Here is a 72,089-nt window from a genome sequence, read left to right as displayed (position 1 = left end):
TCTGCAACCCAAATCAAAATTAAACTTTAAGTTTGTTTGATTTCAAATTTAAATCATCTACGCAATATAAATATGCTGAAAATAAAGAGTAAGGGAAAGAGAGAGTGAGACATAGGATTTTACGTGGTTCGGCTTCAACACAACCTACATCCTCGCCTTTGGCAAAACCACCAAAGGATTCACTAAACATGTTCCTTTACCGAGCGGAACAATACCTTTACACACTCCTTCAGAAGGCTAGAACAACACCTTTCTAAGCGATAATCCCTCGCCTAGCCAACGATCTAGCAAACCTGGAATCATCACAATCTACAAGAATATAATATAAATTCTGTGTACAAAAAATACTCTCAAAATTTAGAGCAGGTTGTACAAATTGAGATATAAATTGTACTTCAAAAAACCAAAGCAAAATAGAATATATGAAACTCTAAAGTTTTTAGAAGTCACCAATGGTTCGTTTAAAAGAGAAATGGAATTGCAACTCAGAACCAAGCTTTGATATTTTCAATTTACCAAAATTGTAGAATTCCTCTCCAGCAAAAGATGTGAGCAAAGAAGAACTTCGGGAGAATTTCAGCACAAGATGAATTTCAAATTTTGTCTAATTTCTCTTTTTTCTTGTGTTTTCTCTATTATATTTTTTCATTACCCAAAGAGGTATTTATTGGCAATTTAAAAGATTAAAGTCCACATCAAATTAGGTCAACTTTGAAAAAACATTAAATTGTTAACTAAATTTTGAAATTCAAAATTTTGAAAAATTAACATCCACATCAAATTAGGTAAACTTTGAAAAAACATTAAATTGTTGACTAAATTTTTGAAATTCAAAATTTTAAAAGATCAACATCCACATCAAATTAGGTAAACTTTGAAAAAACACTAAAATTTTTAACTAAATTTTGAAATTCAAAATTTTAAAAGAAGTTTTCTATTGAGATCTGAAATCTGCTCCACGTGGCAGTCGCCTGTCATAGTTAAAATTTAAACCCAAAATACTGGCAGTCGTCTGCCAAAACATAAGCAGTCTCTGTCATAGTTAAAATTTTAAACTCAGAACACTTTGATTAAACCCTTTAACTTGCTAGTCGTCTGTCCATAAACAGACAGTCGTCTGTCAAGTGCATGTCTTATCAAAAACTCTTTTTTTATTTTTTTTCTTTCATTTTTATAAAAGCTTCACATATCTAAATGACATTTGGTTTTGAAGTACTTACAAAAGTTCTTCTAATTATGGTCTTCTTAAATCCTTTAACCTCCTTCAGCCTTTTGAGGTTCGCTTTTGACTTTGGGTTTGCTTGCCCTTAAACTTCTTCATTTGTCATTCATTGCCTTCAATATTCTGAAGAGCTTTCACTAGATTAACATTGAGCTTCAACCTATCAACGTTGAGAGTTCTTTTACCTAAAACACATCACTTAACATCATATGTTAAAGCATCCTTCATTTTGTTATCATCAAAACAGGATTGAAAAGCACAGTTAGGTCAACACAATGGATTCCTTGTTTTAAAATTTTTCACTTCTTTCATTTATTGTCATCTCATAAGTGAGTAAAGAACCTATTAATTCATATAGGGGGTGTTTTTCAATTTTCTTCCTTCAGTTATTGTAGTGGCCTTAGGCTCCCAAATCGATGGAAGTCCTCTAAGAATTTTTCGAATCATTTCATAAGTTAAGTAATTCTTTCCTAAGGCATTGAGGAAGTTTATTATATGGGTGAACCTAGTGTACACACTAGTGATGGTTTCATCTAGGTTCATCCTAAAGGCCTCATACTTGCTTGTGAGCATGTCGATTCTATTATCTCTAACATCATCCGTTCCTTCATAGGTTACCTCTAGTTTATCCCATATTTCTTTAGCTGATTTACATGTCATGATCCTATTGAATTCAATTACATCAAGAGCACAATATAGAGCATTCATAGTACTTGAATTTACTTGCAACATCTTATGGTCATTGTCAGTCATCTTTTTTTCCTCTTTAGGTATTTCTTTGTTATCTATGTTTTTGGTAGGGACAAGGTCACCATGTGTGACAACTTTCCAAGCTTTCCAATTCATGGTTTGCAGGTATATCCTCATTCGTTGTTTCCAAAAATTATAGTTGACACCGCAAAAGAGGGGTGGTCTGTAAGAGGATTGACCCTCGGCAAAGGGAGATACACCTAGGTATGCCATAGGGATCTTTATGTAGCTTCTAGTTTAAGATTTACTACAATCTCGATCTAATACCAATTGAAAAGTAAGGTGTAGTCCCAAGAGGGGGGTAAATTGGGTTTTAAAAGTTTCTTTTAACTCTTTTTATAAATTTTTTTCCCAACTTATTGTATATTTAGCAATCACACAAGGATGGTTTGAATTTCAATTACAATATCAACTAAGAATCATATTCACTTTTAAATCCTAATGAAAGAGTATATCAATTTGATCTTGTAGCAATTTAAATTAACACCCAATCAATGAATCCAATCAATCAATAAGTCAACACAATCCACGAGTTAATCAATTAAACAATGTATGAATTGCAGCAGTACTTCCAAGATTCAGCTTTTGAATTTGTCAACACATTCAACAAGATAAGCTTGCTTTCAATATGAAAAGAAATAAAGAATTCAACCAAGCTTCCAAAACTCAGAAATTAAACAAACCACTTTGAATAAGCATTGGTACCAATCAATCAACAAATTAATGAGCCTTGGGTGTTAATCAATCAACATACTCCCTTACAGTTTCCTCAATATGTATTGATCAACGAATATACGCCCTTTCAATTTTCGCAATTCCAAAAAGAAAATTAATTTTCTGCAATTTAATACACAACCACGCAGTTTATAGATTTATAGAAAATTAAATTCAAAACCACACAGTTTATATATGTGCAAAAAATCAAGAGAGTAGGCAAGAGAGTGAGACCGAGTTTTTTACGAGGTTCGGCTATACCTGCCTACATCCTTGCCTTAGGCAACACACCTAAGGATTCCACTATACCACTCCTTTATAGGCGGAGCAAACCTTTACAACACTCCTTCAATAGGATAGAACCCTCCTCTCCAAGCGATACCCCACGCTTGGTAAACCAACGATTCAGAAACCCTAAACCGTCAAGAAAACAAGAGAACATGAAAACTTCTTGTGTACAAGAATCACTCTCAAAAAGAGCAGATTAGTACAAGTTATAGCACAACTAAGAATATTTCAATTTAAATATCAATGAAGAATAGAATTGAAGCTCAAAGAATATATCACCGGGATCTTTCTTTTAATTGATCAAACTCAGAATTTATGCTCAAAGATTGGTGAAAAATAACTCAGTAAATCTCAAAAAAATTTTAGCAAGTATGTGAGCAAGAAGGCTTTTTGAAGAGTATGAGAATTATAAGCTTGATTACTAATTTGAATTCTTGGTATACAATTTGATTTGTGAAATCATGTATTTAAAAAGTTAAAAAGTCATATTTTCGTGTTGCCCAAATTACTTGGAGTGTGTCCCAAGTTTTGACAAAGTTTGGGGCACAAGCAATATAATTTGGAAACTTTTAAATGATGTTTTAAAATAGCCGTTACAAAGTTCAGTTTACTGTACTCATCGGGGTCAGTCACCTGGACTTTGAAATTTAGCATAATATCAAAGTTAGAATGAGGTCAGTCACCTGGACTCATAGGGGTCAGTCAATTGGGCCTATTCTATTTCTCAATTTTAATTCAACATAAATGTCAGTCGCCTGACTAGTCAAGGGTCAGTCGTCTGGGCAGTAAGAATAATGCTTTTTAAACTTGTTTCAAAAAACTCTTGCCAATTTGTTTTGAGACTTTTTAAAAGTATTTTCTAGGGTTTTCAAAATATGGTCTCTAAATCCATGATTGACCTTAATAAGCTTCAAAGCATTTATATTGATTTTAATTGAAGTACTTACACAAGACTTCCTTAAGACTTTAAAACTTTCTAAACTTGAAGTCTTCATGTATGTCTTGCTCTGGGTCCATCATGTTCTTGAGCTTCAATATTCTTTAAGCTATTATGAGGTTTGTTTATTTGGAATGCAATCTTTTATAACACTTGTGATCTTGGACTCTTATGCTTGAACTTGTACTTATAATGCTTGAACTTTTTAAACTTTATATGTTTGATTTCCTGAAACATCATCACTTAAACCACAACATGTTAAATTACCTTGATTTGTTATCATCAAAATAAGATTCTAAGCCTTGCGAGGCCAACACCTATAGGTTAGCGTTACCCCCGACACTGTCTAGGACCCATGATGTATCTCATGTGTCTATGTTGAAAAAGTACATCCCGGATCCTTCACTCGTGATAAGTTATGAATCTTTGGAGCTCAGAGATACTCTATCTTATGATGAAGTGCCGGTTCAGACTCTAGATAAGAAAGAGCAGGAATTATGCACCCAAAAGATCCCGTTGGTAAAAGTACTCTGACGTAATCATGCAGTCGAGGAAGCTTCAAGTGAACTAGAGGTGGAAATGTTCCAGAGGTACCCACACTTATTGAGCAGGGCCTAGAGTTTGATAGATAATGTAATGTTTTAGGTAATAATTTAATTGTATGTAAGTAAGTTTTGAGTAGGTTAACCAATTGAGTGTATTTAAGTGTAAATTTAAATGTAACAGTTTTATGTTTTGTGCAATTTTGGGAGAGTTTTTATGTGATTAATTTTAATCTCTCAGAAACCTTTGATGTAACCACAATATTCCTCACCATAAGTGAGGTTAATTAATAAATTTGGGACGGGGCCGCTATGTGGGTGACCGCCAACTCTTATTAGAGTCAAGTGAAACAATTTAGTGATTTCTAGATGATGGTATAAGTACTGGTTAGCGAATTTTGAGGACAAAATTTTAAAAGGAGAGGAGGATGTAGAGACCCATAAAATAATAATAATAATAATAATAATAATAATAATAATAATAATAATAATAATAATAATAATAAAGAAAAAGGGAAATTTGGTTTGGTATAGGATCAAACCGTCGACGTTTTCAGGAGCCCAGAAAAACTGTTGACAGTTACAAATGGGTGAAGGATTTGGTGATCAAACCAAACCGTCGACAGTTTCCCCTGGGCCAGAAGCCTATAAAAGGCGTTCAAGGGTTTTTTTTTTTTATAAAATTTCATCTCCCCTCTCTCTCTCTCTCTCTCTCTCTCTCTTTCTTCGATTTCTAGTCCGTTTTTAGCCCGAATTGAAGGATAAACATCATTTTAGGACCCCAATGACAATTTTCCACAGTTTAATCGGAGCAGATTTGCTGTTTAGGCATCCTAGGCACCGCTCTAGGGTCGAAGTAAGGGGAATAGATTATGTCAGTATTTTCATAAAATTTAACCGATTAAATTGTAGTATCTGATTATATGAATTATATACATGTGATTTTCTGAGTATTCAAGTATATGATAATGATAATTTGGGATATTCTTTATACATATGTGTGTATTTGGAAAAACCAGGTATTTTGGGTTAAGTAAATTTTAGAGATGATTATATGTTTATTCCTCAGATAAATTATATTTTTCCTAGACAAGTATTATATATGAATTATTGCTCAAATTGTGTGGCATGAGTAAGATTTTATACTAGTTTCAAGAAATATTTTAAATATTGTGAAATCATGCAATGACAGTATTATAAAGAATTATGATATAACAGTACTCAGACAGAATTGTGATATGATAGTTCAGACAGCCATATGCTGGGATCAATTCAGGCGACTTTATGTCGGGATCAATTAAGATGGCTTTATGCTTGGATCAGTTCAGATGGCTTATTCTGAGATATAAATGATAGTATTATACAGACATATGAAAATGAGAACAAGCTACAATGTTGATATATATAAACAGTGTTACATGGTATCAGAACGCTAATGGATCAGTTATGTTCAGAGCACGGTATCGTTACTGTTATGATATAGTCAGTGCCACCAAACTTCTTAGATAGAGTGTAGGTGATTGGATAGTCGATTAGGCTATTGAAGAGTAGGATACCTTCCTGGATCCGGACCAGGCTAGGGATGGCCAATCGTACTTATAGACGCTTTATGTTTGGCTTAGCGTGGTAGGCCAACCATTGCTAAGTCCTGTCTATGGGCTGAACAACCCGATCATGTGGGGTTATTACATGATAATATATGATTGTCCATCTAGGGGAAAATTCAATTATGTATATGTATATCATTTGATTTACGTACTTAGAGAAACTTATTATCATAAAGTATGATTATGTTGAAAAGTATGTATTTACCAGACTTACATATGTATGAGTACAAATTTACATGATGTACCAGTTAAAATTAATTATTTACAGGATATGTTTATGATATACTAGAACTCATGTTGCCACACATTGATGATAATCTATTCCTTCTTACTAAAAGGTATCTCACCCCAATAACCTTAACATTCTAGGAAATCCAGGCAGCCGAGTTTAGCAAGCTTTGAGAGAGAGAAGGTTTAAATACTATAGTAGCAGTGTAAGCATTTTTGAGACAAGAATATGTTTTGTATATCATAGGATGTTTATGGATTTCGGGGATTTATATAAATAAATATATATATATATATATATATATATATATTTATGGAAACATTAGAACTTTGGTATTGTATATGAGGATCATGTTTATTATGCTTCTGTTGTATTGTTAGTATGTATTTATTGACAGGTGTATCCTCAGTACCCACTTTGGGTTCAAATCGATTTAGATATTACGGTATTAAAGCAGAATTATTATTATTATTATTATTATTAGATGGGTCGCTACAGAATAATTATTCCCAAATTTCATCATGAGAATGTATATTTCTTTTTAATTATATATTAATAAAATAATTAAAATATATAAGAAGTAATTGTTCCTTTGATTTCCAAAATTTAAACTATACTCCATCTCCACCAAACTAAATGAGCTGTGTCTTTTTAGTAATTTTAAGGAGATTTGTGAAATTCTTAAAATCTCAAGAGGTTCTTGGAATTTTTACAACCAAAGATTATTATCTTTTTGTCAAATCTTAAAGAAATCAATATCTTTTATTCAATATAAAATTAAAAGAAACAATCTAATACAAAAATTATACACATTTTTTCAGGCACTTCAATATAAAAACATAAATTTTTCCCTCATTTGGTTTGCGAAATCACGTCATGAATCAAATCAAACTTTAGGAAAGAAATCACATTCCTGCATTTGGTTTGAAGGTTTGAAGGGTGGAATACGATTTCACCCACAAGGGTGATTCCATCATTATGGGAATGGTGATTTCTACCTGAACCGAGTGGAATAATCATTCCTCATTCCATGAAATCAAGGACATTCCCATAATACCCCCAATCTTATTCTTCTTCTTCTCCTTGTCCTCCTCCGCTTTAGTGATCTCTGCTCCACCATCGCTGAAGCTGCCACCACTATCCACAGCCTCGTCGTCCATGGCTTGGTTGTCCTTCACCGCCATCCATGGCTTCACCATATGCTCCTTCATCGTCAAGCTCGACATTCCCAAAATACCCCCAATCTTCTTCTCCTACTTCTCCTCCTCCTCCTCCTCCGCTATAGTGATCTCTGCTCCACCATCGCTGATGCTGCCACCATCATCCATGACCTTGTTGTCCTTCGCCGCCATCCATAACCTTGCCACATGCTCCATCACAACAAGGTCGAGGACGCTAAAGTCATGCCTAGATTGCAAATTGGGTAAGAAAATTTTAGATGCTATTTTTTTTTTTTTAGGAAAAATTTCATAAATATACTCCAGCCAAACATCTTCAATTATCATGAACTTCACATCAATAACCTTTATGCGAAAAATAAATAAATCATAAACTATAAACTTTACATACCGGAATCGGTCATATCGAACCTATCGAGAAGAACACCCAGAGAATCCGAAGAAATCGTTTCTCCCATTTTTCTCTTTCTCTTTCCTTCCTTCACTAGATCTAAAGGATCTCTTGATGATTAGAGAAATAGAGGAAGAGAGAGGACAATTCCTTTCTTCCTATTTTTTCTTTGCAGCTAACATCATCATGTAGCTAACCCTTAGGGCTTATGAGCTTAGCTTTTCCTTTCTCTTCTTTAGCTCTCTTTTTATACCCTTTGAGCTTAGCTTGATGCATAGCATGCCCTTATAGCTACTCCCATAATAGTAGCTAATATATTATATATATATATATATATATATATATATATTATATACATATATATCTGTATATATTTATGTATAGGAATCTCTTCAAACTTCCACTATTAATTTCTCATATTAAATGAGCTAACCCTTTAGTTAACACATTCAACCATTAATTCATATTCTTATCATATGGGACACATACCCTAGATGTGGGATCCATATCATTCATGTGGGACATATCCTTTGGGATATAAATCCTACATTCTCCCACTTGGCCCATATGAATGATATTAATATGGATTAACAAATAATCATAATGTGCACAAAACATTAGCTTATTTATACTTTTCAATGAGATTACCATAATATAATAATTAAGCAATCCATTAGTATGAGTCATGATAGTAAATATCATTAGAGCGACATTTTCCCTTCCATGTACCTCAATACTAATAAACCACTTAACTATGATCCATAATAGGAAGTTACCATACTGTCCCTATAATGTCTTTGTCAAAGACCATTTCTGTTTAATAGTAAACCATCTCCATAATCACGTGATTGATGGTAAACAGAAATAATGTTCAGAAACACTTTTAGTGATATCATTATACATGTTATAAAACAAAACATAAAGATTCACTATCACACATCAAAGATTACAACAAAAACCCATGTGATCAGCATGTTCTTTAAATGCCTTTGGTGTCAATCTCTTCGTTAAAGGATTTGCTATCATGAGCTCAGTTCTTATATGTTCTATAAGCACTGTTTTTTTTTTTTTTTTTTCTGAACTTCCTCCTTAACAGCCAAATACTTGAGCTCCATATGCTTAGCGCCATTAGAGTATTTGTCGTTTTTGAAGAAAAAGACTTCTGCGGAATTATCACAATAAATTCTCAACGGCTTGGCTATACTGTCAACAATCCCAAGTCCTAAGATAAAGTTCTGCAACCACAAAGTCTGAATCATGGCCTCAAAACAAACCACAAATTCAGCTTCCATGGTAGATGTTGCTATGATAGTCTGTTTGGCGCTTTTCCACAATATTGCTCCTTTAGCTAACAGGAACAAATAGCCATACGTTGACTTACGACTATCAACGCATCCACCAAAATCTGAGTCGGAGTAGTCAACCACCTCCAACTAATCTGTTCTCCTATATGTGAGCATACAATGTTTGGTTCCTTTTAAGTACCTCAAGACTTTCTTTGCAGTTTTCCAATGTTCCATTCTGGGATTACTTTGGTACCTCCCGAGCATCTCAACTGCAAAACTAATATCTGGTCTTGTACAAGTCTGCACATACATCAAACTCCCACTAATAGATGCAAAAGGAATATTTTTCATACTTTTCTTTTCAAATTCATTCTGTGAACAATCTTTTACACTGAACTTGTCCCCTTTACAAATAGGAGCACGAGTTGGTTTACAATCAGCCATATGAAATCTTTCTAGAACTTTATTAATATATCCTTTTTGAGACAACCCTAACAATCCAAGTGATCTGTCCCCGGATATTTCAATTCCAATCACATAAGTTGCCTCACCCATATCTTTCATTTCAAAGTTCATAGAAAGAAATCTCTTGGTATCATTCAATAAGCCAAGATCATTACTGGCAAGTAAAATATCATCAACATATAGAATCAGAAAGATAAACTTGCTCCCATCAACCTTTAGATATATACACCGATCAACAGTGTTTTCTTTAAAACCAAAGGTCGTGATGGTATCATGAAACTTAAAATATCATTGCCTGGAGGCTTGTTTAAGTCCATATATTGATTTATTTAATTTGCAAACCATGTGCTCCTTTCCTTTAATCATTAAACCTTCAGGAATATCCATATATACCTCTTCATCTAAATTCCCATTTAGAAAGGCAGTTTTCACATCCATTTGGTGCAACTTTAAAACAAAATGAGCCACCAAAGCCATTATGATTATAAGAGAGTCCTTTTAGACACAGGAGAAAACGTCTCTTTATAATCAACACCTTCCCTCTACGTGAAACCCTTTGCTACAAGTCTAACTTTATATCGTTCAATATTGCCATTACAGTCGTGTTTGGTCTTAAAGACCCATTTACACCTAACTGTTTTAAACCCGTTAGGCAAATCAATGATGTCCTAAACTTTATTCTGTTCCATAGGTTTCAACTCATCATTTGATCCACTTTTCAGAATCATCACTTTTAATGGCTTGTGAAAACCTAACCAGATCCTTACTAGTGCCTAGATCATAATCAATCTCTTGCAGAAATACTAAATAATCATTAAAAATAGTTGGTTTCCTTACTTTTTGACATCCCCTTAATGTTATTTCTTGTGATTGTTCGGTAATTGGCTCAATGGTGACATTTTCATTATGAGGTGATACATCATTAGATTGTTGTTCAATGTTATCATGCCTTTCAACAACTAAAGGAACAACAATGTCTATTAAAAGTCTAGATATCGGTATAGGAACCTGAATTTTTTCAACAGCCACATTTCGTGATATATCACTCCCACTGATTTCACCATTTTCAAGGAACTTTGCATTACCGGATTCAACTATTCTCATACTATGATTAGGATAGTAAAACCTATAACCTTTAGACTTTTCTAGGTATCCAATAAAATACCCACTCACAGTCCTTGAATCCAATTTCCTTTCATTTGGATTATAGACTCTAATCTCTGCTGGACAACCCCAAACATGAAAGTGCCTTAAACTTGGTTTCCTTCCCGTCCACAATTCAAAAGGAGTTTTCTAAACTGACTTACTAGGAACCCGATTTAGCACATACACTGCTGTTTTAAGGGCTTCCATCCATAATGAAATGGGTATTGAGGAATTACTCAACATACTCCTAATCATTTCTATAAGAGTACGATTCCGTCTTTCAGCCACACCATTCTGTTGAGGCGTACTAGGCATTGTGTATTGAGCACAAATACCATGCTATTCTAGAAATTTAGCAAACGGTATTGGACATTGTTTTATGCTATCATACCTACCATAATACTTACCACCTCTATCAGATCTAATGATTTTCACTTTCCTATCTAATTGTCGCTCCACTTCAGCAACATATGCCTTTAAAGCATCTATTGCCTGAGACTTTTCATGCAACAAATCGATATAGCTATACCATGAAAAATCATCAATAAAGGTGATAAAATATTTTTCTCCACCTAAAGATGGTGAGTCAAAAGGCTCACATACATCAGTATGAACAATTTCCAGTAGATTCTTACTTCTTGTGGTTCCTTTCTTTGCATGTTTAGTTTGCTTTCCTATGCAACTAATACATACATCAAAATCAATAAAATCAAGGTTCGTGAGAACCCCATCCTTTACCAATCTCTCCATTCTTTCCCCGGATATATGACCCACTCTTTTATGCCACAAGAAAGAGGAATTCTCATTTATTCGACTATGCTTAGTTCCAATATTATGTTGCAGAGTGAGGAGTGTTTTAGCAAACTTTTCATTAAGATTAAATTTATACAACCCCTCATACAAAATACTAGAGCGTACACATAAGTCACCTTTCATAAGACGGAAACCTTTATGTTCAAAATACAAACCATAACCTTCATGATCTAATCTGGACATGGAAATTAAGTTCCTAAAAATATTTGGAACATATAAAGTATCAAACAAGTCTAAACAATGACCTGATTCAAGATATAACCGAACAATTCCAATACCCATAATAGACACTTGATTTCCATTCCCCAATACTATCATGTGTTCATTTATCTTTACGCTCTAGATCTTAAGGTATCCCTGCATCGAATTGGAAACATGAACAGTAGAACCAAAGTCAATCCACCAAGTGTTAGAAGAAACTTGTGTCATGTTTGATTCGAAACATACATAAGCTAAAAGCTTACCTTTCTTTTCGAACCATGCTTTACGTTTTGGGCAACTTTTCTTTAAATGCCCATAGCCATGACAAAAGTAACACTTGGGACCATAATATTCCTTCCTGCGAGCCTCACCACCATACGAAGTACTCGCCACCTTTAATGGATCTCTCTTTAAACCTTTCTTTGTTTTCTTTCCTTTACTTCCAGTTGCCTGACTCATGACATTTACTGAATGTTGTCCCTGTCGTTTGAGTCTTGCCTCTTCTTGAACTAACATGTTTGCCAATTCATTCACATTCCATTTTTCTTTAATTGTGTTATAGTGAATTTGAAGGCGTACTAAGGAGGCAAAGAGTTCAAAATAAACTGAATAAGGAAGCTTTCATTAGCATTCATTCCCAAAGTATTAAGTCTAGAAACCAGATTAGTCATTTCTAGGACATGATCATTCATTCCTTTGCTGCCATCAAATTTCATTATTGTGGTCAGTTCAGCCATCAAACTTCCTACAAGGGACTTATCAGCTGAATGAAATCTATCCTCCACTACCTTAAGATATTCTTTTGCGTTATCTTGTTGAGGGAATGTTGATTTAATATTATTTGCTGTACACATTCACATAAACATACTACTTAATTTGTTTGACCTTTCCCATGACTCATACAAAGCTCGCTGTTCCGAACTGCTGATTTCAGTAGTAGGAGCCGGTTTATCCATTCGCAGAGCTAAGTCCAGATCCAGAACACCAAGGTGAAACTGAATCTTCTCATTCTAGTCAGAGAAATTTGTCCCATTGAAGATCGAAACAGAAGAAGCCAGCGAATGCAATGAAATAGGAACAGACACTGCAATAACACAAAATGCTCACTACATTAATGCTTTGAGTTTAAAACATTTCATTAGTAAATTGCTTTCAATCTTTGAATCAACTTATGCAATATGCTAATCCTTACACTTACTGGTAATTTTCATTCATCTAGGCATAATTAATAATCTTTATAAAGTTTGATTGGTCTATCACCTTTGGGCAGACATCCCAATCTTACTATCATTCTTCAATTATCCTGATTAAATTAATGATTATTTGAAAGTTGGTGCACCTTTGGGCCAACCAAAATATTCAAATAACCATTCTGTTATTATTCTTTACTAGATTATATTTCAATCAATGTTTATAACTTTTCTCAGTAAGATCACTTTGGTGACAACATGCTAACCATAATAGAAACATTGATTGATTCCTTATTAAACAAAATTTATCCATAATTTACAGCAGATAATCAATTCCTCAATATAAGAATTTTACTAACTTACTTTCATGTAAAATTCTCTAACTTACGGATGCATAACATGTGAGTGTTCCATTATTAATCAAGTTATAATAAAATTATTTGCATGCACATAATTTAGTAGCCCTATTTTAATATCACTATGCAGGGGAAAATAATCAACAGTCCACATGTAAGAAAATTTTCAAACCAACAAAACTCTCATAAATCCATCAAATATCACATATATTTCCAGGAATCATTTATCATATGAATTCTTCCGTTCGATTCCAGAAAATATCATGAATACAAATTTTCATACGAACCCATAATAAGATTGTAAGGGGTTAAAAGAAACGATCTTTATCATAAAAGGAAGATCATGATAATTTCAACCTTTGCTCTGACGTAATAAAATTTTTAGATGCTATTATTTTTTTTTTAGGAAAAATTTCATAAATATACTGTAGCCAAGGATCTTCAATTATCATGAACTTCATATCAATAATGTAAAGACCCAAAAAATTAAAATGATTGAAATAATAATAAAAAATAGATAAAATAACAAATAAATAAATAAAAGAAATGGTGTGGGAAAAAGAAAAAAATTTTAAAAAAATTTTAAAAATTAAATTGAATTAAGATAAATTAAATAATTAAATAATTAGTTATTAAATTAAATATTATTACATTGTATTTTTAAAAAAAACTAATTAAAATAAGAGAAATATATATATATATATATAAATATAATAAGTATAAGTTAAAGTTATATATATATGTAAAGTTAACTGAAGAAAGAAGAAGAAGAACAGAGAAGGTTCACGCCCCCACCTTGAACTTTATTTCCTGCGGCCCGCCACCATCCGTTTCCGTCTCTCTCTCTCTCAATTTCTCGACGAGTTTATGGCGAATTGGAAAACGGAAGGTGTCATTGGATTCCTGACTCCGCCACCGACATTTCTACTGCAGCAGATTTGTCGTGGGAATGACTTAGGCACTGCTCCTAGGGAAAGGTAATTTTTTTCCATTTTCTCAATTTTGCTTTAAATCTGCTGTTAAATCGACGATCGAGTACCACCATGTGATCCTAATTGCAATTGTCGTCATTTTGACGTAGGTAAACTTCCAATTGTGGTTTTTTAGGCCACACTCTAAAGCGAGAGTGAGATTTGAAAATTTGGGCAAATTAGGTATATTTGCGGGTATTACTATTTATTTGAGAATTATGGCCCTAGAAAATATTTAAATTTATTCAAGAATAATTTATTGGAATTAGGAATTTAATTTCAGGGTCCGGGTGAGCGCCGCAGACATCTTTTCGAGGTCCTTATTGACGTAGTGTAAGAAATTAAGTAAGGAGATAAATATATATTAAATCAGAATTTTTATGAATTAAATGAAAAATAAATTGTGTTATATGTACGTATATATGTTTCGGTATGGGTAAAATGCCAACCATTTAAATTATATTTTTTTCGAGTTTAGGGTTGTTTATTAGATATGTATATGCGAAAATGAACTGATGAAAGTGAAAAATATTTTCAAGATAATTATGTAAGAAATGAAAGGTATTTTCAGTATATAAACATTAAATGTTGGTTGGCTTATTTTACAGGTATTGTATGAATTTTATTGCTAAATTGTATGGCATGAGTAAATGTAGATTTTTTTTGCAAATATATGTTAAATGTATGAGATGCAGGTTAAGTAAGTAATGCATTGTGAATAAAACATGATATGAACTATGTTGCTTGTATGTGTTAATGCAACCATGTAAACAGCTGAAATATGCTGGGTAAACAGTTGAGAAATGTTAGGTAAAACAGCTAAAAGATGCTGGGTAAAACAGCTGAAATATGCTGGGTAAATGTGTAACAGCTGAAAGATGTTGGGTAAATGTATGACAGTTGAAAAATACTAGGTAAATGTATGATAGCTGAAAAATGTTGGGTAAAACAGCTGAAAGATGTTGGGTATGAAATGAAATAAAATGAAAAGGGAAATGAATGAAATAGAAATGAAATGTGAAATGTAAACAATGTAAAATGGGAAAGAGTCACTTAAAGTGAAATGCAATGCAATGTTAAGTTATAAATATAAACGGATGTGTATGATTGAATAATGATAGAAAGAATGATGTATTATGATATTAGAAGTATTTATGTATATAAAACATGTTACGTTTGGATAAGGTGCACTCTTCACTTGAGGGCTTGCTGAGTAAGGCGAGTGTACTAGTAGTTTCAGATGTGGCAGTAGCCGCATAACGTACTAGGGCAGAGGGAACCTACTTGTATGGGCGGGTAGATTTCCCTATCCTTAGGGCCTTCACCGATAAACTTTTGTATGAACTGTGTGAGTACGAGATCAATTTATCATTTGAGGGCTTACTGAGTAAAATGAGTACCCTTGTATGCTTTAACTGCGACCTTTGGGTTGCCTAAATATTAGAGCAGAGGGGTGCTACTTGTATGGGTGGGTAATCACCCCTATCCTTGGGTAATCTCGTGGGTTAAACATTTGCATGTATTTGATTAGGTTTAGGGAATAATTTCAAAAATTATGTTAACAATTTTCAAATGTTAAATAATACGTCATATATAAACTCATGTTGACCACACACTGTTTTAATATATTGTTAATTTCCCTTACTGAGATGTATCTCACCCGAATATGAACTAATCTTTTTCAAGACCTCCACGAGATCGAGCTTAGGGAGCTCGAGTTATTTTAGCACCTTTGAGGAAAAGGGTATAATTTTGATTTTTTTTGGGAATGTGAATATTTTATGTATTATGTTTAAGTCTTTTGAGTGATGAATGGTTGTGAAACATACTGAAATGTTTTGGAGATTTGTGTATTTATGGAAATGCAGGTATTGAAGGATATTATGGTCTATGGGTAAAATTAGGAAACTCTGGTATTATTTGTATCATTGAGGTTCATAGTTGTGTTTTTCGCTGCGTATGTATGATTTAATTATGAAATATCAGAGATTTTATCAGGTATAATGCACGGGACCCGGGTTTAAGGGTTCGGTGCGTTACAAATAACCTTTATGCGAAAAATAAATAAATCATAAACTATAGACTTTACAAACCGGAATCGGCCATATCAAACCTATTGAAAAGAACACCCAGAGAATTCGAAGAAATCGTTTCTCCCACTTTTCCTCTTCCTCTTTCTCTTTCTCTTTTTCTTTCCTTCCTTCACCAGATCTATGAGATTTCTTGATGATTGAAAAGTAGAGGCAGAGAGAGGACAATTCGTTTTTTCCTATTTTTTCTTTGCAGTTAACATCACTTTGTAGCTAACCCTTAGGGTATGAGTTTAACTTTTCTTTTCTCTTCTTTAGCTTTCTTTTTCTACCCTTGGAGCTTAACTTGATGTATAGCATGCCCTTATAGCTACTCCCCGTAATAGTAGCTAATATGTATTATATATATGTATAAGAATCTCTTCAAACTTCCACCATTAATTTCTCATATTAAATAAGCTAATCCTTTAGTTAACCCAAACAACCATTAATTCATATTCTTATCATATGAGACACATACCCTATATGTGGGACCCATATCATTCATGTGGGACATATCCTTTGGAATATAAATCTTACAAATTGAGCCTCATTGTTTAAGAACTTGGCCCTCGACACCATCTTTGTAGTAAGCCATCGTGACCTTGGCTGCCGAAACTTACATCATCACCATGGTTGATCCATCTTCGAGCTAAAAGTTCCATCATCTTCTTCAATGAAAGAAGATTTTTGTTTAAAATAGATTTAGAATAAATTGTATTTTATTTAAAATAGATTTATTTATTTATTTTGAAAATAAGGAAAGAAGATTTTATTTAAAAATATATTTAAATATATATATATATTTTAAAAGTAGATTTTAAAATAAAAAGTTCAAATCAAAATATAGTAATCATAATTAAAATTTTGACCGTAAAAGGGTATTTTTGAAAAATATCATATCTTTCATCTATTCCAATAGTCAATCTGGGTGAGTATCCAAACTAGTAATGGTATTTAGATGATTCCATTAAAGTCTCAATTCCATTCTAATAGATTCCATTTTGATATTAAATTCATTTCCCAATCCAAACAGGAGTAAGAGAAAAAGAATAAAATTATAAAATTCATTGAGATACTCTAATGTGTTTTTAATTTTTCTGAACACATATCATTATCTTGATTGTTTAATTTTTAAAATTAAATTAAAATTTTAATATTATTTTATACATTAGAAAATAAAATAAAAATTTCTTAACTCCTAAGAAGCCGTTTAGTATCATTATAAAAAATTAGAGAAATGAAAACTAAGAAACGAAATCAAAAATCAGAAACAGAAGCTAAAAAGTAGAAACCAACAGCCTCTTTGGTTAACATTTATAAAACTAACACCAATTAAAAACTTAATTAAAAAAATGCTCTTTTTTAGCTTTAAATCAAATAATATTATAAAAATATGATTAAATAATAAAATGGCAAATATTACACATTGAAAAATTACTATACTAAAAATAAATTTATTATAATTATTTTACTTTCAAAATTTATTTTACAATAAATTTTTACACAATTGAAAGATACTAAAAGCATTTTAGAATTGACTTTATATTATTTTTAAAATTTTATGTATATTTTTCTTTTAATTATATTTAGATTCATATGATTATTTAATTTTAATTTTAATTTAAAAGTATATAAAATAAATAATTTATTTTAAAAATCACTTTTTAATATTAAAAGTTTTGAGATTAAGTTGTTAAAATAATTAAAATTATAAAGTTTGATTTTTAATTTTTTGATAAACAGATAAAAATTAACAACAAAGCAGGTTGGGTAAAATGGAGAAGTTCTTCAAGTGTTTTATGTGATCGTAGAATATCCTTAAAATTGAAAGGGAAGTTTTATAGGACAGTTATAAGACCAGTTATGCTATATGGATCAGAATGTTGGGTGACGAAGAAACATAATATTCAAAAAGTAAAAGTTACCGAGATGAGAATGTTTAGATGGATGAGTGGTATAACATTGAAAGATAAATTAAGGAATAAACATATTCGTGGTAAGTTAGGTGTAACTCTTATAGAAGATAAGATAAGGGAAGGATGACTCAGATGGTATGGACACTTGCAACGTAGACCTTATAGTGCACTTGTGAGGAAGAGTGACTTAGTTATTGTGGTGGGTAAATCTAAAATAACTTGGGAGGAGATAGTGAGTAAGAATTTAATATTTTTGAATCTATCAAAAGAAATGGTCCATGATCGCATAAATTGGCGAAAAAGAATTCATATAGCCGATTCCACTTAGTGGGACTAAGGTTTGGTTTTGTTGTTATTGATGTTGTAGATAAAAATTAACAACAGAAATAAAAATAAAGTGATCGAATAAATAAATGTGTTTTTATAATATGTGAAAAAATAAAAACGAAAAACATAATACAACAACTATACCAAACATACGAAGTAATTGACTTTTCACTCGCTCGCCAACCCCTTCTTCCATTACACTGCGCTTCTCTGATTTCTCGGTCACCGAAGGGCAGCAGCTCTTTCATTGTTGGTGCAGCCAATGGAAGTAAAGATCGGGAAATTCTTCGATTCTGTCACTGGCTTCTTCACCGGCGGTGATCAAATCCCCTGGTGCGACCGCGACATCGTTGCCGTAAGTATATTATCCCAACCCCCATTGAAGCATCAGAGGTTTTGTTTTCTTGCTTGCTTTGAAGCAGAAATTTGGCGTTGGTTTTAGCCGTTTAGAAGCATGGAAAGTATTTTAGAGTTTCTATTGTCATATATATATATATATATATATATGTATGTATGAAATTCTCATTTTATCCTTTCCGCAATTTCATCTTGTGAAATCTTTCTTTCTCTCTCCTCCCCCACCTCCCCGGGGTGGGAGAACAAAAATTGGTAGGCAGATTAAATAGAACCTGAATAAACTAAGATTTTTTTTTTTTTTTGGTTGTAACTATGGATCCTCCCCCACCCCCCCGGGGTGGGAGAACAAAAATTGGTAGGCAGATTAAATAGAACCTGAATAAACTGAGATTTTTTTTTTTTTTTTGGGTTGTAACTATGGATTATAGAGTAGTGGGTTCTTAAAATGAGGATAAAATGTAAATGTAGGAAATCGGGTCTTAAAACGGATTTGTGTCACCTTCTGAATTCTTCTGCTGGTGCTTTGGCACCCTGTATGACTTCATTGTAATTGACTGCAGCTTTAGGTTTGTTCAACTTCTTTTTAAGCCGTGTGCTCTTCTGCCATTATATTTTTGAAATTTAACTTACGGAAGTTGATTTGAGACTGTAATTTATGTTGGTCACGTTCATATTCATGGAAAAGTAGGTTGGCTTCTTATTTCGAATAATTGATTCATCAAAGTAGCTACTCATGGGACATTTGAACTTGTATTTGCCGCAGTCTAGAGTTTAATCAACGTGATATAAGATTTTAGAAGTGGCAGGCGGAGGTTATTTTTATCAATTCAAGAGCATGGGCTATTGAGGGAGTTTCATGGTTCATTTGCTTGAAGAACAATTTGACACAATGACTTCGTTCAACATGATGTTTGAGAACAATTGAATTGGCTAGATACAGTATTTTGTTCTTCTTAAACATGTCAAATTGTCAACAAGCAATTAACCTTTATAAAAAAAACTACATGGGTTTTCAAGTGATAGCTAATGACAAACTTTAGTAGCACTGATGGCCATAGATTATTGAAAACATGGTATTTTTGGTTTGGGTCTGGGTCTCCCAGGTCCCATGCATTGGAATAAAGGTTTGAATATGATGTTTTTAGTCATTTGCTCAAAAACTATATACGCTAAAAGAAACTGTTCAACAGCGTGCCCAGTACCCTTAAATCAATTTTGTAGGCCCCTTAATGGTTGACCTCATTATGTTGTTGTGTTGCTATGTTTTTGGGTTTATGACAAGTAAAATGAAATTTTATATTGAGCTGGCACACAACATTTGGCTGTTATGACTAATAGTGTTCCTATGTGCCATACAAAGATTGACCTGAATTTATATTGTTAAGGCCCTGAGTTTATGCATAGAAAAATGAATTTTCAGTAAGTAGCCAAGGTTATTGAAGCTTACCCACTCCTTTGTTAGTGGTAATGGTCCAAACGTTGGCCTTTGTTAATGGTTATTTAGTCATTAAGCATTATTATTATGTGTTAGAGTTTTGTTAGGAATAAGTGTGAGTTAGTAAGGGTATTATGGTCATTGGTATTGTACTTGACATATATTTTAAATAGAGGGAGAGACCTATCATTGAAGTTAGGTCTACTATTTTACCCAATTATTCAACATGGTACTAGAGCATGATTCTGAAACCTAAACCCTAATTGTTACCACCACCATCAAAACCGAAGCCTAAAAGCTAAAATCTGCTGCATGTTTGCTGTCATAGAAGAATTTCCAGCAGCACTATAGCCCTAGAAAACAGCCAATGGCTGCCAGAAGTCAGACCAGTAGCTGAAAATTTCCTGGGCAGCACTGCCAGTTTAGGAACACATAATCTACCATAGATTTTGCAAAAACAACACCATAGTCATCCACAGACACTGCCGATCTTCCCCCTAATGAAATCTCATCTCCAAGAAGTGTCCCACATGCCCTCACGTGCTGGCCAAAGGCTGCCAAGGCTGAGCCCAAGTGCCAGCGCACGAATCTACTTTCAGGCATGTTTTTGACCTGAAATCATCCAGCAATGATCAAGTCCCTCTATTTAACATGTTGATGGAGTTTTTTGTAATGTATTTTGTCCAAAATCTCACCTTTTTCAGTTGCTCATGTTCAGCACCCGAGGAATGGTTGTTTGATGCTGTGTGAAGCTGTTTATCAGTGATTATTGAGTTTGTTGGGTTTGAAACAGTGGGTTTTGCTGTGTTTTTGATTCAAGGTTCTAATTCCTTCCATATACCAAAATATCAAGCTGTTGGGCATGTGTTTTGCTTAAGGATCCAATCTTTGTTTTGACCATGCAGTCATGGTATTATGTTAGTTGTTGTTCAGTGTTAGTAAAAGCCATTGGTGGCTCTCTTGGAGCAGTGATGGTGTTCATAAGTTGTTCTTTGTGAGGCTGTGGCAGTGTTATATAAGCTTGTTGGGGAGTTGTCCATGGTAATTTTGGTGGTTCACCTCCCCAATTGTTCTAGTGCTGTTTCTTGTTTATTGGGGGTTGCATCTGAGTTTCTTGGTGCTGTGCCAGTCTTGTACTAATTTATTTGTGACGTATGGTTCCCTCTTTAGTCACTTGTTTCAGTGAACCGCGTAATGTGACTATATGAGAGGAGGAGTATTCAAGGTTTTGACAGTATCAATCGTCTCAACAAGCATCTTATCACATTACATATTTTGTCCGGAAAGTTAATCCTATAGTTTGTATGTCCTTTGGTATCTTTCCAACTAGTCCTTAGATTATCGATTCTGTTAATACTGACCATATAACAGGTGCAACCAACTTCTTTTCTAACCCTTAGTATCATCAAAATCTACCTTAAGTTACCCTTGTTGATGGGTCCACTATTACTATTAAGGGGATAGGAACAGTATATCCTATTCCTTCTTTTTCTCTTTCTTCTGCTTTATACATTCCTAAATCCCCTTTCAATCTCACATCAATTAGTAAACTTACAAAGTCACTAAATTGTTTTGTCATTTTCTTTCTTGATTCTGTGGTTATTCAGGATTTGAAAACGAGGAAGACAATATGCACAAGATGTGAGGCTCATTGACTTTACCACTTTGAGTTGCCTTCTCCTCCCATTGCTTGCACAATCCCATTCACATCCCTTCAAATCCATTGTTGCCTCGGTCGTTCATCCTTGGTCAAGTTGAAATAGCTAGTTCCTATATTGAGTCTTGTCAATTGGAAAGACATCATCGTGTTCCCTTTGCTTCTTAGGTCAACAAATGGGTGGTTAGTCCTTTCATGCTAGTCCATTCTGATACTTGAAGTCTTAGTTGTGTCATGTCGTAGTTGGGGTTTCAACACTTTGTTACATTTGTTGATGACTACTCTAGGATGACTTGGTTAGAATGTTAGATTTAATGAAAGATCATTTTGAGTTGTTTAATATCTTTTGTGCTTTCTATTCCCAAATAAAGACTCATTTTGATATGTTAGTCAGGAAACTTCATAGTGGTAATACTAAGGAGTACTTCTACCCAGTTCAGTACCTATAAGACTAATATTGGTATGATTGATCAGTCCCCTTGTGACCACACTCCACAACAAAATGGAGTTGTAGAGCGAAAAAATAGACATTCTTGAAGTCACTCGTACCCTATTGTACCAAATGAATGTTCCTAAAGTTTTTTGGAGTGAAGTTGTGCTCATAGCTTGTTCCTTCATCAATAAAATGCCATATTTTGTCCTTGGTGGTAAAATATCATATTTAGTTATCTTCTCTAAGGCTCTTTCGTCCTCCCTTCGTCCTTGTATATTTAGTTGTATGTCCTTTGTCCATTAGTTAACTCCAGGAGCGGATAAGTTGGATCCTCGTGCTATCAAATGTATTTTTTTGGTCTATTCCTATACTCAGAAGGGATATTGATGTTATGGTCCTACTTAACATCAATTCTTTGTCTCTATTGATGTCACGTTTTTTGAGTCTACACCATATTACTCTGATTCCTTGAGTTCTGTTGACCCTGATGAGTCATTTCCTCTGCCTTGCCTTCTAGATCCAAATCTATTATCTGTGTCCAATCCTCCTATTTTTTCATCTAGTTTGAGCCCTTTTTGTCACTTGGGTCATCCCAATGTAGGTATACACAAGGCAACTCAAGGGAGGAGAGCCTCCTCTAGCTTTTACTACTACGCCTCTAGTTCCCTCGTTAGATGATCTTATTTCCCATGATGTTGATCTTCCTATACCTGTTCGGAATGGTAATTGCACTTGTACCCAACATCCAATCTCTAATATTTTTTTGCTATGATTTCTTGTCACCCACTGTATTATTTGTTTTATTAGTACTCTGTATTTTGTTGCTCTTCCAAAATCTATTTTTGAAGCCCTATCCCATTCTAGGTGGACGACTACAATGGTTAAAGAGATGCATGTAGTACATGATAATGATACTTGGGGTTTTGTACCTCTTCCTCCTGGTAAATCTATGGTTGATTTTTGCTTGGTGTACAATGTGAAAGTTAATCTTGATGGTTCTATAGCTCGTTTGAATGTGTACCTTGCTGCTAAGGGATATTTTCAGGCATACGGTTTGGATTTTTAGACACATTCTCTCCGATCGCTAAACTTGCCTTTGTACGTTTGTTCATCTCTTTAACCACCATTTGTCATTAGCCTTTACATCTGTTAGATATGTAGAATGTTTTCCTACATGGTGATCTTCATGAGGAGGTATATATGGAGCAATCACCTGGGTTTGTTGCTCAGGAGGAGTCAGTCAGCTCAGTATGTCGGCTTAAGAAATTTTTATATGGATTAAAACAATCTCCAAGGGCATGTTTTTGCCGTTTTAGTGTTGTAGTAGTTGAGATTGGCCTTTGACGGTGTATAGGAGATCACTCTGTATTTTATTATCATACCTTATGTGGTAGGATTTTGCTTATTGTGTATGTGGATGACATTGTGATCACTGGTGATAATGATCAGGGCATCCAGGGCCTAAAGCTTTTCCTACGGAGTAAGTTTTAGACCAAGGACTTGGGCCATTGAAGTACCTCTTGGGTAAAGAAGTATTGAGATGTCGTATAGGAACTGTCTTGTCACAAAGGAAGTATGTTCTTGATCTTTTAGATGAGGTTGGGTTGTTGGGATCCAAATTTGTTGACACACCCGTGGATCCCAATAGTAAGTTGGTGCTAGATATGGATGATGTGTTGCCTAACCTAGGTTGGTACCGGAGACTTGTTGGAAAGTTAAATTACCTCATAATCACTCGACTAGATATATCCTTCCTAACAAGTGTTGTGAGTCAGTTTCTCGATTCCTTGAGAACAAGTCACTGGGATGTAGTAATTTGCATTTTGAGATATCTCATAGGTGCTCTAGGGAGAGTTCTCTTATATTAGGATTGGGGTTACACTCATATTTAGGGATATACAGATGCGGGTTGGGTTGGCTCACCTTCCAACGAAAGATCCACAACTGGGTATTGTATCTTTGGCGGTGGCAATTTGGTGTTTTGGAAAAATAAGAAACAAACTATGGTGGCTAGGTCAAGTGTTAAGTTAGAGTATAGGGCTGTGGTGCACTCTACATGTGAACTTGTTTGGTTGTAGAACATGTTGAAAGAACTAGGTTTCCACTTTCTTAGCCCATGGAGTTGATGCGTTTTAATCAAGCTACTATTCATATTGCTTGCAACCCGGTTTTCAATGAGCATGCACAAAGCATATTGAAGTTGATTGGCACTTTATTCGGGAGAAACTTATATAGAAGCTCATTACAAACACTTACGTGAAGTTTGAGTTTCAGCTTGCTGACTTGTTCACTAAAGCCTTGGCAGGTGCCCTTGTGAAATTTATTTGTACCAAGCTAGAGCATATGATATATATGCTCCAACTTGAGGGGGAGTGTTAATGGTTATTGAGTCATTTATCATTATTATTATGTGTTAGAATTTTGTTAGTAATAAGTGCGAGTTCGTAAGGATATTATGGTCATTGGTGTTGTACTGGACATATATTATGAATAGAGGGGGAGATCTGTCCTTGAGGTTAGGTCTTCCATTTTACCCAATTCTTCAATAGCCTTAATAATTGATTATATGAATCATATTGTGTAGAGTTATTTGCAGTAAGTTTGGGTTGGATGAGAATGAGTGGAATACCAATGCTAGCTTGAGATGTTCTTTGGGAGTTCATGGAGGTCTATTTCTGAAATTTATTCTATTTTCACCCCTCACACCAAACTTGTAATGGGAAGGGGATGCTAGATTCGTTTTTGAAAAGTCACATGGCTCGGGAATGATTCTTTTTCCATTTATTTTCCTTGTCTTTTTAGATTGTGGTTTGGGCCAAACATAGTTATCTCTTTATTTGCTGATAAAGGGAGTGCCTTTCTAGTCTCTTGGATTCATCATTTCAGGAGACCTCTGAATGACAGGGAGATGGTGGAGCTATCTTTTGTTCTCCATATTGTAAAACTGCAAATTATCCTTGGGTAGGGATGTTCGTTCTTGGTGTCTAGATCATTTGGGGGTCTTTTCTTGTAAATCATTCTTTGAGTTTTTGACCTATTCAAATTATCCCTTTCCTCTTTATTATGTTATTTGGAATTTTAAAGTTCCCCCAAGATTAAAGCATTTGCTTGGTTGGTTGTGCTTGACAAAATTAATACCAATAACTTGCTGCAGATTAGGAGACCTTTGAAGGCTCTCTCTCTAGATGTTTGCATGCTCTGTCATTGGAATTTTGAAACAGCCTCTCACCTCTTTTTGCATTGTGATTTTGCATTGAGGATTAGGAATAAATTGTTTGGTTTTATGGGAAGTGAGTTGGATCTGCCCCTATTCAGTGGAAGACTTGTTAATCACTTCTTTTTGTGGGCTTTGGTGGAAGGAAGGAATGGGGCAGCTCTGTGGAAGTTTAGCAAGTATGCGGTTTTTTGGGGTCTTTGGTTGGAACGTAATGTGCAGAATTTTTCCGGGAAGAAGTTGAATTTGTATTTGGTGTGGGGAAAGATTCAATTCTTGACTTCTTTATGGTCTATCGGTTTTGCAATTTTCAGAGAAGCCAACTTTTAGGATTTAAGGATTGGAAGAATTAGTTAGATTGCTTTCTGTTTTTTGATGTTTTAGCGTTTTCTGGATTGTTGCACATTTTTTTTGGGAGATCCCTTTTCTCCCCATTGTAATTCTCTTCCTTTTAATGAATTTATTTTGCTATCAAAAAGAAAAAGAAATTTGCAACTTTGGTTGCTAAGGCTGATGGATGACTAGTCTCAACCAAATTCCTGAGTTGAACATTAACAGGCTTCATGCCCCAGTCATTAATAATAATCTTTGGGCTTGATAATCATGTCTCAAACCTTAATAATGATATTCAGATAATTTGGTGGGAATGAAACCACCGTGCAACCCTGGTCATTAGGATTGATGTGTATTTTAGTGCCAATCAAATCCCAGTGGTAATTTATTGAATAATAGTTACCCCTTGTCAATAGTAGTAATGGTCAAGAACTCATTCTTAATGGTTATAATGGCCTAAAAGGAATACTCAGTGTTAAGAGACCACTTGCCTAAAAGCCTAAGCTATAAGGTTGGGGGCAAATTATGCGTATCAAGCTTTGAAGGGAGTCTTAAAAGGAGACACCAGACGAAAAAAAAAAAAAAATGTTAAATCTTGGAAGGATGAAAAGGCAACATAGCCACATCTGACCTTTCATTGATTTGTGGGATATACTTTGGTTATGTAATATTTGTGGGTCGCCAGAATGTGTATTCCTAGGAATAGAGTGGTTATAATACAAGGATTTGATAATTTACACAATAAAGTATGATCATCATAAAGCAAATAACAATGCAAATTTTTTTTTGGAGTCCACAGCTAGGAATAGACAAGGGATGAGTAATCCCAAATTTCACATAGCCTATTCCTATGGAATAACACAAACTTTTGCATGAGTGACTTCTTCTAAAATTATTCCACCCCTATACAAATTTTACTCTCTCATTGTATTCCATCCCATTCCTAGGATATTCTGCAGCAAACATAACCTTAGACCCAACGTGTAAAGGAGTGGTTTGAAGACTGTACAATAGCAGGAGCCACATGAGTAACATAACTCAAAATATTGTTCACAAAACCTTCAATATCCATCCAATCACTGCAAAAGTTCGTGTTTAATGCATTTTTTTTAATTATTTTTTTGTAAGATCATGTTATTCTCTTGGTCTTTGCACATGGTCTATTTAGTCTTTTAGTTTGTAAATCTTTTCCTTTGGTCAATGAATTATTCTTTTCATTCTATTTCTTGGTCAGCTCATTTTACTTGGAAGGAAAGTAAGAGCCTATTTAGCTACAAACCAACCCACATCGTCACCCCCCTGCCCACAATGGCCAGCTTCCTTCCCCCTTTTTGGCCAAGTTGTGTGATCTAAAGCCAGTTATGTAGTTGATGAGTGTCTAGGATCATTAATTCATTAGGGAACATTTAGTCTGATTATTCTTTTTAGCACGCTTGTGTCTGCTGTGCATATTGGAAACAAGAAGCAAGGAGGAAAAATACTGCTGTTGCTTGCATCTGAATACCATGATATCCTAAGTGTTATTCTGATAGACAATTACATTTTGTTTCCTTTGGATTTATGTGATGATTATGCAATCATAGTCTTGTGTTTATATATATATGAGCAATGTGATCAGAATAAATATTTTTTCAGAAGAAGGTAAGAGAGAATATATTAGCTTGAGGTGAAACACGAACAAATACAAGTACAAAAGAAATGCTACCAAAGACAAAGAAAGTAAAAGAAACTATAGAACTTCCTAAAACCAAAATGACAACCTCTAACATCAAAGAAAGTGCATTGAAGATAGCTTCAGGCTAACAAAAAAGGGGCTTTTCAAAAATACTACATTCCTAGCCTTCCATACGTAATATATAGAGGCAGCCCAAATTAGTCTGCAAATGGCAGTAGTGGAATTGTTACCCAAGCATGAAAGCCAGTCAATCTCCTTATCCCAGCAAAAAAAGTTCTAGGAACCTTGGAAGCAGCAGTACTCCTTTGATAAGGTTCTCGTGTGCAATCGCACTCAAAAAATAGATGATTTCAGCTTTCCATAAGAGTGATGACAAAGAAAACTGTCAGTAGAGTGAACTTTACCCCAGGTGAACAGCCTGTCAAGAGTAATCTATTCCAAATGGTAGCAGTGGAATTGTTACCCAAGCATGAAAGCCAGTGAATCTCCTCATCCCCGCAAAAAAAGTTATAGGAACCTTAAAAGCTGCAGTACTCCTTTGATAAGGTTCTCTTGTACAATCACACTCAAAAAATAGATGATTTCAGCTCTCCATAAGAGTGATGACAAAGAGGAAAGTCAGTAGAACGAACTTTACCCCAGATGAACAGCCTGTCAAGAGCAATCTATTCCAAGCTGCTAGCCAGGTTATAGATGCATGTCTAGGGATATTATCCTTGAACCAGACTGCTGACTACCAAGAGACTGCGGGGTTGTTCTCTCTTAATTGGTCCCAAGCACAGATGAAAGTGAAGGTTGAAGGAGAAGGGAGCCTCATAATTGAATCTTCAGCTACAGAGTTAGGATTGAAGTTCAGAGCTGATCTGATTCAGCATATCTTTTTGAATATATCATTGGCCATAGCCAATTTCCATCCTTAATCATGCATGAAACTTTAGAAATCATAGGAAGATCAAAATCATTTGCATTAGAGGGACCAATCTTCTCCATAAGAGGGTTTGATGGGTGCCAATTATCAAAAAGTAAAGTGCATTTTCCTTCTCAAATAATATACCTAAAACAGCAGTGTACAGAGTCCCTGACCTTGGGTATCCTTTTCCAGGACCAAGAGAACATTGGAGGAGGCTCAACTGCCAAAGTACTTTTATTTTTCAGTTTATAAGCATGCACTGAAGTTATCACGGACAAAATCATTAGCCTTTGCTCTAAGCTTTTATGACAGTAAGGTTCAGGCGCAAAACTGAGCTCTAACAGCCTTGGATGCTCATCAAAACAGATATTATGTGCTAAGTCTCCCAGCATAAGAAAGATGTATGAACATCCAATTATATATCCTAGAAGAAAGTTTTTCCACAAGCTGGTCAAAGTCATTGATTTTCTTCATGATCAATGGGAGACCTAAGTATCTTACAGGAAAAGAACCTTAAGTAATCCAAAGAGTTTGGATGATATCCTGGTTTGTATTCTTGATTCAGAGGTAAAATAGACTAATAGAGGCTTTATAAGTATTAGATTTAAGCCCAGAAAGAATGCAGAACAGCGCTAAAGCATTTTGAATCCTCCTTGCAGATGCAACAATTCCATAAGGGAAAATTAGTAGGTCATCGACATTTAGCAGAGTAGAGGTTGATGATGACTAGCTGCATTTGCAGTAATACCTAAGCCAAGGACTTAAATTTCAGTCGAAATGTCGAAATTTAGGTTTGAAATTTCAGATTCCTGAAACGAAAATGAGATATAGATTTGGTTTTGCAGAAATTCAACTGAAATTTTGAGATTTTGGTAAATTTCGAAAGTTTTGGTTGTTCTCTTGAAATTTTCTGGAAATCATGGAAAAAAAGAAAGCAAATGGTAGGTGGAAATTTTAATGCTGCTCTATGCCTTCGTTTTGTTTTCCCCACGTGATTTTTTGGTTCTTTTTGTGCAGCCTATGAGTATACAGTGGAGACTGGAGAGGTTTGAGTCAAATCTCAGTTGAGTATTTCATTTACTAGATGAGTCATGAGTCATGACAAAGGAAAAAGAGATCTTGCAGTGATGCTCTGCAGATGCAGGCCAGCTATTTCGCAAATTCATCAAGAGGCTGTAGACCCTACGAATGAAAAATATCTACACAATAATGCAAACAAAAGGAAAATTTTTTCTATAAATTAGCTTGTAGCATGCATAAGCATATATACCTCAAGGTCCTTGACAAAAGGCTTCTTCTTCTTCTATCTTCCACCTTCAAACTTCAAAAAAAAAATAACCCTAGCCTTCAGCTGCCTCCTGCCTCCACCTTCAAACTCCGAAACGCCCTGGCCTTTGGCTCCACCCTTTTGACTCCCTCCCTCTAGCCCTCGGCTTCATCCTCCACCTCCATCTCCCAAGTCACAGCCAGCAGCACGTACTCCCATCTCTGCAATCTCCCTCTTCAACAAGCTGTGAACACAACCAAGCAGGTAAGTCCACGAGCAGCAGCAGAACAAGAAAGGCAAAGCTGGTTTAAGTTACTTATTTTCTTTATTTACTTAAAATTTGCCTCCTCCCCAATATATTTACGAGATTGCCCCTCCTTAAATCCCTAGTCTCTATTAACCTCTCCCATTCACCCTTTAATCCTAGATTGCTAGTAAGTAGTAAAACAGTAAATAGTAAATAGTAAGTTTAGTAACTAAATAAAATTAATGTAATTTACTATTTATTAGCTTATTCTAGTATAACATAGTTGTTAGAATCTTATGATTCTCAATTCGATTCATACGATTCGTAAATCGACGAATCTTACTAGCGAAGCTAAGAACTATTGAATCATTGCCGAATCTATCAATTCACCTTGTGAATCTAATGACTTGATTGAATCTATTGATTCACACGATTATAGACCTATCATATCCTAACAAACCCGACTAGGTTAAAACGTCCAAAACAACATTCCATCTTTTTTCTTGCTTTTGTTTTTACATGGTTACCTTCCATTCCTTGTCTATCTTAGTTTTGTGCCAAAAAGAGAAGAAATAGAACTTCACATCTTATGTTGTCTTCATAAAACCGTTCTTCACCCTAGGAGTATACTATTTTGCTATAAGAAGAAGGGAAAGAACACTCACTGTCTGAGGTGGTACTCATGTTTCATTGTGTTGTTAAGATTCAAGAGTTGGTTTTTTTGGTAGTTTGTTCAATTATTATCAATTTTTTCTATTTAGTCTGTGAAAGAATATACATGAATTATATTTTTTTAATTGTTGATAAACGCCAAAATTTCAATTTTTTTTTTCTTGATTCCTTCCCTTAAACAACATAAATTTCATTTTTATTAATATTTCTTGATTCTTTCTCTTAGTTTTCATTTGCTTGGGGGAAACACGTTCGTGAAATATGGTTTTTTATTTTCAAAATTTAAATATACTTTACCATTTTGCTTGTTGTTTGTATATCAATTTAGAATTGATTTTGGAAATTGAACCAAACCTTGCAATTCAATTCGATTCTCGATTCTCAGTTCCCAAAATTGGAATTTTGATTCATGATTTGAATCTATGTAGTATAAATTATTTCATTTATTTGAATAATTTAATTTCCAAAACTTATTACTTAATAGTAATTTTGTAAATTATCATTAGTTTTGTAAATTTAATTTAATAATTTAATATTTCTCTTATTTATTAATTTATCTTGATTTAGCATCTAAATAATTTTCTCTTTAAATTGTAAAGTAATTTAACACCTTATCATTGAAGCCTAGTAATTAAATAAATTAAAATAATTTCCTACTTATTAGCTTATTATAGTTTAAATTATTTCATTTATTTGAATAATTTAATTTCCATAATTTATTAGTAATTTTGTAAATTATCATTAAATTTTGTAAATTTAATTTAATATTTTAATGTTTGTCTTATTTATTAATTTTATATTGATAAAGAAACAAAAATAATTTCCTTTTAAAATTGTTGACTAATTTAACACCTAATCATTGATTCATTGTAGCCTCATAGGAAAGTAAAATTATCTACAAAATCCAGTATGGGAACATGGGTACTCGATGCCCAATGTAAAGAATGGATTTATTTGCAAATATTGCGAAATAAAAATGAAAAGTGATCGTGCAACAAGATTAAAAATGCACTTAGCAAATTATGGCCCACAACATATTATAAAATTCTGCGATAAAGTACCCCTAGAAGTTAAGTAGGAAATGAAAATTGTTTTAGAAAGAAAAACAACAGCTAAGACAAAGAAAATAGAAATAATGAAAGAAATAAAAAATGAGTTACGTGTGAACTTGATGCAACCACAAGAAATTGATGAAGAGGACGATGCTGATGATATTGCATACCTGTTTGACATTTCCTCCTGAGAGGTCTGCATACTGTCAAACATTCTATGGTCAAAACAGACGGAATGGGAAAGAGATCAATCTCTTAGGTTTGTAGGTAGCCAACAAGGAGGCAGTTCTGGGGCTAGTAGCAGTGGAGGGCGACCTCCGATGAGGCGATCTCAAAGTGTGGGAGAGCCATATATTTCAAAGCCTTCTCAGTATTACAAGTCAGATGCAACAGGACAAAAAAGCTTGAAAAATTTATTCAAAGGAGGTAAAATAAAAGAAGAAATGAATAAGTTGATTTCAAAGTTTTTTATATATGAAAATGTTCCAATTGAAAAGGCAAAATCACCTCATTTTAAAAACATGGTGTGGGGTTGCCAAGTAGCTGGAACGAGAGTCGATCCACTAATACTCTATGAGATTAGAACAAAATACCTTTATTTAGAGGTAAAGGACACGTAGAAGAAGTGAAGAAAAAGTGGACCACGTATGACTGCATTGCAATGTGTGATGGGTGGACAGACCTTACAAAATTATCCATCATAAATTTTATGGTTTGCTTGAAAGGGAACACAATTTTTTTAAAGTTAGAAGATGCTTCTGACAAAATAAAGACCATGAATACATATATTCCCTATTAGAACAAGTTGTGCAAGAGGTAGAAAAGCAATATGTTGTCCAGGTGGTAACAAATATTGGCAGTGCCTACAAGAAAGCGGGTCTCAAATTAATGAAAAAATTCAACTTGTGCTGGACTCCTTGGGCTGCCCATTGTATTGATCTCATTTTTAAGGAGATTGAAAAAAGAGAGGCAATAAGCACAGTAATCTTGCAGGGGAGATGGATCACTAATTTTATATATTACCATGGATTGGTTGTTTCCTAAAGTGAGGGAGCATTGTCAAGGGGATATTGTGCGTCCGGGAGCCACACGATTTTCTACAAACTACATTGTCCTTGATAGCCAAAAAAAAAAAAAAAAAGTAGGCTTAAAATCTCTATTCACATCAATGAATGGGCTGAGCATTCTCGTAGTCGAACAAAATTGGGTAGAGAAATTGAAAGCACGATTCTTAACCATCAATTTTGGGATAAAGTGGAAAAAGCTTGTAACATTTTTGAGCCTATATATCGAGTATTACATATAGTTGATAGTGAAGTGTGACCAACATTAGGAGCTATATTTGAAGCAATAAGAGTGATGAAAGAGGCCATTGCAGTAGGTTCAAGAAGTGCAAGATGGGTTCTCAAAGTACTCAATGACCGGTGGGAGAAAACCCTTGCACATCTTCTTCATGCAGTAGTTATAAAATATTTATAATTTCAATAAATTCATATATCAAATTACATATTCATATTTACATTTTACTTTAATTGATTGACAACTTATTTTCTAAATCCAAAATGTCAATAAAAGAAGGTGTTGGGGAAGATCCTTATTTGCTTGATGCAGTTCATAAAGTTTTTACCACCCTTGAGCTACATTCCTCTAGCTTGGATCAAATTGGAAATGAGGTATATTTTCAAAATAAAAATTGGATAAAATAAGTCTTAATCTATGTTTAATTATTTAATAACAATTTTTTTAGATTATTCTATTTAGAGATGCAAAAAAGAAGTTTCGGAGGAGCTGCTGCTAAAGCAACTAGACACCTGATAAATATTTATATATAAATGAACAATACAAAGTTACAAATTTCAAGTAGAATCTATTAAGTACTAACTTATGTTCTTAAAATATCTTGCACAGTTAATTGGTGGATGATGTATAGATCAAGTGCTCCAATCCTAAGGAAGCTAGCATTGCTCATTTTGTCACAGATTGCATCTTCATTAGGTTGTGAACAACATTGGAGCACATTTGCACTCATTCACATGAAGCAAAGGAATAGAGTAGTCTACACTAGACTTTAGAAACTTGTTTTTTGCTATTACAATATGAAGCTTCGAATAAGAGATATGGAGGCCGAAATAGACAAAGTGGTTGAACAAGATCTCTTGGACCTTCTTGACATATCAATTGAGTTGGTTGACGAGGATTAGTATCCACTTTTCTAGTGGATTAGACCATCCCATCTTAATGAACAAGACAGAAGTCCCCACCCACAAATGGTCAAAGCATGCATGAGATGACTTTGGCATTGATGTTAATTAGGTAATGATAGAAGAACTAATATCTAGCAGTGATGATTCACTAATGAATCTTGTGTCTAGATATAGAACTTCAACCACTATGCCCTCTGGTGGTAATGATGATAATGATGACGACGATGCTAGTGGTGATAGATTTAACCTCTACAATAGTGGGTTTAGGTGGTGATGGTGGGGCTATGGAGGAAATGAGAGATGGAAAGATTATAGACTAGAACTGGAATAAACAGATCCTCCTGAACTAGAAGATGAGGGTCTACAAAGAGAAACGTGTCCAGTTGACAGACAGTACAATCATAGAAAGGGAAAATCGAGGATGCATCAAATAGAAGAGGATACCTTTTCCTTTATTTTGGAATCTATGAGTAAAGGAACATAGCAGGACTCCAAGAGTTGTAGTGATTATCAATCTACACAGGACAGTTCCTCACAATCAACATATGGCCAACCATTTTTGTATGCATATGAGCAAATACAACAATATGGAAATTGGAAATCACGTACCAATGAGTATGGACAAATAGGCCAAGAATATGGGTATGGCCAATTTGCATATGCATAGCAATGCTAAGGACATACACAATAAGTAGAACCTGCAAGAAGACATCCTAGTACAAGAAGATCTTCTGGTTGAGTAGAAATTTCCATAAATCATATGAATATGGAGGAGCATGAATAACACATGTGCACGTATACTCAATATTTTGGAATTATTTGACATTGAGTGATTGTTGTAAACAATATGTCATCTCAAAATCCCAATGATAAGGATAGGGGGGATCACTTTGAGCCACCAAGAAATTCCATGTGGTATTAGATCATTAAATGTATGATATTTATTGAAAATGTAGTTATTTAAAATGACAAATTTGTTGGCTTAAATCATCAAAAGGAATAGATCCAAAATTTTATAATCATATGAATGTTCTTCAACTCTTAGCTTATTTCGCGATGTGCAGTTTAATACCCTACACACTACAAACTTGTCATATATGCATTTTTTTAAAATGTATTTTGATACCATATTAAGAATAATAATCTATTTTATTATTTCCTAAAGTTTTATTATAAATTTCCATCATTTACTATAAATTTCCATAATTTCTTTAAATTGAAATCAAAATCGAAATTTTTGTAAATTGAGACCATCAAAATTTCCATCGAAATCGAAATTTAAGTCCTTGGGTGTCCCTTCCTTTGGCTCTGGATAGTGAGGTTTATGCTCATTAAGAATTGAATGATCCACATTCTTTGCTTGAACAACACTTCTATTTCTGAGTGCTCAAATTTTCTGAACACAAATGACTGTGAAAAGTAGTTGACTGTCCAGGTGATTCCAACCCACCACCAGCGTATGGTTTAACACCCTCTCTATCCAATGGGCTGGAGACTCAATCTGCAGCTCGTCCACCGTCAGACCTCAAAAAATGGAACCATTGCATTTTCGCTCATGGGTAGGTGCAGAAGATACAGGGTCATGGTTTCCAGATCATTCCCACAAATGCATTTCCATTTTGCTACTCAAAATCTCCCATGTAGGGATGGAGTTAGTGACTAATCTCCAAATACTTAATTTAACATGCTTATGAATCTTAAGTTCCCATAACTTTTTCTATGGGAAGCCGTTCCATTTTGTTGTGGGCCTTGCTTAGGCCTATCTTTATTCCCAAGAGCACACCTTTACCCCTCTTATTCCTAAAGGTGTGGAAAATTTCTTAGGCAAGGCTGAAATTGCTCTACCTATGATAAAAGCTGCTTGGGAGGGTGCAATTAGTCTGTCCATCAACTGCTTCAATCGGTTTCCCAAAATTTTTGATATGATTTTATAACTAACATTGCATAAGCTAATGGGTCGATATAGAAAAAAAATTTTCTTTCGTTTGCATTATTGTGTACATATTTTCATTGGTAGGGTCTTCAGCCTCTTGATGAATTTGTGGAATAGCTGGCTTGCATTTGCAGAGCATCTTTGCAAGATCTCTTTTTTCGTTGTCATGCCTTATGACTCATCTAGTGAATGAAGTACTGAACTGAGATTTAACCGAAATCTCTCCAGTCTCTACTGTATACTCACGGGCTGCACAAAAAGAACCAAAAAATCACATGGGGAAAACAAAACGAAGGCAGAGAGCAGCACTAAAATTTCCCCCCTCCAATTTTCTTTCTTTTTTCCTCATGACTTCTAGAAAATTTTGGGATAACAACTGAAAATTCTCAAAATTTTTGAAATTTATCAAAATTTCGATCGAATTTATGCAAAATTGAATTTGTATCTCAATTTCGTTTTGGGACCCCTTGAAATTGGAAATTTCTACATTTACCGAAATTTAAGTCTTTGGGTATACCTAGTAAATTGTTGACTTGTTGGACACCCCTCCCCCCCCCCCCCCCCTCCCCCCAACGGCATAATCAATTAAAATTCAACTTTGATGCATCCTTCAGTGCTTGTACATCAAGGGCATATCTTGCCTGTGGCCAGAAATGCTAGAGAAGTGTTGGGTGCTCGGGTCTCCTCCTGTCTTGCAATGACCCCATGATGGGCGAAGCTCAAACTTATCTCCTTGCTGTTAGAAAGGCCATCAACGGGGGTTATCAGGCTGCTCTTTGGAGGCAGTGCCAAAATGGTGATTGATGATTTGAGTAGAAGCAAGGAGCTGACAGCTTGGCAGGCCAGAACTATCATCTCTGGTATAATAGGATGTATCAAATTTATTGCAGCCGTAGTACATTTTGTTCTCTGATCAGCTACTAGGTTGCACATGCCTTAGCTGAGGAGTTCTCCTTGTCATATGAAGACATTTCCTCCTAGTGTTTTAGAAGGGCTGCACCCCCCTAAAGCAATTCCCCTTCTTTTGTGCCATTTTTGGTTTGTATTGTTATTTGTTAGTGTTGTTCTTCCTTGCCTAGCAAAAAAAAAACAAAAAAACAAAAAAAGGGAGGTCTGAATTTGTTGGGCTGGGGAGGGGGGGGGGGGGGTAAAGATAATCCTTCCTCTAGTCCAATCAACATTAAATATTATAATTAATTACTCAAAAATAGGAAGTAAGCAGCACCCAAAAACACAAATCAGCCACGCAATCATAAAGAAAACACCAAGATTTACATGGATAACCCTTCGGTGTGAAGGGTAAAACCACAGGACCGAAGTCTGCTTCCAATCTTTCATTATATTAAAATAGTAGGTTACTATAGGTCTTCTCTAGTTCAAACTAGAGGTATACATCAACTGCAATCATCAAGAATTACAAATTCTTGGGATACAAATCAATAGGAGTCATCACCAACAAGGTGGAATCAAACTTGAATGAGAAATGGAGAGGTCTCACCCAAAAACAAAGGTTTTTGTCCAAGCTATGAAACCAGGTCTACTGATCTTCAAATGACAATCAAACTAACTAGAATGAAGAAGGATGAATCACAAACAAGCTATCAAAATTTCAGCTCAATCAGACCAGAAAATCGTCATCCGGTCGTCAAGATAAAGCTGACTGCGCAGACACTTTTAACCCTGAATTTTTAAAATGATATTTTCTTCTCTCTCTCTCTCTCTCTCTCTTCTTGGCTGTCCCAAGGATGCAGGAAGCTTATTTGCTGGCAGCAATATCTTCCCAAATTAAGTGTTTTTGATTCTCCAAAGATGAGCCATAATCTTCCAAAGAAAGCCTCAACCAATTCATAAATGAACCATTCCATTCCAAGACAATAAGTGGGCTACCACTGAACACAAAAGTCCTCACTTCCACTTGGCCATGGATTCCACATGGGCATTGGCCAAGACTTCCAAGTGAACCATTCCATACATGTGGGCCATCCTCCACATAGGAGGGAAACCCAGCAGATCTCCCCCTCCGACTATATGGAGGTATTCACCATATCAGCAATCATGCAATAGGTTTTATGTTTCTCCTTAGATAGGGATTTTGTCATCATGTTTTAACCAATGTCATCAGTGTGAGTCTTTTCAATTTATAAAAAATTAGAATCCAATGCATCTTTAATCCAAATGGTATTTCACATCAATGTGTTTTGATCGAGAATGAAAGGTGTGATTCTTACAAACTACGCCTATCGCAATGCAGTACATAAATATCTTGTGTAGAAATTTTTTCATTCACAATACTTCTTGCAACCTTCAATAGCTGCAATAAACTCAACTTCAATAGTAGAAAGAGCCACACATTTCTATAACTTTGACTGTCAAGCCACAGCTCCTCCGTGAAAGTAATCAAGTACCTCGACGTGAACTTCTAGTATCAACATCTATAACCATGTTTGCATTCGTATAACCAACCAATATAGGCTTTCCTCTTTCAATGAAAACAGATAAGGAGGTACCTTGGAGATACCTGAGAGTTTGTTTCATAGTGTTCCAATGCTCTCTAACAAAACCAACTGAATAAGCTATGTCTACCTTATGCAAACCATTGCATACATCAAACTTCCAACTGCAAAAGGATATGGAACTCTTCCCATATCTTCTTTCTCTTTCTTGATGGTAGGACACCGCTTGGAAGTCAACTTGATGTGATTAGCAAAAGGAGAGTTAATTGCCTTAGCACTATCCATGTTGAATCTTTCAAGCGCTTTCTCAATATACTTTTCCTATGATAACCACAATTTCTTAGCTTTCCTATCAAATGTGATTTCCATGCCAAGGATGTCTTTTTTGCTGGCTGTAAGTCTTTCATGGTGAAAGACTTAAATCTTTTTTCAATTTTTCAATCGTAGACATATCATGGCCAACAGTTAGCATATTATCAACATAGAGCAATAACATAAGAAAATCATTATCAGAAAATCACAATGAAAATCTTTTAATGAAGATACATTGGTTAGAAGTGGTTTTTCTATGACCATGTTGCTTCATGACTTATTCAAACTTCCTATACCATTGCCTCAGTGCTTATTTCATTGCTCCATGTAGACCCCTTCTTTCAAGTCACCATGGAGAAAAGTAGTCTTCACATCCATCTGCTCTATGTCCATGTCCATAATGGCTACTAAACTGAGCACCACTCTGATAGATGACATCTTCACAGCTAGAGAAAAAATATTATCGAAGTCAATTCCTTGTTTCTGGCTGAATCCTTTCACAACCAACCTTGCCATGTATGTAGATTGTGAACTATTTTCTTCACTCTTCAATTTGTATACCCATTTATTTTTCAAAGCTATTTTGCCCTTAGGCAACATTACCAACTCAAATGTATGGTTTCATGTAGGGATTTCAATTCTTCCTACATAGCTTTCAACCACTCTTCTTTGTGCTCATGTTCCATGGCCTTTTGATAACACTTTGATTCTCCCCCAATAGTGAGCAATATATATTCATGTGGGAAATACCTACTTGAGGGTTGGCGGTCCCTCATTGATCTCCTCAATGGTAAATGAAATTGATGGCACTTTGTGTTTTGTAATCGGATGCTCATTTGGCACAATTACCTTATCACTAATTTTAGGTGGATTTATATCACTTCGATCACCTTGATCATTATGCGTATCATCTTCAACTTGATCTAAATTCACAAGAGGAGGAACTGGATCCAAATCAACCAAGTCATCATTGTTTGTCTTTACTTTTTCAATGTCTTTAATGGTCTAGTCTTCAACAAACACAACATCCTTGCTTCTAATCATTTTTTTCTTAAATGGATAATACAACTTGTACCCAAAAATTTCATGTCCATATCCTATAAAGATACATGGCTTCATTTACACATCAATCTTTGATCTCTTATCCTTAGGAATGTGTACAGAAACTTTGTAGCCAAACATTTTCAAATGATAGTAGGAAACATCTTTGCGACTCCAAACTCTTTTTGGCATGTCACACTGCAAGGGAATACATGGAGAGAGACTTATCAATGAACTATAATACTTAATGCCTCAGCCCAAAAGGATCCTAGCAACTTAGCATTTGATAACATGCATCGCACTTTTTCTATCAGACTATTGTTTCATCCTTTTTGCCATAGGTATAGGCATATTGGGGTGGAGATAACAAACTTTTATAAACACATATGCATTGGCTAGAGGTTTTGGATTGAAGTCCTATTGGTTCTACCTCAACTCAGTGGTTGGAGAAGCCTTTGGAAGTTGATGAAGTAAAAAAAATGATGTTTGACATGAGCATGGAGAGAACCCTGGGCCTCGATGATTTAATGGTGACCTTTTTAAGGGAAATTGGTTTTCACAATGGCCTTTTTTTTTTCTAGGAATTTAGAAGACGTTGCTTGAGGATGTTATGAGATTTTCTTAGGAGTTCCATAGAAATGGAGTGGTGGGTAATAGTGTGAACTTTGCTTTCTAAAATTCATCTTATAAAGGAAAGAGTGAGGAATTTCAGGCCTATCATCTTAGTAGTCATCAGCCCATTCTAAGATTCTATTTGAAGTCCTATCTAAGAGGTTTTGGGAGAGACATGTCCATGGGTTAGTCCACCTTCGCTAAAGATAGATCTTGAATGTGGTTTGGGTGGCTAATGAGGTTGTTGAGGATGTGAGGAGGGCAAGAAGGGGCTTATCTTCAATTTGGACTTTGAGAAAGCATATGATAGTGTGAATTGGGGTTTTCTAGATTATGTGATGTGTAGGAAAGGATTAGGAGACATGTGGAGGAGATGGATTAGAGGATGTCTCAAATCAACGAATATTTTTGTTGTTGTCAATGGGCAGCCCAAAGAGTTGTTTAGAGTTGTTTAGAGCGTCTCACACATGCACATGACCAAGGGGTGATTAGGGGACTATCGATAGGTAGGGGCGAGGTGGAGGTATCACATCTTCAATTTGCTGATGACAATACGATGTTTCCGCCTTTCTGGAGGACAATGCCGAGAAATTCCTAGAGGCTCTCATCTCGCGAAAAATTTTCAAAAGGATTTTGGGGTTGAAGGTCAGCTTGCCTAAGAGAGAGGTAGCTAGCATCAATGTGGGAAGCGGGGTTTTGGAGGGGTTTAAGGCCTTGGTAGGCTGCACTATTGCAGAGTGGCGACCATCCTATCTTGGCCATCCTTTTGGAGGTAATTTTAGCTCCTTAACTTTTTGAGATCCTATGATTAAAAGAATAGGGAGGAGTTTGGAGGGGTGGAAAAGGGGATCGTTTCCTTTAGGGGTCAAACCACCCTCATCAATGCATCACTTTCTAATGTCCATGTTAATTTTCTATCTCTCAAACCACCCTCATCAATGCATCACTTTCTAATGTCCATGTTAATTTTCTATCTCTTTTTAAGGTGCCCAAGAGAGTGGCTAGGATTCTAGAGAGGATGATGCATGATTTGCTCGAGTTGGGTGTAGACACCCTAATTTTTACCAAGCCTTCCTGAAAAGACCTGGTATTATAGGTTTGACTTCAAGTCTAAATTGGAACCCCAGTTGTTTCAACTTTGAGTCCTTTTCAAGATTAGAATCCCATTTTGAAATCCCGGTAATCTCAAGATAATCTTGCAGTTTCAGGATTGAGTCCCGATATTCTAGGAAAGTTGAGTCCCCTCTATGCTGAGCTTTTATAAAAATTTCTTTAGTTGCAAAATTAATCTCCCTTCTTAAATTTGAGGATCATGAAATAAACTGTGTATTTTCAAAATCAAGTCCAGATGCCGAACATTCTTAAAATGAGCCTTTTTTGTTCTTAGAGTCAATTTCATTGTTCAAATAAGTCCTAATGATCCAAATGAATTTTGAGGTTTTGAGGTCCTTAAATTGAATCCTTTTTATTCTTTTCATTTTAGAAACGAGTTGCTTGATTTCAAATCTTTATTAGGTTTTTAAAATTTTGATGTTTAGATTTTTATTTTCAAAAAATTGGGTACCGTGTTTAATCTTGAAGTCACATTTTACTAATTGGATGCTTCTTAAAGGGGGTTTGGTCAACAGTGAATTTTGGCTTCTGGGTCAAAATTGCAAACCTATAGAAATGATGTCCAGTTTTTTTATTCATTTAGAAAGAGGGACATGTACCCCAGCTATAATGTAGAGTACACACATGCATGAAAAAATAAATAAAATAAAATAAAATACGAAATACAGAATAAAATACAGGGAAATAAAATGAAGGTGATACAGTAGGTTTTGGTACAGAACCATGTGTGGTACATCACAATGCTGGAAAATACACAAAAAAAAGAAGGAGAAAAATTACAAAAAATAAAAATGCTCAGCAGATGCTTTGCCCTCCATTCTAGTGCTGCCACCTGCAAACATCCCAAAAGCCCTCCATTCCTGCGCTGCCACCTGGGGCTCCTATTCACCTGCGCACAGAAAAGAAGAATGAAGTTAGCCAAGGAATCTGCAAAATCAAATCAGGAAAAATCAGTCACACGTGCAGGAAAAATTATTCCCTGACAGTTTGTTAGTAGGGAATTTTGTGGGAATGATCCACGCGGGAGATGGAATTGGCGCCAAAATCACCCCACAGCCTCCCTATAAATAGGGAGGCTCACACATTGCAAAGACACACGGGGGGAAGCATAAAGAAATGCTGAAAAAATCGGGGGAGATAGAAAAGAAAACCTTGTAGAAATTGAGAGGGAAACACCTCAGAGAGCAGTAGCAGTACGCAGCAGGAATTGAGAGAAAGTGAGTTAGGAAAAGGAAAGCTCTGAGTTTGAGAGAGAGAATCAAAGAGGGGAACCCTGCCAAATTGCAGAGAAGTAAAGGAAGAAAAGTGAGGGAGGACATCCTGCATAATTCAGGGTGCGGAGCAGTAAGTGAGTATAGAAGCAGTGCAATTCAAGGGCAGAGATCACCACATACAGAAGGGAGAAGAAGACAGGAGGAGCACAAGACCATAGGTAAATCTTCTCTCCCCGTCTTAATTCTGAGAAATTAAGTTGTGCTATCCTGTTCATGCCAACGTGAGTGCAGGTATACATCCCTGTGAGTCTCAGGTTCTCAGTATAACGTGAACTCAAATTTTCTAAGGTTTGGACCTGTACATAATTTAAACACCCTAGATCCGATCCCCATCCCTCTGAACCCGAATTTAAGTTCAGATCCTCGCCCTCAACCCGGCCAACCCTATTTTAAAATCCCACTAGGCCGGTCCATCTTTTAAAAAATCCTCCAACCTGTTTTCAAAACACCCCGGCCCAATCACCTTTTTTTTTTAAAAAATACCCTAGGCCCTGTTTTCAAAATCCAAGTGGGCTGGTCTTCTTTTTTTTTTTTTTAAATGGTGGGCTCTATTTTAAAAACCAAATTGGGCTGACCCAATTCTAAAAGACCCAAAGCCCAATCAATTTCCAAAACACCAGTCCCAATTTAACTTTCAAAATATTAGGCCTGTTTTAGTTTTTAAGTTTGGGCCCATTTTAATTTTCAAGATCCTGAAGCCCGTTTTAAAAACTGTAACCAGGCCCAATGATTCTAACCCCAAGCCCACCTATGGTTTAAAATACCCTAGTCTTTTTTTTTAAACACCCCCCATAGGCCCACTTAAAAAATCAACCCAAGCCAGTTTCCCAATTGGGTCCACACATTCTTGACCTCACGTGCCTGGTTCACTTAGGGTCACTCAAGTTCACTCGAGTCAACCCAGGTTTGACTCACACACGCACTGGGTTGACTCACACGAGTCAACCCCAATTTCACTCACTCCTGGTTGACTCTCCCGAGTCAACCCAATCCCCACTCACCGGATTCGGACGAGTCCCACTTGTCGTTGAACCCGGGCCCGAAATCAAACCCTAACCATCCACAGCCAGTACCAGATTCCACATATAGACTGCAAGCAAATACAAAAACACAAAAAGAAAGGTGAAGATACTTAGCTCCAGCACTGGTTGAGGCCTCCCATTGATGCACCCTTCCCTTAAATAACTTCGGGTTCCCCATTGCTTGCCTTTGAGAAAGTAAATACTCCAGAAATTTCACCTTACACCAAGGAGAAAGATATGGAGTTACTGAAACACGTAAAGAAAGAATAGTGAAGGAATAAGCGAGTTAGAAAGAAGGATGTGAGGAGCATATATATATATATATGATACCATCCTATTTACAGGGTCTCTGAGGTGTCAAGAAATATACCCGAGGAATGAGAGATTCCCAAAGAGACGAAAGAACGAAGAAACACAAAGCTACTGGGTGATTGGTCTTTGTTTTGCAGAAAAAGTATAGGTGAAACCCTAAGGTTTCACTTTCAGTTGGAGAGAGCAGATGGAAGCTAAGAAGAAAGAAAACTGAAGAGAGGAGGAGGAGGAGTTGGCGAGAATGAGGAGAATAGAAAGTGCCAAAAGTAAAAATTTTAGGTTCAAGTATGGTTACCCTCAAAATCGTCTGGTTGGAACTCGTGGCTTCACCTTGAAGGTCCGATCAAGAGAGTTACATGGCCTCCCGACTGCCCTTGGATCATTGTTCCCATTAACGGTTGAGATCCTCGCATCAGAGAACAATTATTGCGCCTGTACCCTTTCGTCCGCCTGTCACCCTGTGGCCTTGGCGCTAGGAGATGCTTTTTCTCCCAGCCGTTCAATCACTTGAGCTTCAACGGTTCTGATTGCCCTTGTTAGGATCATTAAATGCATCTGTTCTCCCCTCATAAGTGCTTCCATGACTTTCCAATCAATTGGTGACACGTGGTACCTTTGCCACCTCTACGATCAATGCTTTGGTGGGGGGGGTGGGCTTCAGATCTGCCACCGTTCGATCCTATGAGGCTTCAATGGACATGATCGTCCGTGTCAGAAGCATTGATCATGTCCTATCCTCCGACGCAACACGTGGCAAACGTGTCACTATCATCATCAACGCGTTCAGAAGCCCGTGAACCTTTTCCCTGAGCCATCTGACCGTCCTCCCATCGGACGGACGAAACCACGCCATGACATTGCATCTACGGCCGGGGTTCTCCACATGTCAGGCAGCCTCAAATGTCAGACCGCTCCTCCTCTCGCTTGATGCCACGTGTTGACCCGTTTCCCTACACGCGCGGGCATGACGCGTCCCCCTGGAGTTTGTCAGAGGCATTCGACATGGCTTGCCTGCCTATCGCTGCGTGGCACCTTTGTCCTTTCACCCATTAATGCACGACGGCTTGGCGCAAACCGACAGATCACTGCTTGTGTGGACGTTCAGAATGACACCATTTCAGCAATCCGTGCCCATTGTGTCTCATACTCGTTGTTGGATCCACACCCCACCAACGACCATGATGACGCCGCGTCATAGGTCTCACCGCGTAAACATGTTTGCATACGACACATCCACACACACGAGCATATGCATGTCCACATTCATTCATACAAATTCACACACTCACATGCATACATGCACATGCACGTACACACCAACACATGTGCACTTTCATCCATGCGTGTCTAGATCCATGCATTCTAACATTTACACACACACATGCACACACGCACACATCCACCCAATCACATAGTTACTCGTTCACGTACATGCATACATGTACGTAACACTCATGCACATATGCATGCACTCAACACCTTCATACACATGCATTCACTTAATCATGCGCGTACATGCATGCAATACACGCACTCACATACTCATGCACATACATGGATGCCCTTATATTCATGCACATGTTCACACCGATACTCTAAACCTTATGGTCTTGACCAAGACCTTAAACTGGTTTTTCCCTGAACCGGTTAGTGCTTAACCGGCTCCTTCCCCGAACCGGTTCACCTTGGTATTCTTCATCTCGCTTGTTTATTATTTAGATATCGAGAAAATTCACAGAAAATCCATAAAAATTCAAAAAAGCTCAGAAAATTTCTAAAAAATGTTTTTTGACTTACCTTCATGGTTTTTGTCTTAATTTTATTTGTGCTATTTTGAAGTTCGGGAAAAATATTGAAAAATCACAAAAAATGTTTTTACACTTAGAAAAATCCCAAAAATATTTTTAGGCCCAGAAAATCATTTCCATCCCGAACAAATTCCAAAAACCTCTCGGAATATTATTTTTTCCTACTTAGAAAAATCCTATGAGATTTCAAAATTTAGGAGAGTATTTTGTACCTTATTTTCTCGATTTTCCTATCCCGATAATTGCAACAAAGGGCATGGACTCTTCAGAGTATTGGATTGCCCTAGTTTTGAGGGAATACCTATATAGTATCTATTTGGTGCATTTTCTTTGATTTTTGGAAGGGAGTAATTTTGAAAGGCTTGTTAAATTTGTTTTAGGATAATTTTCGATTAATTTGGTACCGTTTGTAAGAACGGGCGCGTAGGGGATGCTAATACCTTCCCCTTGCGTAACCGTACTCCTGAGCTCGACTCTGATAACACTGACCGATTCTACTCTTAATGGGATAGCAATCAAGTGTTCTAACCACACTTCAAAAGGTTAGTGGCGACTCCATCACATATTATTTTTTCACGAAAAATAATTTTCCAAAATTCACATCCATTTTTCCTAGTTCGCAGCCGCACCCGTTTGCCAGAATGGTCTTTGGCGGGTCTGGTACGTCGCAACATCGGGTTTCAAGGAGAATTAGAGAAATCACCTTGTAAGTTAGGAGTTTATTAGCAGATCCAAATTGAAAGGTGGGGTTGGGATTTGGGAATGTGGTTTCCAAAAACATCTCTTTAATGGGAAAATGGTTGTGGAGGCTTCCCTTAGATGTTAACTATAGGGTGCATCATAGTGGATGGGACTTTAGAGGGAGTGGTTTTGTGCCACATGCCTGCCTGTGGGAATTCATGTATCAAGTTTCTTGTCTTTTTTTTTTTCTGCGCAACTGTTTCAAAATAGGCAATGGCAACAGGGTTCAATTATGAGAGAATACCTAAGTGGGAGGGGTTCATTGGATTCGTTGGTGCTTCATTTGTTTAAACTCTCTTCCCAACACAGTGTGCCTAAACACCCCCCCCCCTCTCCCTCTCTTTCTTGACGGGAGCTTTGCTTCTTGAAACTTCTACTTCTTTAGGAATCTCAAATAAAGAGAAATTGTTAAGTTGACCACTTCACTTAATACCTTGAGGCATTTTGTTCTGTCTAGGAGGAGGGACGAGTGTGGGTGGGTGATTCATCATGTCTTTTCTTCTACCAAATCTTTTTTTCTACATTATCTTAAATCTCCTATATCCAATTTTTTTCCTTGGAGCCACATCATTTTGAAGGCTAGAGTTCCATCAAGGATTCAAACGTTTATCTAGACTGTGATTGAACAGGATTAACATGCATGATTTGCTGTAGACCCAAAGGCCTTATGTGGTTCTCAAGCCTGAGGCCAATGAAACGAGTGCGCACCTCTTCCTACGTTGCTGGGTTGCTAACCGCCTTTGGAGTGCCCATTCTTCTTGATTTGGTGAAGCCTGGGTGGGCGATTTTTGCTTGTGAGATACCAGGGTTTACAAAAGAGAATGAAGGGAGAAGTCTATTGGGCATGTTTGCTATTTTGTGACCTTATGGATCTGATGGAATACAAGAACCTTCAATGTTCGCGTCACTTTTCCGGGTTTGTTGTGGGTCTATTCTTTCAGGTTCTTTAGGGTTTGCGACTGCCTGATCTTGTTAGGGGTTGGCAGGCAGCACTAATGTAATTATTTTTGGCTGTGTTTCATACTCTTCTTGGGAGAACATCTTGTTTTCTTCTCATTGTACTTTCTGGTTTTGGTTGTTAATGTATCTCCTTTCTCTTTTTTTAAAATAAAATCTTTATTTCATTTTGGTCTTTAAGCTTGCTTTGCTGTGAACAACTTCTGGTTTGTTAAATCAGGGTTTAATACAAAATATTTTAGAAATTAGTCTTCTATTTTTGCTAAACCATTTGATCTAACTGAATCATTATGATGGATAATGTCAAAATCATGTACGACAAGAACCTTGGGAAGATCCTTGCTGGAGAATAATTAAGAAGAGTTGAGTCAAGGAATTGTTGGGTTACTATGTGTTTAGTTTAATTAGTAGAGTATTATATGTATAGAGGCTTGTTTGTAGTCTTTGTGGGTATGTTTGTAATCTAATGTAGTTTTAGGGGTTCATATGTAATTTCATGCAAAGACGCTTTCTTATAAATAGTGTGTGGAATCCTAGTTTCTCCTCTCTCCTCCTTTCCCTTGCTCTCTTCTATCTCTTCTAATCTCTTCCATGGCTGCAGAACCTTGATGTTGCCCCTGCATCACATGATTTTATTTATACTGTTGTTTTTCCTAGGTCCTTTGGTCATTTTATATTTCCTAGTTCTTTTGCATTCCATTTAGAACCTTGTACTAACTAGAGAATGGATGCAATCATGTTATAACCTCTCAATGGATCAATGTACTGCAGTACTGTTTAATATTGCTCTGAATTTTAAGTGATCGTGCTTTTGTTTTTATGCTGTCATGTTTCTCTAAGTTCTTTTGTCTTTTTCTATTTCGTATTTTATGATGTGATTGTGCAGTCTATTAATTTAAGAGTGGTCCTTTGGTAATTAAGAATTTGTCTAAAATGTTGATAGAAATAAGGCATTGGGCTTTTTTTCTGAAAAATTTATGCTGTTATATTTTTCTTTGCTGCTTTTATATACGGCCTTAAGTAGTTAGATTAGTATCACTCACATTTGTCTTTTTATTTCATCCCCTCCAAAAATATTTAAAATTTTTCATTTGTTTATGTTGTTTCTTTGTTTGAACACCTGCAATTCAATAGGGTTGTGAACAAGAGGTTGCTGAGGCTGCAAAAGGATCCTCTGATGAGTTTAGGAGTGATTGCATCATGCGTTTTTCATGGGCTCTTGTTCACTCAAGACAACCAGCAGATGTGCAGCGTGGGATAGCAATGCTTGAAGGTGAAGCAACAGATATATGTGAATAGACAAATATATAAACTCTCCCACCCCCACCCCCACCCCCACCCCCACCCCCTCTCTCTCACACACATACACACACAGATTCTATCTCCCTCTTTTCTCCTCTGCCCCTTCTGTCATTCAAACGCATATATGTTTTGATGATGCTATAGCTTTCTGTCTGAAAAACACTCATTGGCAGCTTCTTTAGATGGTACTGGCAGCCCACTGCAGAAGAAAGAGAAGCTTTATCTTCTAGCTGTTGGGTATTATAGAAGTGGAGACTACTCAAGGAGCAGGCAGCTTGTCGAACAATGTCTGAAGGTCTGAAAACCATACCAGATTTGATTTATACCTCACAAATCTATATTTTTTTGACAATCAGTTCCCTTCTTAAATTTGTTACGAATTGTGACTCCATTTTTTTAGTGTTGCCCAATGTATTAAGGTGGTTTTCTCATTTCTAAATTAGTCTAGATTTTAATGACTGTTTGTTGGATGTGGTTTTCATTATTGGTCGTTGTAATGGGCATCAGTGCGATCATGCTTTGAAAGTATTCTATTTTTATTATGCCCATGCTTGCTTATAGTTGCTTTTATATGAAATTATTTTAAATTGTAGTCTGCTTGAAATTGTATGGGTTGGTGTGGCTCTGTAGATTTCACCTGATTGGAGGCAAGCCTTGATCCTCAAGAAAACAATTGAAGACCGAATAACAAAAGGTAACACCTGTAACATTGAAGCTTGCACTCCTTTTCTAATATTTTCCACATGATTGATTGAAGGAATGATGATATTCTTCTCTATGCAGATGGTGTGATTGGCATAGGCATTGCTGCAACTGCCGTAGGACTGTTGGCTGGTGGAATTGCAGCTCTGGCTCGCAAGAAGTGAACCCTCCTACCCCACAGCTATGTGCATAACAAATCTTTCACTGTTTGTCCTGTTGCCATGTATGTATTCAATCCTGACTCCAGTTGTTTTACTCTTGAAACTTTCTCCAAGAGAGACAGTAAAAAAAAAAAAAAAGGGAAAATAATGTGTAGAAAGTAGGGATATGTTAAACATAACCATGATCTTTTTTTTTTTTTTTTTCAACTAATGTTAATGTATAGAACGTATTATAAGAAAGTTTTTGATTTATTGTACCTTTCTTATTATAAAAATATACACGTATAATTTATTTTTTATTTTTTATTTTTTATTTTGAGTTTTGTGATAAGTTGTGGGGATTTGTAATCTAAAATAGGGAATCTATATTATTCAATATCTACCAATTATCATTTGAAATGTTTTGATTTGAATCCTTTGCACAAATACTATAGAATTATTCATCACTTGACACACGATTGGCTGTAGAAGTAGCACGTTTAGCTGTTGTATTGCCCATTGAATACACAGTGGATTCACTCCCAAGTATTTCCAAGAGGAATTCTTTTAAATCTCTTGATGTGTCCTTAGCTATTGCATCTTCAAGAGAGACTTTATTTCTCTTGAGATATAGTTCCTTAATCTTTTTCAAGTCCTTCTCTGCACGGGTGACGATCACACGGCTGAGAGTGTCTTCATCAGCTCTGGGCTGGTTAATCGCACTGTGCAGCACCTGAATGCAGTCGCACTGGTTCAGTTCCATAGAAATACAACTTTCATTTATAGATATAAAGCTTGCAATCTTAAGAATGATACATACCTTTGCAAAGTATTTCAATGGGTTCTTTATGCATCGAGTGGCAATACGCAATGATGCTAAGAACTCATCGGCAGGATGACCCCTCAATCTCTGAAATGGGAGATCATATCCAATGTACCAATTCAGGAATAGGATCTTTTGTTAGAATTTTCCTTTGCTCAGCCCCCCCAAAAAACACATGCACTTAAAAGAAAAATTCATATATATATATAGACCTTGGTGATGGATGAACCAACAGTGTCTTGGTAATGGTTGAAGGTTGCAATGAGCTGTGACCTGCTCCTTGTACAAAGGATTCTGATGGTTTCTTCATGGCCGGCAATGAGCTGTGCAGCATGTGCCCTTCTCCTTGTACAGAGGATTCTTATCATCTCTTCAGGGCTGGAAGATTTCTCCCGCATCTCATTCTTAAGAATACTGGCTTCTGAATAAGCCAATTCCTCGTCAATCTCGTCCCCATCGTACCTGTAAGGGCTCACCATCGCAACCAGAAGCTAGGTATATGGAAACCAGGAAGACAAAAAGTAGAGAATGTCAGAGACTTGTTAAAGATTAAAATTACAAATGATCCCTAATAAGCCTTCTTTGTTGCTCAAGTTTGATGAATGTAATTTGAAAAGCTGTGTGTTTGAGCATACTCTTCGCATGTTGCCGTCAGTGTGAGAGGCAACATCTTCCTCCAGGGAATGCCTGAAACGAATCTGGTAAGCACGTTTCACTGCCAGCAGCTCATCTGAGGATCTGATACATGCCAATTCCACGATGACTCTGTACCGAGGTATTGCCTTCTTCAGTGCCTCATTTGCGAGCACAGCATCTCTATCGGCAGGGTCCAAAATCCAATGGCTCAGAGCGGTCTATTTCCAAATGAATTAAGTAAATAAATAATACTGCATAAATCTGAAAACACACACACACATTTATATGTGCTTGAGTGGTTAGGTAAAATGTTTGAATGTGAACCTCAAAGTGGGCAGGAACTTCAGATTTAAGCAGCTCGGTGAGGTCCTCTCTGTATATCTCTTCATAAGCTAGTCTTATTAGCTTTCTTTGAAATGCATTTCGGTGCCCTAGTATTGATATTATTGCTGCCTTGTCTCTTCCCCATCCTACCAAAATGTTTGAGAAACTGTTTTTAGTAAACGAATTATTTTTCAATATTGCTATTCACCGCAGGACTGTCACAGGTTAAAAAGGCAATCAGCACTTTTTTTTTTTTTTGGTTCTAACAAGAGAAAACTTAAAATTAAAAAAGATGGAGCATCGCCACATGGTAGGCAAACCTACCACCACTGGATTTGGGTCGAGAGTATTTGGTGGCACAATGGGAATTTAGTATCATACTGTCCTGGGAATTATGAATACAGTATTGTGTATTTGATATGAAATTGAATAATTGAATTTAAGGCCCGTTTGGAATTTAGAAAATGTAAGTGAAGGGAAAGGAAAGGAATATAATTTCTTATGTTTGGTTATCAAGAAAATTAAAAAATAAAAAATAAAAAATATATCAAATCAATGAATAAAAACTTGTTTTTATATACTATTCATGTTTAATTTTTAAAAATTTTAATCATATTAGAACAAATTTTTATTTTTAGTAGTATTTAATATAAAGAAAAAAAATATAATAAAAAATGAGTTTTCTTTTCGTTTTCCTTTGCTTTCCTTTTCCTATCAAAATTTTTTATCCAAATGGACCATAAATATATGTAGATTTGAATACAAAGATTTTATTTAATTTCATATAATATCGCATCTAGAACTTAAACTTCATGCTTTCCATTTGACGCATCCAAATGTTGTTTCAACATAATATAGTCTTGGTTACTAAAGAGAGAAAATTGCCATAGAGCCAAAGTCAAAGCTAGGCTCATTGTTTATTTTTATTTTTTTAAATAATCAAAGAGAAGAGAAGAAAACCTAAGTTCTCTCAATTAGGTCAATAAGAGAAACAAAAAAAAAAAAAAAAATTTGTTCTATTTGGTTAGACTAATTGAAGAGAAAAGAAAAGAAGTTTTTTATGATGATTTACAATTTTATCCTTCTAAGAAAGCGTAGGATGATTAGGCAAATGGCATTATCTGATATACTTTCTTTTCCAAAACTTTAGAAAAAGAAATGTAATTTTTTTAGATTAATCTAATTGCACAAGATCCATTAAATGTAAAACTAATATATCTGCATGCACATTGAACTTTAATTATCACACTATTTTCATGGGCCATGCTTCCTAAAAAATAATCAAACCGCATGAAAAATAAAATAATAAAAAAAAAATGTGAAGAAGAAGGGAAGGAGAGTTGTGAGATTGGTTATATATAGTAGAGTTTTAGGAGTTCAAAAAAATTTCTAGATCTCTTCAATTTAGAAAGGAGAAAACGGGAGTTTGTTTAGCCTCTTGTACTTTGTTTTTTTGATTCTTTTCTCTACCCACATTATGATAAATCAAGAGAAATCATTTTTTTTCTTTTTCTCCACTTTTACCGAACCAAACACAAATAAAGTGTAAACAATATATGATACTTTTAAAGTAATAGAATGAGACATTAATTAAAACATCTTCCTTTCTCGATTACTAGTAACCTACCAAGATTTCTTGAAGTAAACATATTCTTATTTTCTTTACTAAAAAAACTCATTTGCCTTGAGTGAGCAACAAAAATGAATAGGAGAAAAGGGAGAAGACAAAGAGGAAGATACATACATTAAAAAAAAAAAATTAAAAATAACAAACAAAAGAGAGTTAGCGTTTGAAATGAAAGTAATGAGATAACCTTGACAAGCCTTCTTGATACTTTCAGCATCTTCAATAGAAGAAGGATGTTCTGGAACTATGAGGGTAGCCATTTTCATTCTCTCTCTCTCTCTATTGGGTTTTTAATTGATGGTATCCTGTTCCTTAGCCAATTTTGTATAAAGATGGAAGGGGCCAAACGTTCTTGCTTAAACAAATGGAAGTTTCAAAAATTAATGCCTCCATTGCGAACGTATCCTATTTTCAAGCAATGGTAGGAATTCAGTTAAATATTGTAGTTGTTCACCCTCACCCAACATCAGGACTCCATGGCCCAACGGATAAGGCGCTGGTCTACGGAACCAGAGATTCTGGGTTCGATTCCCAGTGGAGTCGGATCAGTGAACTTGTCTCATCACGATATGAGCAAGCGTAATATCTTTATTCATTTTTCTTATGAACTTAATTTCAGTTTTTTTTTTTTGCTCTACACAGAGTTAAATTATGTTTTATAACATCAATTTTTTCTTTCTACTTTTTTTTTTTTATGAATTCCTACAAGTTATTAGATAAAATATTGTCAAATATAATAATATTTATTGAAATTTAGAATTTTTTTTTTTTTTTTATGATTAAAAACTCCTACTTAGGCAAGTCCTTTGACCGACTCAAATAACACCAAGTTGGGAACTTATTGAAATTTAGAATTTGTATAAGAAGATTTTTAGAATGTTAAAAGTAAACACTTAAATAAGAGAAATTATTAGTTAGACCGAGTCTACTACGTCATTAATTCAATAAAATAATGGCAACATATACAATAGACCGCATAAGTAAAACATAATTAACTTTCTATTTTTCTTTAAAAAAAAAATTCATGATAATTCTCCTTAAAATAAAAAGTAAGTGCAAAAAAATCTGTAGTTAATTTTTCTTGCAAAAACAAATTACAATGAGATTCATAGTTAATTCATGGTTAAAAAAAAACTCATATTTAATATAATTAATTTACCAAAAGAATTGAAATTTTAAGTGTCATTGAAATTTTAAGTGTTAATTTAACTAGTAGTTTTAGCAAATTCATTGGTTGTTCATAAAAAAATTTATATTTTATTTAACAAAAAAAGCTATAAAGTTATTAAGCTAATTTTTTAACAGACAAATTAATGAATTTATTTGATTTTTAGATATCTATAAAATTATTTAATCATATGATTATTTTAACTATTTTTAAAATTTTATTTTTTCTAGCAATAAAATTTTATAAAATATAGATAAATAATAGTGTTGTACTTTCAGACTAAAAAAATATATAGTTCATTCTAAATAATAATATGTTTAGTTAAATAATTATTAAAAAATAACACATTTCATTTTTTAATATGAAATTGCTTTGACACAAATGAATAATAGAAAAAATATTATTTACAAAAGAAAATTAACTATGTTTTTTTATTATGAAAACTACAATATTTTTATTTATCTATATTTTATAAAAGTTATGGACTATATTTCTTTGGAATGATAAGTATAATATTATTATTTATCTTTGTTTTATAACATTTTTATGGTTTTGCCAAAAAATAAAATGAATTTAAAATAATCATATGATTAAATAATTTTAGAGATATCTAAAAATTAAATAAAGAACCTACCACGTCATTCATAATATCCAATAAAGTAATGACAATAGATACAATAGACCACATAAGTAAAACAGAATTAACTTTCTTTCCAAAACAAATAAAAATCAAGTGCAAAAAAAAATTTGCAGTTAATTTTTCTTTCCCAAAAAAAAAAAAAAAAAAATTTACAATGTGATTCATAATTAATTTTTTTAGAAACTCATATTCAATGTAATTATTTAACAAAAAGAATTGAAATTTTAATTGCTAATTTAATTAGTAGTTTTAGCAAATTTATTGTGTTGGCTTTTTGAGTTCGATCTCTATTTTGATGCTGACAAAGCATAAGTTACTTATGTATGTCTTTAGCATGTGAACAAGTTCATTATCTTAACACACGCATAAGGGAATGGAAATGGAAGACAGAAGGAACGAAAAGCTCACATCATTTGACGTTTTCTATGGAGTCAGAAGAGCAAAAAGAAGAAGACATTTCACTTTAATTGTAATTGCATTTAATTTTTATTACTTTGGTCTATAATAATACATATATCTGCCTGATATAACTTAATACTCAGATAGGCCATAGGCAGACCTTAGGGCAAACGGTCGACCAACGTTGAATTTTTGGGGTACTTTAATAGCCCAATCGACTGACCCATTTCAGTTATACACACCTCGCTCATCGAATACTTTGTTGTCAAAAAAGGCAAAATATTGATTAAGTCTCGGGCGATCGAACAAAAATGAACGTATCTTCCATGGTCGACCGAACCCTAGTCATTGACTTTTTCACTGTCCCCTGCCACCCGAACTTTTCATTCAAAATCACCCCGAGCAACCGAATTGTGAGACTCGGCAAATTGAACCATTCACCGAGCGACTGAAACAACAAAGGTTTGGAAAATCGCCTAACTCAGCCGACCGATCGTTTCCCACAGTCAACCGAACCCCAAAATTCACTTTTCTCTTTGTGTTTGTTCAGGCGACCGAACCTCAGGACCGGGCGACCAAAACTCTCGGGTTGCCAATAATTAACTGCGGTAACTTGGGTTAAAATTTAATTAAATAAATCTAATAATACCTAGCGTGTCCCAACAGTAACATTTTTGAGAAACAACTATATATACCCTTTTTTTTGCTTAGATTAGTAACTTTTGTAGTAACCGGGAAAAATAAAATTAAAAAAATATATTAATTAAAAAATAAAATAAAATAATAATAATAAAATTAAAAATAAAATAAAATAATTAAATTAACAAGTAAAATGAATAGTATGATAAGGAAATATATATATATATATATATATATATATAAAATTGTACAAGCTTCTTCAGGAAGCTTTGCTTTGATTTCGGTCAATCCAATTGGAAGGATTCCTGCGCCAGTGTTCTCTCTCTCTCTTCTACGACTCTCTCTCTCTCTCTTCAATTCCGGGCCAGTTTTACGCCGGATCGACAAACCGAAGCCACCACGACGCTCCTGGCGAAGTTCTCTGCAAATCTGTCGGAGCGGATCGTTGGAGAAAGCAATTTAGAAATCATCCCTAAGTTGAGGTAAGATTTTTTAAGCCAAATTTGACTTTGTGGTTGTTATAGAAAATGTTGTACGGACGAAAATAATGAAGTTTAATACTGGAAATTTTCGATTTCAGGGTATTGGTCAGGAAATCTTATAGGGGTTAGACTAGATTGTTTTGAGGGCTTTCTCACTAGTCAGGTAAGGGGATAAATTAAGCTAGTTCTTTTTGAGAAAATGTATATATATATAGCGTTTGATTCTTGGAAAATAAATAAATATATATATATGATATATGATTTATATTTGAGAAATATTGTTGAATATGATCGTATGTTGAATATAGAAAACTTGTTCAGTGTGGCATGAGTATAAAATGTTGTGAACTGTTTTCTATAATGGGATTATGATATGGATTTTACAATGGGAAAACCGGCGTACGGGCCAAGATTTTTATATATGTGGTTTGCCGGTGTACGGGCTATGTTATGTTGTGATTTTCCAGCCTACGAGCTGTGCTATGATGTGATTGCCGGCGTACGGGCTGTGTTATGATAAAATGTGTAATACCGGCGCACAGGGCGATGATTTTCATGATATATGTATATATGCAAAATGATATGATTAATCTATTAATTAACGATATGAGATATCCCTGTATCACATTTTTAACATATGTTATATAGTATCAGAATCTAGTTGGCTTGGTCTAGGCTAGCACTTGCACGGTACCGTTGTTATGTGTCAAAGGCCTTCGTGATCATGATATTTGTGCTAACGCCGCTGTACGGAGTGGTGTGAGATTGGATGGTCAATGTGGTTTTAAGAAGTGTGTGATCACCCTTGGTGTACGGACCAGGTCAGGTGACTCACTCGAAAAATGAGCAGCTCGGAAGCTATCCCAAGTATAGGAGTTTTGTCGTGTAATATTAAGCCCAAGGGTTAGATCGTCTCCTTAGGGAATGCGTTTAATCTCAGATTTTACGTTCTTCCAATCGAAATTAAAAATGCATTGAACTCAGTTCAGATTCGGGTTTTTCAAGACGGTTCAATTTCACTTGTGACAAATTAAATGACACGTAATTTAAAATTCTAAACTAACATGCACTAAATAAAAGAAAACAAGAATAAAAACTAAAGTGGAACATTGTCCTCAATGTGAAAGCATAGGGGAAATAGAAAAGACTATGCACGGGAAAAGTAAGGCGTACCTGAGTGGCGAAATAATGGAAAACAAATATCGAACTACGACAAAATAGACCTGAAAACTAACTAAAAATAAAATAAGATAAAATAAAAGGAAAATAAGGGAAAGAAAAACATCACAATCGTCTTGGCGGAGGCTCTGGAGGAATTTCGTCTGGTGGCCGCAGGTCTATAAATTGCATCGGCGGTTCTCCAAATTTGAGTCGCCACAATCGATCAGTCGTCATACCTGCACGAAAATCAGCCTCAAATGAATAAATGTGTGTCAAAATACCAAACAATATGTGTGCAGGTTGACCCTCTTGTGTTGACAAGAATGGGTCTTTATTCAACATCGTTTCCAGGAAATTTGCTTCTTTACGAACTAACGGTTGAGAGAAAGCGATCGGAATAATTACCTGCAGTTCTTCAGAAGTATTAACATGAAAGGTTTTACCTGGTTCTTTGAAAATTATATGCTCACTAGACTGGTCACCCTCTTTATCGGGTGTACATATCATCATACCACTGCAAGAGTCTGCCTCTACATTAGGCTCCTTAACATCTGATTCAGGCGGGGGTGACGGTTTCATGATTTATGAGCTCGGAGTATGAGGTATCATAGGTTGGTACTCTGTATGGGTATCAGTCTCCTTATCAACTAACTGCTCCACTTTGGGCTCGTTTCCTTTGATTTTTCTTTGAGTTCATCTATTTCAACCGTAACTTCCGGTGTTGGGACAACTATTTGCCGGGCGATGAGCATCTCAGGTTGGGGAAATTCTTTCTCGCTTCTTGAAGTAGTGGTGGTCTCTGCTGTCTCAAGAGAAACATCATGTATTTGTTGGTGTGGCTGCTGGTACTCGTGAGGACTAGGCTGAGGTTCCACAGGCAATTCTTCATTTTCTAAGATGTTCAACTGCGTGCTTATCGCATTAATGGTGTCCCGCAATTCATTATTATGATCGACTTGAGTTTGCATGAATTGTTGGAGCATGTTCGCCATCTGTGTTATGCTATCCTCAAAAAATTCTGACGACGTACAGCTCGGAGGGATCTGTTGTGGCTGATATTGAGGCGGAGGGTTGTTTGGGCAGTTTGGTAGTTCATATGCATCTCTACCACTAATTGTGCTGGTAGGATGTGCAGTCATGGGTGCCTGAGTGTATCGTGTATTGCACTGTGGGACATTGTCAGCTAAGTAATCAAAGAATGATAATACCTGATCTGGATCCTCGCTGACGGGCTCTCCATTAGACATAGTCTCGACAAAACACTTGCAATCAGGGGTAAGAGCAGTATAAAAACAATTAACTAACCTCGATGAGTCAAACCCGTGATGTGGGCAAGTACTTAGCAGATCCTTGAATCGTTTCCAACAAGCCCCAAATGTCTCGTCATCCTGTTGCACAAAATTAAGAATCTGTTCCTGCAAAAATTGAGTTTTATGTGAGGAACAAAACGCATGCAGAAATTCACGCTCCATATCATCCCAATTAGTGATAGAATGAGGTCTCATAGAATGAAACCAAATCAGTGCCCTATCCTGCAAAGTAGTAAGAAATAAATTCAGTCTAGTAAATTCGTGAGTTCTAGCATGAGAGAAAAACATGTTGCAAGTTAACTTAAACTCTGCTAGGTGCTGATAAGGGCACTCAGATTCCGTCCCGTAAAACTCGGGTAGCAATGATGACCTCCCACGCTGCATCATGAAATTAAGCTCGTCATAAGGAAGAACAGTGGAAGAGGATGCAGTGGCATATTCAAGCTGCAAAAAATCTATTATCGTGCGCGGTGCAGGTGCAACCATTTTTCAAAACTCAATTTTTTTCTGTTTTTGTTTTCTGCTTTTTTTTTTTTTTATAAAGCTAATAAAAATGACGGGAAAAACATAAATTTGAGATTAAAAACAACATTCCCCGGCAACGGCGCCAAAAACTTGACTCACTCGAAAAATGAGCAGCTCGGAAGCTATCCCAAGTATAGGAGTTCTGTCGTGTAATATTAAGCTGAAGGGCTAGATCGTCTCCTCAGGGAATGCGTTTAATCTTAGATTTTATGCTCTTCCAATCGAAATTAAAAATGCACCGAACTCAGTTCAGATTCGGGTTTTTCAAGATGGTTCAATTTCACTTGTGACAAATTAAATGACACGTAATTTAAAATTCTAAACTAACATGCACTAAATAAAAAAAAACAAGAATAAAAACCCTACGTCTACTTAAGGAAACATTGGGACACACGTTAATAAAAACTGGAAACCTAGAACATGGAACTAAAACATGCAAGAATGGAAACTCAATTAAACACAAACGCACATACTAAAATCGAACCTTTAACAAAACTACAAAAATTAAATCAAGCATCATATTTTAAACGCAAACACAAACTCAACGAGAATTTAAAGCATGCAAACAATGACGAAATATAATAAAAACATGAGTTTTTGCTCAACCCGACCCTAACTAAACCATGCTTCGGTAAAAAGACTAAATTTTAAAAAAACAACTTCAAAACAAAAACACTCTTTTTTTTCTTTTTATATTTTCTCTTTTCATTTATTATATATTTTAAGAGAATGATAAATAAAAACAATCAATTTAAATTCTTCAAAGCTAATGAGAATATTAATTAAAAGCAAGATAAATAAATAATGATTAAACTTCAACTTCATAAGAAAGAAAAAAAAAATATTAAAATCACATAACCCAATATTCAAATCCTAAACTACACAATGAACGTTAATAAAAAAATAAAACTTTCAATTGCAAATTAAAAAGAAGAGGAAAGAAAAGAAAAGAAAAGAAAAAGGAAGAGAGAGAGAACAGAGGAGAGTTGCAGCAGGGAGTTTGGGCTGCTTCGGGTCTGCTGGTGAAGGCTCTCCATTGCTGGTGTCTGCTGCAATCTGGACTACCACAGCTGCTGTGCTTCGGCTGGTGCAGCAGGGGGCTCGGCTGGCTGCTGCAGAGGGCTAGACGGAGTTGAAAACAGAGAGAAGTTGCTGTGCCGGAGAAGTTTCTGTGCCGTAGAAGTTCTGCTGTGTTGCTGGGATGTTCACGGGCAGCAGCAGTGGAGGACGGAGAGGGAGCAGCAGAGCAGGGAAAAGAAACGAAGGAGACAGAGATGGAGATAACTAAGTAAAGAGAGAAACAAAGCAAGAAGAGGAAGAAGAGAGGAGAAGAAGGAGAGAAAGGAGAGAGGCTGAAAAGAGAAACAAGACAGGAAAAGATTAAAGAAGAAGAAGAAGAAGAACAGAGGAGCGTCACCCCATGGGCTGCTGCTAAAAGAAGAAGGAGAAAGAGAAGATTTAAAGGGGATGGGGAAAAATCCTATGACTCGGATTACCCAACCCGACCCGTTTGCAACTGGTTGACCCGGCAACTTGATTTTTTCATTTTTTTAATTCTCTGTTCGTTGCAAATTCTGCTCTTCTGGAGCCCATATCTCATAAAACTCAAAACACGAAAGTTGTAGATGATTCTTTCCTCTTTCTCTAAAAATTTAAATCGTCTCGATCGGAGCTCAGACGGAAAATTTATGCATAAAATACGAACAGGTGTCGGTTTTGATTCCCGGGAATTTTCTTGCGACAAAAAATTACCAAATTCTCATAAATAGTGCAATAAAGTTCAAGAATGATGATTTTGGCATTTTAGTAAAATATTGGATAATTTTGGACATTTAATTAAAAATATAAACCGTAAAGCCCGAGTTAAGATGCCCAATTACGCAGTTTCGACGCGTAATCACACCCCCCAACTAACGTTTTGCTAGTCTCTAGCAAATGACGTGAATGAATCTCAGGATGGTGTCTACAACTACATACTCCAGTAATCATGAAATCAATGCACATGCGATATAACTATACCACTTCACATACAAGAATACTACTGAATTTCACACAGGCTCGTTCATATTCAATATATACGACTCCAAAGCACGTCACTCATGCAAGTTTCATCATTTATTTGCGATTTGAAAGCAGTATACTCACATAAAGTTAATCAGTGCCACATTCAGAGTTAATGCAATCATATAAATTCGAGTATAAACGGGTAACCTCTCGAGGTGTGTGTGATGTGTGTGACTCAGTACACCTAGGACGCCAGTGGACATCTACAGAACGGTCGCTTTGACTCGGCCTAACTGGTATACCCTCAAAAACACTCAAAAGGAATGGTTTCACTCATCATATGTGAGGAAGAATGTCGCGATCAAACATCCCACATATTAAAAAGGAACAAACGCTAGGTATATGGAGTGGACTAGTCAGGAAAGGATCTAGCCTATTTATGAGGTGTTGGGTCCTTCACCCTAGCATCTTCTCACCTACTGGCCATATCCAACCGAGACCACCCTAGATCAACTTACTCACAAACTTGTCGTGAATACATCTAAGGCATTGACCGGTTGAAGAATCTTCGTACGTGGAAAATACGTGTCGTGTCCTTGACTTTTTGTGATATGTATTTGAGCCGGCATTGACATTTCATTTCATACGCATGTGTATTGCTTATTCTTTCTTCTGCTCATTCTTCATTTTTTGTCTTTTCTTGATCAATTAGGACAATATTACACTTCTTTTGTAATCTTCATACCATCAATGAGAATTGAGCTCGAATAGGGGTCCATGAATTAAGTCTATCTCTAGGGGTGGCTCAGCCTTCACATCTTGAGTAGGCTACAAGACCTAGGTTTCTATCTCCCCACTAGGTGTCACCTCTAAGCTAGCAAATCAAAAATAAAGACTAGTGTACAAGGAATCATCCAAAAAAATAGAATTGAGTTATGTGAACTCTGATTTAATATTAACGCTCAAAAGGATGATAAATAGCTCAAGGATATCTCACAAGGTGTCATAGTCTCCACGGGTGCTCTCTCAGTGCTCACAAGAAACCCTAAGTGCAACGAATCACGTAAATGTGTTTATTCAGTCTCGTGAGATGCCGTGTAAATACAGGAAATTATATAGTCAAATTAACACGAATGTACTACCAATCGAATCTTCATGGAGTCATAAGATCATATAGAGAGAAACTACGCATGATTGACTCAAGTGTGTCATTCTTAAGTTATATGCAAGTATGCGAAAGGTATGAGTCAGTGTTAAGCATGACATAATGCAATGTAATCCTTCAGTACTCCTCCTTTCTTTCTCTCTTTCTTTTTTTTTTTTTTATTTTTTTTGAATTTTTTTTATTTTTTTGTTTTTGTTTTAAACCCAGTACGTGTATGTGCACAGTGTTACATGCGAATGCTCATCCCCCCCCCCCCAACTAAAGTGGAACATTGTCCTCAATGTGAAAGCATAGGGGAAATAGAAAGGACTATGCACGGGAAAAGTAAGGCATACCTGAGTGGCGAAATAATGGAAAACAAATATCGAACTACGACAAAATAGACCTAAAAACTAACTAAAAATAAAATAAGATAAAATAAAAGGAAAATAAGGGAAAGAAAAACATCACAATCGTCTTGGCGGAGGCTCTGGAGGAATTTCGTCTGGTGGCCGCAGGTCTATAAATTGCATCGGCGGTTCTCCAAATTTGAGCCGCCACAATCTATCAGTCATCATACCTACACGAAAATCAACCTCAAATGAATAAATGTGTGCCAAAATACCAAACAATACGTGTGCAGGTTGACCCTCTTGTGTTGACAAGAATGGGTCTTTATTCAACATCGTTTCCAGAAAATTTGCTTCTTTACGAACTAACGGTTGAGAGAAAGCGATCAGAATAATTACCTGCAGTTCTTCATAAGTATTAACATTAAAGGTTTTACCTGGTTCTTTGAAAATTATATGCTCACCAGACTGGTCACCCTCTTTATCGGGTGTACATATCATCATACCACTGTAAGAGTCTGCCTCTACATTAGGCTCCTTAACATTTGATTCAGGCGGGGGTGACGGTTTCATGATTTTTGAGCTTGGAGTATGAGGTACCATAGGTTGGTACTCTGTATGGGTATCAGTCTCCTTATCAACTAACTGCTCCACTTTTGGGCTCGTTTCCTCTGATTTTTCTTTGAATTCATCTATTTCAGCCATAACTTCCGGTGTTGGGACAACTATTTGCCGGGCGATGAGCATCTCAGGTTGGAGAAATTCTTTCTCGCTTCTTGAAGTAGTGGTGGTCTCTGCTGTCTCAAGAGAAACATCATGTATTTGTTGATGTGGCTGCTGGTACTCGTGAGGACTAGGCTGAGGTTCCACAGGCAATTCTTCATTTTCTAAGATGTTTAACTGCGTGCTTATCGCATTAGTGGTGTCCTGCAATTCATTATTATGATCGACTTGAGTTTGCATGAATTGTTGGAGCATGTTCGCCATCTGTGTTATGCTATCCTCGAAAAATTTTGACGACGTACAGCTCGGAGGGATCTGTTGTGGCTGATATTGAGGCGGAGGGTTATTTGGGCAGTTTGGTAGTTCATATGCATCTCTACCACTAATTGTGCTGGTAGGATGTGCAGTCATGGGTGCCTGAGTGTATCGTGTATTGCACTGTGGGACATTGTCAGCTAAGTAATCAAAGAATGATAATACCTGATCTGGATCCTCGCTGACGGGCTCTCCATTAGACATAGTCTCGACAAAACACTTGCAATCAGGGGTAAGAGCAGTATAAAAACAATCAACTAACCTCGATGAGTCAAACCCGTGATGTGGGCAAGTACTTAGCAGATCCTTGAATCGTTTCCAGCAAGCCCCAAATGTCTCGTCATCCTGTTGCACAAAATTAAGAATCTGTTCCTGCAAAAATTGAGTTTTATGTGAGGAACAAAACGCATGCAGAAATTCACGCTCCATATCATCCCAATTAGTGATAGAATGAGGTCTCATAGAATGAAACCAAATCAGTGCCCTATCCTGCAAAGTAGTAAGAAATAAATTTAGTCTAGTAAATTCGTGAGTTCTAGCATGAGAGAAAAACATGTTGCAAGTTAACTCAAACTCTGCTAGGTGCTGATAAGGGCACTCAGATTCCGTCCCGTAAAACTCGGGTAGCAATGATGACCTCCCACGCTGCATCATGAAATTAAGCTCGTCATAAGGAAGAACAGTGGAAGAGGATGCAGTGGCATATTCAAGCTGCAAAAAATCTATTATCGTGCGCGGTGCAGGTGCAACCATTTTTCAAAACTCAATTTTTTTCTGTTTTTGTTTTCTGCTTTTTTTTTTTTTTTTTTTATAAAGCTAATAAAAATGACGGGAAAAACATAAATTTGAGATTAAAAACAACATTCCCCGGCAACGGCGCCAAAAACTTGACTCACTCGAAAAATGAGCAGCTCGGAAGCTATCCCAAGTATAGGAGTTCTGTCGTGTAATATTAAGCTGAAGGGCTAGATCGTCTCCTCAGGGAATGCGTTTAATCTTAGATTTTACACTCTTCCAATCGAAATTAAAAATGCACCGAACTCAGTTCAGATTCGGGTTTTTCAAGATGGTTCAATTTCACTTGTGACAAATTAAATGACACGTAATTTAAAATTCTAAACTAACATGCACTAAATAAAAAAAAACAAGAATAAAAACCCTACGTCTACTTAAGGAAACATTGGGACACACGTTAATAAAAACTGGAAACCTGGAACATGGAACTAAAACATGCAAGAATGGAAACTCAATTAAACACAAACGCACATACTAAAATCGAACCTTTAACAAAACTACAAAAATTAAATCAAGCATCATATTTTAAACGCAAACACAAACTCAACGAGAATTTAAAGCATGCAAACAATGACGAAATATAATAAAAACATGAGTTTTTGCTCAACCCGACCCTAACTAAACCATGCTTCGGTAAAAAGACTAAATTTTAAAAAAACAACTTCAAAACAAAAACACTCTTTTTTTTCTTTTTATATTTTCTCTTTTCATTTATTATATATTTTAAGAGAATGATAAATAAAAACAATCAATTTAAATTCTTCAAAGCTAATGAGAATATTAATTAAAAGCAAGATAAATAAATAATGATTAAACTTCAACTTCATAAGAAAGAAAAAAAAAATATTAAAATCACATAACCCAATATTCAAATCCTAAACTACACAATGAACGTAAATAAAAAAATAAAACTTTCAATTGCAAATTAAAAAGAAGAGGAAAGAAAAGAAAAGAAAAGAAAAAGGAAGAGAGAGAGAACAGAGGAGAGTTGCAGCAGGGAGTTTGGGCTGCTTCGGGTCTGCTGGTGAAGGCTCTCCATTGCTGGTGTCTGCTGCAATCTGGACTACCACAGCTGCTGTGCTTCGGCTGGTGCAGCAGGGGGCTCGGCTGGCTGCTGCAGAGGGCTAGACGGAGTTGAAAACAGAGAGAAGTTGCTGTGCCGGAGAAGTTTCTGTGCCGTAGAAGTTCTGCTGTGTTGCTGGGATGTTCACGGGCAGCAGCAGTGGAGGACGGAGAGGGAGCAGCAGAGAGGGGAAAAGAAAAGAAGGAGACAAAGATGGAGATAACTAAGTAAAGAGAGAAACAAAGCAAGAAGAGGAAGAAGAGAGGAGAAGAAGGAGAGAAAGGAGAGAGGCTGAAAAGAGAAACAAGACAGGAAAAGATTAAAGAAGAAGAAGAAGAAGAAGAAGAAGAAGAAGAACAGAGGAGCGTCGCCCCATGGGCTACTGCTAAAAGAAGAAGGAGAAAGAGAAGATTTAAAGGGGATGGGGAAAAACCCTATGACCCGGATTACCCAACCCGACTCGTTTGCAACGAGTTGACCCGGCAACTTGATTTTTTCATTTTTTTAATTCTTTGTTCGTTGCAAATTATGCTCTTCTAGAGCCCATATCTCACAAAACTCAAAACACGAAAGTTGTAGATGATCCTTTCCTATTTCTATAAAAATTTGAATTGTCTTGATCGAAGCTCGGACGGAAAAGTTATGCACAAAATACAAACAGGTGTCGGTTTTGATTCCCGGGAATTTTCCTGCGACAAAAAATTACCAAATTCTCATAAATAGTGCAATAAAGTTCAAGAATGATGATTTTGGCATTTTATTAAAATATTGGACAATTTTGGACATTTAATTAAAAATATAAACCGTAAAACCTGGGTTAAGATGCCCAATTACGCAGTTTCGGCGCGTAATCATCAGGCAAACCCATCGTGGTTACAGACTTATGATTGACTTGGCAGTGGTCGGCCAACCATTGTCAGGTCCTGCCTTCAGGCCACACAACCCAGTCATGTGGGGGTAATACATGACAACAGCCAACTAACCTACCAGGAATGTTTTTATATTATTATTATTTTATGAGATGAAATATGATTATGAAAATGCAATATATTCTACTATGATTTGATACATAGGTATGTTTTCCCAAATTTGATAAATAGTTACTGAACATGTTATGTATGATATATGTAGAACACGAAATACTCATGTTGCCACACACTGGTATTAGTTTATTTTCCTTACTGAGAGGTGTCTCACCCCTAAATTTCATAAACTTTTCAGGAACCCCAGATAAGAGAGTGGGAAAAGCCCCGTTGAATTAGTGTTGTGTATCTGCCCTTTTGAAGGGTAAGTTTTGTAGGGACAGTTAGATTTTTGGGAAAATGTCTCTAGGTCTTATTTTTTAGATGTATATATGGAAATACGGTGGTTGTAGTGACTCTTGTATTTGTTGTAAACTGATGGATGTTTTGTATTTACAATATTGTGAATATAGATATTTCCTGTTGCTTAGGCTTCCGATTGTGTTCTGATGTATCCTTGGTACCCACAGGTCCAGGTGGATTATGATTGGTTGAGCTGGGTTTTGAGATATATGATATTGATTTTATTTTTAAAAAAAATTGTAGAAATTGAGCAGGTCGTGACAGTCTGGTATCAAAGCCTAGGTTGCTAGGTTCTGTAAACTTTAGAATGCAGCGTAAACAATACCAGATTTTAGGAAATGATTTGAGGTTGTTCTACAGTCTAGAGGCAGGACCTCCGTAGTAGTTTCTGTGTTTTTCTTGGGGTGACGATTTTAGGAAAACCATAGTAAACTATTATTGGGTTGTGTTCTTAGAATGTAGGACTGAGGATTTGAAATGAGTTAGAAATGTCGAGATAAGTGGTGAGGATAGGTGGGTAAATTATGAGGGTAGGATTACTGAGTAATTACTATTTTTCAGGATGGATCCAGAAGGAGGAAATAGTGCTCATGCGAGTGGTAGTGATGGAGCAGGACCATCAGGTGCAGCTGAGACCGACTCTGACACAGTATTACATAGCGTGGCTCAGCAGGTTATGGTTGAGATCGCTAGGAGCTCGAGGGAGCAGAGTGGTCCATCTGCAGGTTATGGGTGCACTATCGAGAAGTTTATGAAGATGAATCCTCCGACATTCTCAGGTGGAGTTGATCCTATAGCCGCTGAGAACTGGATGCAGGAGACCGAGAAAGTCTTGGCCGTGTTGCAGTGTACTGAGGAATAGAGGATCCTCTTCGCCACCTATAGACTGACAGGAGAGGCCGAGAGGTGGTGGACTGCAGTGAGACTATTGGAGCAGCAGAGGGTGACCCTTATAGCCATGGCATGGGATCGGTTTAAAGATTTGTTCTTTGATAGGTATTTTTCAGCTACTATCAGGGAGGCTAAGGTAGAAGAGTTCCTGAGTGTGGAGTAGGGACAACTATCCGTCTAGCAGTATGCGGTGCGTTTCATCGAGATCTCTCATTTCGCCCCATACATTGTTCTAGATGAAGTGAGGAAAGCTAGACAGTTTGAGAGAGATTTAAGACGGAGCATATTTAAGCAAGTGGTGGTACTACGGATCCAGGACTTTACTGAGTTAGTCGATAGGGCAGCCTTGGTAGAGATTGGTGAGCATCTTGATGTAGAGGAGCAGGGACTGAGGAAGAGATCTGCATCTGCCGGTTACCAGCAGGGTCATAGACCGAGGTAGTGGAGGAGAGGAAGTCACAGTAGAGGACGGAGGCAAGAGACGGGAGGACGCGAGGTGCAGACAAGGCAGGGTCCTCTAGTCTGTCAGACTTGTGGTAGGAGACACTGGGGAGAGTGTTGAGCTGGAGGCGTGGTATGCTATCGTTGTGGTAGATCAGGACACGTGGTGCAAGACTGCCCTACCCCACCAGATGCAGCTGTTGGTGTGGTATGCTATTGTTGCGGTAGATTAAGGCATATGGTACAAGACTGCCGTACCCCACCAGATGTAGTTCCAGCTCCTAGACCACATCGGGGAGGCTATCAGGCACCACGTGGGGGCTAGCAGAGGAATACGGCACCAGCTAGGGTGTTTACTCTGACGCCGAGTAAGGCTGAGACGTTAGGTGACGTAGTGACAGGTATGGTCATTATGCTTTCTTTTAAAGTTATTGCATTATTTGATTTAGGAGCTACACACTCGTTCGTGTCTTTGGGTGTGTTAAATTATGTGGGGCTGAAACACAATCATTAGATGTTGAACTGTTGGTATCTACACCGACTAGGTCAGTAGTAAGATGTAATAGGGTACTTCGAGATTGTCCAGTTGATATTCAAGGAAAGATTTTGTCCACTGATCTGATAGAGCTAGACATGCATGGGTTTAATGTTATATTTGGCATGGATTGGCTAGCAGCTAATATTTTCAGCATAGATTGCCGTGCATAAGAAGTGATATTCAGATCTCCAGGGGAAGCAGAATTTAAGTTCGTAGGGTCGCAAGTACAATCCCCGCCTCAGCTAGTTTCATCTATTCAGGCTAGGAGACTATTACTGAGTGGGTGTCAGGGGTTTGTGGTTGTGGTGAAAGAGATGTCAGAAAATGAATTGAAACTTGCTAGCACGCCTGTAGTAAAAGAGTTTACAGATATTTTCCCAGATGAGTTACCAGGCTTGCCACCCGATCAAGAGGTAGATTTTTCCATAGATTTACTTCTAGGTACATCGCCTATTTCCAAAGTACCTTATCGAATGGCGCCAGTAAAGTTGGCAGAATTAAAAAATTAGTTGCAAGATCTGCTTGATGAGGGCTTCATACGACCCAGTGTATCTCCGTGGGGAGCTCCGATGTTATTTGTGAAGAAGAAAGATAGGACTATGAGGATGTGTATAGGCTACAGGGAAATTAATAAAGTAACAATCAAGAACAAGTATCCTTTACCCCGTATTGACGATTTTTTTGACTAGCTTCAGGGTACACGAGTGTATTCGAAGATTGACCTCAGATCCGAATACCATCAGGTGAAAGTGAAAGCAGAAGACGTCTTGAAGACGGCCTTTAGGACTCGGTACGGGCATTACGAGTTTCTCGTTATGCCTTTTGGATTGACGAATGCTCCTGCGGTATTTATGGACTTGATGAACAGAGTCTTTCACCGATACCTAGACCAGTTTGTTGTTGTTTTTCTTGATGATGTACTGGTCTATTCGAGGAGCTATGAGGAGTATGAGACGCACCTGAGGCAGGTTTTGCAGACACTTTGGGAAAAGAAGTTGTACACCAAGTTCAGTAAATGTAAATTTTGGCTGGAGAAGGTCGTATTCTTGGGGCATGTTATATCTGGAGATGGTATTTTTGTGGATCCTAGCAAGATTGAGGTGGTAGTGAATTGGGCTAGACCGAGAAATGTCCAAGAGATCAGGAGTTTCTTGGGGCTAGCTGGATATTACCGTCATTTCGTTGAGGGATTCTCAGCTATGTCAAGACCTTTGATACGACTGACAAGGAAGAATGTCAGATTTGAGTGAGACGACAGCTGTGAGCAAAGTTTTCAAGAACTGAAGTATAGATTAGTCATAGCACCAATTTTGGTTATCCCATCTAGGGGTGAGGGTTATGTCATTTATAGTGATGCGTCCTTGAAAGGACTTGACTGTGTATTGATGCAACATAGTAGGGTAGTTGCGCGTATGCGTCCAGGCAGTTGAAAGAATATGAGAAGAACTACCCTACACATGATCTTGAATTGGTTGTAGTAGTACACGGGTTAAAAATTTGGAGGCATTACCTGTATGGTGAGCAATGTGAGATTTTCTCCGACCACAAGAGCTTAAAGTATTTCTTCACGTAAAAGGAACTGAATATGAGGCAGAGAAGGTGGTTGGAGTTGATTAAGGATTTTGATTGTACTACCAGTTATCACCCCAGGGAAAGCAAACATGGTAACTGATGCATTGAGTAGGAAATCTAGGGAACCAGTGTTGACAGTTATGGAAATCCAGCATCCGATCATAATGGATCTGGAGAGACTCGGCATAGAGTTGGTGGAGAGTGATCCCCTAGTATGTATTGCCAGCCTAATGGTACAACTTACTCTACAGGAAAGAATTAAAGCTGCCCAGAAGGAGGATCCAGAATTAGTAGAGGTGATAGACAGAGTACAAAGTGGGCAGGGAGAGGAGTTCAGTATTACAGATGATGGAGCTTTGCGGTTCCACTTCAGATTATGCATTCCTACCGATACTGAGATCAGGAAGACCATTCTAGAGGAGACTCACGGATCTTTGTACACAGTTCATCCCGATAGTACGAAGATGTACAGAGATCTGCGAGAGTCGTACTGGTGGAGTGGTATGAAGAGAGAGATCGCCGAGTATGTAGCCCAGTGTTTGACGTGCCAGCAGGTAAAGGCTGAGCACCAGAGGCCGGAAGGACAGTTGCAGCCGTTATTTATCCCAGAGTGGAAGTGGGATCATAAATCTATGGACTTCATGTCAGGACTGTCGATGGTGTTACATGACCAGAATGCCATCTGGGTGATTGTTGACCGTTTGACGAAGACCGCCCACTTTATTCCTATCAAGATCAGCTACTCCCTCAGCCGTTTAGTGGAGATTTACATTCAGGAGATAGTTCGTTCTCATTGGGTGCCTGTATCAATCGTGTCAGATCTAGACCCGCGATTCACATCACGATTTTGGAGGAGCTTGTAGAAGGCTCTGGGGTCAGTCAGACGGGCAGACTGAGAGGACGATAAAAACATTGGAGGATATGCTCCGTGCATGTGTATTAGACTTTGAGGGTAGTTGGACTCAATTCATGCCATTAGTAGAGTTCGCGTATAATAATAGTTATCAGTCCAGCATTGGCATGGCACCATTTGAGGCTCTGTACGGTAGGAGATGTCGATCTCCTTTATTTTGGGATGAAGTGGATGAGTGGCGAATAGTGGGGCCGGAGCTGGTACAGCAAGCACGTGATAAGGTTCGACTTATCAGAGACACGATCAGTGTAGTTCAGAGCCGACAGAAGAGTTATGCTGACCATCGCCGCAGGGAATTAGAGTTTGATGTGGGTAATCATGTGTTTCTGAAGATAGCTCCGATGAAAGGGGTTATTCAATTTTGAAAGAAGGGTAAACTTAGTCCTAGGTTTATTGGTCCATTTGAGATTCTAGATAAAGTGGGGCTGGTAGCCTACAGGCTAGCTTTGCCACCTGTGTTATTCAAGATCCACGACGTATTCCATGTTGCTATGTTGAGGAA

At 36.3% G+C, this 72,089-nt stretch overlaps 2 protein-coding genes and 1 non-coding gene across 4 annotated transcripts; 2 read left to right on the top strand and 1 right to left on the bottom strand.

The window, feature by feature from the left end:
* The first annotated feature begins 18,727 nt into the window (after positions 1 to 18,727).
* Positions 18,728 to 50,097, top strand: LOC131148955 (mitochondrial fission 1 protein A-like). 2 transcript variants are annotated; one of them, XM_058098938.1, is made up of 5 exons: positions 18,728 to 18,956; positions 48,770 to 48,908; positions 49,120 to 49,232; positions 49,568 to 49,631; positions 49,721 to 50,097. In XM_058098938.1, exons 1-5 carry the CDS (start codon positions 18,864 to 18,866, stop codon positions 49,801 to 49,803), a joined length of 492 nt encoding a protein of 163 aa, XP_057954921.1. In that variant the 5' UTR covers positions 18,728 to 18,863; the 3' UTR covers positions 49,804 to 50,097. The 2 variants fall into 2 exon arrangements, with proteins under 2 accessions (XP_057954921.1, XP_057954920.1); XM_058098937.1 differs by having other exon boundaries at positions 49,111 to 49,232.
* A 139-nt stretch (positions 50,098 to 50,236) lies between these two features.
* LOC131148407 (annexin D8-like) lies at positions 50,237 to 53,449 on the bottom strand. Its single transcript, XM_058098110.1, has 6 exons — positions 53,377 to 53,449; positions 51,563 to 51,708; positions 51,238 to 51,456; positions 50,815 to 51,093; positions 50,600 to 50,689; positions 50,237 to 50,512 (listed from the first exon to the last, which is right to left on the bottom strand). Exons 1-6 carry the CDS (start codon positions 53,447 to 53,449, stop codon positions 50,237 to 50,239), a joined length of 1,083 nt encoding a protein of 360 aa, XP_057954093.1.
* A 210-nt stretch (positions 53,450 to 53,659) lies between these two features.
* Positions 53,660 to 53,732, top strand: TRNAR-ACG (transfer RNA arginine (anticodon ACG)). Its single transcript has one exon. It is a non-coding gene; the product is annotated as a tRNA-Arg (tRNA).
* Positions 53,733 to 72,089: the final 18,357 nt, after the last annotated feature.

The sequence above is a fragment of the Malania oleifera genome, chromosome 2 (assembly GCF_029873635.1).
Source record: "Malania oleifera isolate guangnan ecotype guangnan chromosome 2, ASM2987363v1, whole genome shotgun sequence".
Taxonomy (NCBI): Eukaryota; Viridiplantae; Streptophyta; class Magnoliopsida; order Santalales; family Ximeniaceae; genus Malania; species Malania oleifera.
This window is presented reverse-complemented; position numbering and strand designations above follow the sequence as displayed.

Coding starts and splice junctions, on each gene's coding strand:
- LOC131148955 (XM_058098937.1), top strand. CDS start 18,864: ATGGAAGTAAAGATCGGGAAATTCTTCGATTCTGTCACTGGCTTCTTC. Junction 18,957..48,769: donor GCGACCGCGACATCGTTGCC/GTAAGTATATTA, acceptor GCAATTCAATAG/GGTTGTGAACAAGAGGTTGC. Junction 49,632..49,720: donor TGAAGACCGAATAACAAAAG/GTAACACCTGTA, acceptor TTCTCTATGCAG/ATGGTGTGATTGGCATAGGC.
- LOC131148407 (XM_058098110.1), bottom strand. CDS start 53,449: ATGGCTACCCTCATAGTTCCAGAACATCCTTCTTCTATTGAAGATGCT. Junction 50,690..50,814: donor TTGGTTCATCCATCACCAAG/GTCTATATATAT, acceptor CTCCCATTTCAG/AGATTGAGGGGTCATCCTGC. Junction 50,513..50,599: donor CATTGAAATACTTTGCAAAG/GTATGTATCATT, acceptor GACTGCATTCAG/GTGCTGCACAGTGCGATTAA.